Genomic DNA, 69,440 nt, shown 5'->3' on the forward strand with positions numbered 1-69,440 from the left:
AACGAGGCAGAACTAATCCCTCATCCCCCGTTAGCAGCAGGAAAGCAGGGATCACTACTGAGTTGTGATTTTTTGAGAGGAGAGACGAACGCGCCTTCCCCCTCCCTGCCACCAGTAATCCTGATCAAGATTGTTGTTCTCCCACCATTAGCAGCAAGGAAACAGCTGGGCCTGTTGTTTTCTGCCACCCGGCTGAGAGCTAATCAGCTGGGCAGCAGGGAAAGTGGGCATGGCTCCCTGGGACTCCATGGGCCACGTGTGGCCCCCAGGTTGCAGGTCGCCCACCTGTGCTTTATGGCCTTGAACAGTTGAGCAACGGCAGCTACTTCCCTCTAACGCTCTGTGTGCACAAGCCCAGATCGGATAGCAAAAGGAGTAGCCAAATCTGTATCTAGCAAAGCTCCATGAGGAGAGGCTGAAAGAACTGGGCCTGCTTAGCCTAGAGAAGAGAAGGCTGAGGGGAGCCATGAAAGCCCTCCTCAAGAGACAGAATCCCAAAGAAGGCGAGGTTGCGCCGGGCTGTTGCAGCCTTTCATGAAAGCCACATCTGTAACATGCAGACCCACGCGCACACCCCGAGGGCCGGCAGTGGTGCCTTGGTGGCCAGCCTGTAACAGGCCCTATGAAGAGAGACTGAAAGAACTGGGCATGTTGAGCCTGGAGAAGAGAAGATGGAGGGGAGACAGGATAGCCCTCTTCAAATACTTAGAAGGTTGTCACACAGAGGAGGGCCAGGATCCCTTCTCGATCCTCCCAGAGTGCAGGACACGGAATAATGGGCTCAAGTGAAAGGAAGCCAGATTCTGGCTGGACATCAGGAAAAACTTCCTGACTGTTAGAGCAGTACGACAATGGAACCAGTGACCTAGGGAGGTTGTGGCCTCTCCCACACTAGAGGCCTTCAAGAGGCAGCTGGACAAGCATCTGTCAGGGATGCTTTAGGGTGGATTCCTGCATTGAGCAGGGGGTTGGACTCGATGGCCTTGTAGGCCCCTTCCAACTCTGCGATTCTAAGATTCTATGATTCTATGAGGGAAGAAGTGGGGGTGTTGTTGCAGGTGGTGGGAAAGAACCTGATCAGCACCATTCAGCCTCCCTATCAGGCCCTCCTTCCCTTCAAGTCCCGAGACATCCTGCGTTGCCCACCAACCACTTCCTCTCCCCTTCATCCAAATCCTGCTTTTGAGGCACTGAGTTAGGCTCCCACCCGTGGCCTGCCGTGGCCTGCCATCCGTGGCCTGCCGCACCGCCTGCCATGCCTGGCCACAAGAAGCAGCTCCATCGCTGGGCAAGGAGCAGCGTGGCCCCTCAGCGGCCCGATGGGGGTGCCATCGAGAACAGCAGCAGCAGCAGCAGAGTGGGAGAAATCAATGGCCTTGATCCACCCAGCAGGAGGGTCTCCTGTGCAACCCCCCCCCCGCATAGAAATGAACAGTGGGTCCACCACACCAAGGCAGCCCTCCTCCTGCACCACCCCTGTTCATTGCAGTGGGTCTTGCACCAGAGACCTTCCCACTGGAACATGCCCCAAGGGGAGGAGCACCATCGGGCGCCCCACGCAAGCACCAACTTGGAGGTCTTGGGCCAACAGTGCTGCCCCCAGGGCTCCCCTGACTTCTTGGACAAGGGCCCAGGACCGTCCGGGACCCACCTTGATGCAAAACGTGCCGCAAAATGTCTATCCGTAGGAAAAAAATGACGCGAGACTGACAAAGCACACACATTAGACACGGCCATCACCCAAAGGGCACAGGAACCCCCCCCCTCATTCTTTAATAGTGAGGCAAATAAAAAACCCTCCCCTTCACACACTCTGGTTATCGCCATCCTCCACTTCTTCGTCCTCATCCCTCTCCGGAGGCAGGTGCCGGATGATGTGGCGTGCAGAGACGTCCTCATAATCGAAGTAGTTGAGGCTCAGGTTGCGAGCAATACGGTGCCCGAGGGCTTCTATCAGCTGTGGGCAGAGGACAGGCAGAGTGATGGAGCGAAAGCCAAGGCGAACCACACCCTGAGAGGCAGCATGGCGTAGCGGTGAGGGCGTTGGCCTGGGAGTCAGGGGTACACGGGTTCTAGTCCCCACTCAGCCATGGAAGCTCACTGGGTGGCTGGGTTGGGCCAGCCACAGACTCTCAGCCGGGGCTACCCCACAGGGTTTCTGTGAGGATCAAATGAAGAGGAGGAGGAGGAGGAGGAGGAGGAGGGGGAGGAGGTAGAGGTAGAGGAGGAGGAGGAGGAGGAGGAGGTAGAGGAGGAGGAGGACCACGTAAGCCGCCCTGGGTTCCTTGCAAGAGAGAAAAAGGCGGGATATAAATGCGGTAACAAATAACAGAAAGAGCCTTAGGAACGATCTCGTTTCATTTCTATCCTAGCAATCCATTCCATTCCTTCTCTGGATTCATCCCTTTCTTTATTTGTAAGCTCTGTTTTATATTTCTTTTTTACATTTATATCCCACCTTTTCCTCCAAGTTGGCATATAGGATCTCTCCAGTTTAGCCTTACAACAACCCTGTGAGGTAGGTTACCGAGAGTCAGCCCAAAGTCCCCCAGTCAGCTTTATGGCCACATGGGGACTAGAACCCGGATCGCCTCAGTTCCAGTCCAATACACTCCAGTCACTCCTCCACACTGGCTCTCAGTGTAGCTCATTTGGAGCTTGCGTTGATTTCCTCAGTAGCTGGGGCACATGGGTGGGAGGGTGCTTTCGCTTGTGGGCTTCGCATTGGGGCATCTGGTGGGCCACTGTGTAAACAGAGTGCTGGAATGGAGGGACCCTTGGTCCAATCCGGCAGGGCTCTTCTTATGTTCTTATGTAGAAATCTAACCTATGCGACAAGAAATGCACTTTGCCACTTCCACCCACCACCCGGAAATGTATTTATTATTAACTTGTAGCTGCTGCCTTACCTGCTAAAAAGCCATCGAAGTGGTGCAGAACAATTTTAAGCAATAAAACCTTGCAGCAATACAAGCAAGAGAACTGCCCAGGGATGCCACAGTGGCCACTTTGTCACAGGGGCTGGGTGGGGGCTGATGACCAGAGGGAGCCGGGGGGGGGGGATAGAATCATAGAATAGCAGAGTTGGAAGGGGCCTACAAGGCCATTGAGTCCAACCCCCTGCTCAATGCAGGAATCCACCCTGAAGCATCCCTGACAGAGGGTTGTCCAGCTGGCTCTTGAATGACTCTAGTGTGGGAGAGCCCACCACCTCCCTAGGTAACTGATTCCATTGTCGTGCTACTCTAACAGTCAGGAAGTTTTTCCTGATGTCCAGCCAGAATCTGGCTTCCTTTAACTTGAACCCGTTATTCCGTGTCCTGCACTCTGGGAGGATCGAGAAGATCCTGGCCCTCCTCTGTGTGACAACCTTTCAAGTATTTGAAGAGTGCTCTCATGTCTCCCCTCCATCTTCTCTTCTCCAGGCTAAACACGCCCAGTTCTTTCAGTCTCTCCTCATAGGGTTTTGTTTGCAGACCCCTGATCATCCTGGTTGCCCTCCTCTGAACACGCTCCAGCTTGTCTGCGTCCTTCTTGAATTGTGGAGGATGCTGGGGCCCCTCTTGTACTCTCACACCCAGATCACAGAACCGTCAGGCAGTGGGGCAGGAGAGGGGGGACCCCAGGATGGAATCAGCAGCGCATCATAGGTGAAGGGCTTCATTAGTTTTGGCTACCATTGAGCACATCATAAATACCTAAAGAGCTACACAGTAGACCCAAGAGGAGCAAATTTCCTCACTGATAAAAAAAAGGGAAAAGAAAAGAAAAACGTACATGCCCACACACACATGTTTCTGAGAGCAACGCGCCATTCCTTACACCTGTTTTCCATACATTTGTCTCCCTGTTTTTATGGTTCTCAACCAAGCTTCTATCAACTGCTTCTGTGTACCTAAGAAATGGTCCAGCAAATCGTTCAGAAATCTGCACGGCCGGCTTGATGACCGCTGAGTCTTTCTTGCTATTTACCTTTCAAACTGTTTTGCCCCAACCACACCACGAGAGGAGTTGGGATATATTTCAGGCCTGCAAACACCAAAAGCATCCTGGAGGAATAGCCCACCCCTTTGAACGTCTGCCTGCCATGCAGCCAGGTTGCAACGGAGACCAAGGGGGCAGCCCTCACCAGTGGTGGCCCAGTTTCCTTGCCCCAAGGCCCGGCGGGATCCCCCCCCCCTTTCTCACCTCATACTTTTCCGAGAGTTCAGCCAGGGTGAGCACCTCCAGACGGTATCCGTTGATAATCAGGCTGTAGAATAGTTTGCCATAGGCTGGAACGAGGAGGAAGTTATGTCATTATTTCTCTGTCCAAAATGTCACCTGTGTGGGACAAAGCTTGCCACACACCCACCCCGAAATGTACTTTGCCCCTTCTCTGTGAGCCTCCCACCCTACCCCCCCATATTTTGTTGGGGAAAGGTGAGGCTGGAGAGAGTCAGGAAAGGCTTTGATGAAGGTGGTGGAGGTTGTAGGAGGGGAGGGGAGGGGAGGGGAGGAGGAGGGAGGCTGACTACCAGACAGCAGGGGGACGGAGGAAGGGACGGAGGCTGGTGGGAGAAAATGGCGACCGAATGGGAGGCAAAATGAGGAGCTGAGCAGAGGTGATCTGGTGGGCGCATTCTTGGTACACCTGTTCAGCCAAGCGACAAAGACCACTTTTACCACATGGCGGCACCTGACGAGAAATCTGGGGAGGCAGCAAAGGAGTTTTAGGATTCCCATCACAACTTGGCCAGACAGTCTGGACAACCAATGTACCAAGTAGTGATGGCCACCAATTTGGATGGCTTTAAGAAGGGGTTGGATAAATTCCTGGAGGCGAAGGCTATCCATGCCTACTAGCCCTGATGGTTGTGTGCTGCCTCCAGTATTCAAGTCAGTAAGCTTGTGTGCACCAGTTGCTGGGGAACATGGGTGGGAGGGTGCTGTGGCACCATATCCTGCGTTGTTGGTCCCTGGCCGATGGCTGCCTGGCCACTGTGTGAACAGAGTGCTGGACTAGATGGACCCTGGGTCTGATCCAGCAGGGCTCTTCTTAAGTGGCTACAGGAGCATGGTAGCAGGTGACCACTTGGTAAATGGCCCACAGGATCAGAGAGGCAAAGTGCTTGAACCCTAAGGACTAGGAGTTTGACATGGATGTAGAACATGACAGGGAACCATGATACGATCAGATTAATGGGAACGAGAGAGGTATTACTAGCAGCCCAGACAGGAGAGATCTGGCAGGAGGAAGGCCTTAATGTCTTGGGAGGGGGAGGAGGAATTCAGCAGCGGAAGGGAGGCGGGTTGCCCTGGATCCCTCCCATTTCCCCTCCCTGGTACCATCACGCTGGGCTACAAGTCGGACATAGATCTGGTGCAAGGGTCCCTCTTCCCAGAGGATGCCTTTGATGTAGAACTGGTAGATGCCCTTGAGGTGGTTGATGGTCAGCCGGCGCTTGTTGATGTTGCTCACAACCAGCCACAGTCCGCTGAACATGCCGTAGATGAAGAACGTGGAGAAGTCTTGGGATCCCTGCGGGGAGAGGAAGGGGCCCAGGCAGAGCGGGCTGAGTGTACAAGACGGTAAGGACAACAAAGCCTCCCTGGATCAGTGGGCTGCCAGGATCCCACCCGTTCCAGCATCCGGCTTCTCACCAGCTCCGGGCAGGCAGCGCACCCCCACCCCGCCCCACCCTGTTAGTAGAGCTGCGTTAGGATGCCCTTTTTTTATTGTGCTATTGTATTATGGTTTGTTTTATAACTTGGATTGTACTTGATGGTTTTAATTTTTATGAACCGCCCAAAGAGCTTCGGCTATTGGGCGGTATGGAAATTAAATAAATAAAGTTTATGTGATGTTGATTAGGGCTGTGCACGGACCCCCCAAACTGCTTCGTGGCCCGATCCAGAACTTTCAGATCGGGCCCGAACCGCTTCGGGTTGATCCAACCCTCCCCCGCTCTGCTCTGCTCCGCTCCACGGAGCAAGATCTGGAGGAGCGGATCGAGATTTTGCCCCCACCCCTTCCCTACTTACTTGCCTCCGTGGCGGACGGCAAAGACAGGTAAGTGGGGAAGGGAGGACAAAATGGGGGCCGAATAATCCCCCTCCCCCCCACTTATCTGCACTCAGAGCTCCGGATGGAGGCGAGCCACTTTGCCTTGATCCACAGCTCCCCTGACCCAATTCGGATCCACCTTTGGCAGAGGCGGATCAGGTCGCTCCACTCCAGATTCGCGATCCGAATCGGAGTGGACCACAGCCCTAATGTTGATGCCTTCTCTCTCTGCAGTTGTATCCAGCTGGAATCCATGCCCCATAAAGGTATGACAGACACGAACAAGGCCAGGACAGAACTCCTCACCTCCCCGCAGAGGGGAGCTTCCAAATTGAGTTATGGCAGGAGAGAAGGCAGAGTCAAGAGGGGAAGCGATCCGACCGGCTTTGGGTGGGGACGGCAGAGAGCCTAGAGTTGACGTGTGCTTGGGGAACGGGGTTGAGGGGGGATTTAAACGGGGGAGGGAGAAAGGAGGCACCACATAATGGAGGTCTTGAGGGCACACACATCCTAGAAGCACTTCGAAAGGTGTGTCTGTGCGCATGGAGTGTGTATCGTGAGTCGTTAGTAGCGTGTGGCTATCAATAGCAACAAGAACTGATGCCCACCTTCTTTGCTTTGAAGTAGAAGATGCTGGCCACCAGAGAGGCCACAAAAAGCAGCGCCCCCTTCCAGATCATGTCCTTATAATATTCCATCACAAACACTGTTGGAGGGAAAGGCACAAAGGGCAGCGGCGTTCAGGGCCCATCCCTGCAGGACTCCACGGAGGTCACAGCTCCCCATGCCAGGGCTGGAGCTGAGTGGCCCTTGAAGCACCCCCTTCCCCCGCCCAGGCCACGGAACCTGGCTTCTCCGTGGCTAGAGCTGCACAACACGGAAAAGCTGGGAGGTGAGAACACCACGCCGTCTCTGAAACAGCTGCCTTTTCGTATTTCTTGCTTGGCTTTCGGAGAGATTCGGAGAGAGATGTTTAATTGGACAAGCAAGGTGAAAGCACAGGGCACCTGTGGTCTGCCAGGGTTCCCTTATAACAGGAGTGCAGAACCTCAGGCCCAGGGGCTCAATCCAGCCCTCTGGAGTTCTCTAGATGGCCCACACACACCCTTTGCCTGGCTCTGCCCCCCCTTTCCTCCAAACACCAGCATAGGCCTGCGCAGTACATTTCATTAGGATGTGCACCCAATTAATTTTATTTATTTATTTATTTATTTAAAAGCAAACATTTATTGAATACTCAATCATAAAGGACATAATTTTTTCATACATTTATTAAACACTGTACACACTAGGAGTGTGCACGGACCCCCCCGCTCCGCCCCACAGGCCGATCCGAAAATTTCGGATTGGCCCACTCCGCGCCGCTCCGCCCATAGTCCGCTCCTCTTCCCCGCGGAGCTCCGGCTCTGAATCGGAGCTCCGCAGTGGAGGGGAGTGGCGCCAGGTAAGGCCCCCTCCCTCCACTCCCTTACCTGCAGAGACCAAGGGGGAGGGGGGCCTTACCTGCATCCGTCCGCGGTCCCTCGGCTTCTTCAATTGAGCCCGTGGCTCAACCAGGAAGTCTGGGCCGCAAGTGCGGCCTAGACTTCCTGGTTGAGCCGCAGGCTCAATTGAAGAAGCCGAGGGACCGCGGACAGACGCAGGTAAGGGAGAGGAGGGAGGGGAGGTTTACCGAGCCCTGCTGCTGTCGCCGCAGGGCCCGGTAAACCCCACTTACCTTTCTGGCGGAGCTCCGGATCGAGGCGAAGGATCCGCCTTCACCTCGATCCTCTTCACAACGCTCCGCCGGCCCCCCAAGCCTCTTCGCCTCCACCTTAAGGGTAGGCGAAGCCCCCCCGCTCCGCTCCTGCTTCTCCGGTTCGAGAAGAAGCGGAGCACATCCCTAGTACACACTGATGCCCGACTCCGTGTTCAGCTTGCTTGACCAGGGAAAGGCCTTTGCGGGTGACCAGGGTTGGAACGAGGAGACACCCCTCAAGACCCAGCATTGGTGGGGCTTTGCAGTGATACTGGCCAAAGGAGGGTCTTACAAGGCGATATTACCCTTCGTGGGGTGTGGGGTGTGGGGGGGTGGCGCTCTTCCTGGCATCTTTGAAACATGGCTTCTGGCAGAGAGACATTATTGCTTGAGGCATTAGGGTTTGCCCGGGCACACCCTGCACACCCCTCACGCACGCCTATGGACACCTGTCATTTGGTGCGTTCCTGCCATTTGTGCAGTCTTCCCCCATCGCCATTCTAAAAGGTTGAAATGTCTGTCCTAAGGCTGAGTCACTGACAGGGAGAATGTGAGGGTAATATAGGCTGGCATTTGGGGGTCTATTGCTTTTGCCTTCGGCCCTTCCCCCTTTTAACTTCAGCCCACCACCACCACCACTGGAATGCAGCCTTTGCCTTATACAGACTAGTTCAAACAGGCTCAGCTCCCACCCAGCCAACCCCTGCCCCTCCCACAAGGCAGAAAAAGAGAGAAGGAGCTAGAAGAAGAAGAAGTTCCCAGCAAGAAAGGGGTTCAGGAAACCCACCACCACCACCACCAATTCTGACTCCTCCCTTGTCAGAGACAGGGCCAGGGTTGGAGAGGAGGTGGGGCATGTTACATTTTGCCCACTCCTCACAATGTTTGGAACTCCTCCCTTTCCCCCTTCCTGTATCCCACGGTCAAAGACCACAGGGCACCCAGGCAGAAAGGAAGCTGGCTGTGGCAGAAGCTGGTGACTGGGGACGGCCCAAAGAACCGTTTGGGGTGCAGGGCTGTCCAAACCGCACGGCCCTTGTTCGTGGGTGAACCCGCGGGGGTGCTGGGGGGTGCAGGACTGTTTGTGCCCCAGCAAAGCCTTGGTGTGGATTTTCTCCTCCTTTGCCTCTTGGGGACTTGGCTCCAGGTGGCATGGCTGCCTGTGATGGGGCAGCGTCCTTCTTGAGGCGCCACCTTGCACCTCTCTGCTGAACGAACAGCTGCGGAGCAGAGCTGCATGGCCTAGGAAGCCATTGGGCCAGTTGTGTGGGGGGGGCTGCTGCTCTGCCACATCCCCACCCTCCACTCCAGGGGGTTTCTCACCTCTAGGCTGCTGCACCTGGAACGGGAAGTATTTATTCTCCTGGAGCTTCTCAGTCAGCTTTTGCTCTGAATTGATGAAATTGCAGTGCCAGAGGGCCAGGGGCCCCCTGAAAATGGACCTCGTCATCCTCTCGGCCTGGAAACGAACTGCTGGAAAGACAAGGGAGGGGGCTGCCTGTCATGGGGAGGGGGAGAGCAGGAGGTGACCGGCACCTAGCAAGTGAGCCGTGGGTGGTGAAGGGGCTGCACGTGGAGGCAGATGGAGGGACACCCCCCACAGCTGCTGAGTTGCTCTGCCACCCCCAACCCTGCCTCCCTTGGCTGAACAGAATTTGCGTGGGGCAGCCACGGAGGGAGGGAGGCCACGCACCCTGACGACTCTCACGCAGCACCCTGGCACTGAGCGCCATGACCCAGCTCCTTAGTGCACAGGTGCGTGCCTGAGCTGGACAGTTCAAGTATGCACAATGCATGAAAGCCATGCTGCAATTCCAGCTGTGCTCGGAAAAATCTGGCACCAGCAGGCCCTGATGCCCCAAAAGTGGCCGGGCGGTCTTTTGTGCTTTTTTTTATCATGGGGACTGTCTGTATGTGCTTAAAGCCCGGCGGTGGCTTCAAATCTGCGCTGCAACAGTTACATGACACAGCCGCAGGTTCGCAGCCACCGTGGACCTTTACCCCGCAAAACTGTGCAGAACAAACAAACCTGGGACTTTACCCCAACTTTTTCAGTGGGAGCGAGGTCACCCTGCCTCTTCCGCCATCTGACCTCAATCCGTGAACCGATCTAGGGGGGCGGTCCGAGCAGAAGGCAACTAGCAATTGGTCACTGGAAGCCAGGAAGAGGGTGGGGGGCGTCTCCAGTACCCAGATGACTGCTGAAACTTGCGCTCCTTCCTTGGCGTGGGGGATTAACCAATGCCACCACCACCACCCCAGGTAAGGGAAGGCGTTGTCAGCTCAGCAGTGTGAAGACAGGTCCCTGCTCTGCTACTACTCTAGAGTAGCATTGAGAAAGCTTGCTAAATTCTAGGATGGCGGCACTGCCTCTCTGGTGCCATGGATCCAAGATGGACACTTTGGGCGTCTTGCACACACACACACACACACACACACACACACACACACACACACACACAAATCCATCACTCCAGCTCGACTGTGTATCATTGCAAACAGACAGATTTTTACAAACCCACAACAGAGAGGATTCTGGAGTTCCAAGGCTTGGGATAAAAGAGTCGTTTCCCAGCCTCCTGAGACGTGGTCCCTCCGTGCTGTGGGGTTGTACTGGATGCTTTCCAGTTTGTTATATTCATAGATTCTATCACAAAGGCACCTTCTAAGGGTGCTTCCAGACAAGGGCTTTAATGCACATAGCTCTGCCTCAGAATTTTACAGCAGGTCTAGACCCAGGCCTAATCCACACCAAGCAGGATATGGCACTATGAAACCAGTATATAAAAGGCAGGAGCCACACGACTGCTTTATAGCGGTATTAAAGTGCACTGACAACGGTTGGGGCCCATTGACACAGACCATTGTCAGGGCTGGAAAATTTACCTATAGAGGGTTAAGCCCTGGAAGAAGAAGAAGAAAACTGGACATTTGCACAATCTCTGGATCCTCTATTCTCTACAGGTGTTACTCATCAGTACTGGACTGTAAAATGTCAAGGCCTCCTGACTCAACTGCTGATTGAATAATTGGCTGATGAAATTGGGTGCAATTCCTTGTATGAAATGTATATAAAGTTGTACAGATGTAATGGTGGTGTGGGTGGATGCCGGATGGTGATATTTTGTATGCTGGATGGTTTTGTACAGAAGACGTTATGCCTCAGTAAAATCTTTACTGTAGATAAGCTAGACGTGTCGTGAGTATATTTTCTTCTCTGAGGGACAAGAGCGCAATATCCATGCAGAAGAATCAAACGCTGAAGCTGCTGTGTTACTGCTTAAATTATTATTATTATTATTATTATTATTATTATTATTATTATTATTATTATTTATTTATTTATTTATTTATTTATATAGCACCATCAATGTACATGGTGCTGTACAGAGTAAAACAGTAAATAGCAAGACCCTGCCGCATAGGCTTACATTCTAATAAAACCATAGTAAAACAATAAATCATAGTAACAATAAATCATAGTAAAACAATAAGGAGGGGAAGAGAATGCCAACAGGCACAGGGTAATCTCTGCTAAAGTCAATTCCGGACAACCATATAGCACTTGGTGTGGATCAGGCCATAGTCATCACCAATTTGTAACCTCCTGTGTTTTCCCACCACTACTTCTACCTTTTTAAAAAAAATTACCAGGGGGGGAAAAAACTCTGAAAGGAGAAGAGACTGAAGCCTTTTGTTTGGCTGTCCTCCAAGCCCTCCACCTGGGAACACTTTAGGTCTCCAACCCATTTTCCTTATAAACTAACCCTTATAAAGACGATGCTGTCAGGCGGGGAGGATCGAGCCAAGGAGACACCAAAGCAAGCCGCCAACCCCCAGAGAGGTTCGGTGCCTCTGTGTCTGACCAGCCACACAGGCGGTGTGGAGGAGCCACGATATGGGCGCTGTAGCAACCGCGGGCAACAGAATCCCTCATCCCCGTGGAAACCAGGTTCACACCGTACACAGGGCCACAGCTGGCCCTTTGGGGAGAGAAAGCTGCAGAAGCAACTGCGTAGGCAGGGGCCAGTATAATGTGAGGACGCCCCCGCCCGACACAACTTTCTGCACTCGCACCACCTTCAAGAGCGGCTTTGCTAATGCACGCTTTGCACTGAGTCATAGAATCATAGAATCACAGAATAGCAGAGTTGGAAGGGGCCTACAAGGCCATCGAGTCCAACCCCCTGCTCAAGGCAGGAATCCACCTTAAAGCATCCCTGACAGACGGTTGTCCAGCTGCTTCTTGAAGGCCTCTAGTGTGGGAGAGCCTACAACCTCCCTAGGTAACTGGTTCTATTGTCGTACTGCTCTAACAGTCAGGAAGTTTTTCCTGACGTCCAGCTGGAATCTGGCTTCCTTTCACTTGAGCCCATTATTCCGTGTCCTGCACTCTGGGAGGATCGAGAAGAGATCCTGGCCCTCCTCTGTGTTTCAATCTTTTAAGTATTTGAAGAGTGTTGTCATGTCTCCCCTCAATCTGACCCTATGAAAAGGAGGACAGGGCTCCTGTATCTTTAACAGCTGTATTGAAAAGGAAATTTCAGCAGGTGTCCTTTTTATATATGGGGAACCTGGTGGAATTTCATCATCATCACAACAGTTAAAGCTGCAGGTGCCCTGCCCTCTTTTAAATCTGGTCACTCTAGTATAGCTCCTGCAGCTTTAACTGTTGTGATGAAGAGGAAATTCCACCAGGTGTGACATGCATACAAATGACACCTGTTGAAATTCCCTTTTCTATGCAACTGTTAAAGATACAGGAGCCCTGTCCTCCTTTTCATATGGTCACCCTACCTGAGGACAAAGTGGCAGGGCAGGACACACCATGATAACCAAATTGGTTTCACTCCTAAGTGGTTTCAGGATGCAAAAAGGTCCTGCAATTCATGCTGGCTGAGGAGTGCTGGGAGATATACGTCCATCATCATCATCATCATCAAAAACATTCCTGCTGGTTTTATTGCTTTAATTGCTGTTTTATTGGTTTTAATATTTTATGTATTTTATTGTTATAAGCCGCCTTGTGGGGGCTTCTGCCCTGAAAAGTGGCCAAGAAATGTTGATGATGATGATGATGATGATGATGATGATGATGATGATGATAATAATAATAAATAGTAGTTGGGCCTTTGGTCTGATCTAGCTGGCTCGAATTAAAACAATACAATAACAATTTAAAAAAACAGCTATGGATTACAACAAGATTATAAGGTCAAGGAAAAAGGAAAGGAACCTCTCGTGAAAGCACTTGAGCCATTGCTGACTCCTCGAGGGACGCCTGCTCTCGCTGACGTTTTCTTGGCAGACTGTGTAGCGGGGTGGTTCGCCATGGCCTTCCCCAGTCGCAGTTATCTTTCCCCCAGCTAGCTGGATACTCGTTTTACCGACCTCGGAAGGATGGAAGGCTGAGTCGACCTGAGCCGGCTGCCTGAGAACCAGCTTCCACTGGGATCGAACTCAGGCCGTGGGGAGAGTTTCGGCTGCGGTAACTGCCGCTTACCACTCTGCGCCACACAGGGCCAATCAGGGCGATAAAACCAGCAGGAATAAAAAACTAGAGAAAATCTAAACAAGCAATTAAGCAGGGTCAAAGATCGAAGAGTAGAAATGTGAGAGCCGGGTTGTTTTCCCTGCCCTCAACCGAACTGTGATTCAGGCTGCCTGCCCTGCGTTCCTTCTCCGAGCAAAGCGCCAGGCGCACACTCGCCTTTGGCAGGCCCACATTGACTTTAGTTCTCTGGTGCTCCAGAGGGAAGGACTATTGGGCTGTATAGAAATGCAATAAATAAATAAATAAATAAATAAATAAACAAATAAATAAATAAATAAATAAATAAATAAATAAATCCAACAGGCAGAAATTGCAGGGAAGCAGATTCCAGCTAAAAGCTAGGGAAAACTTCCTAACCGTGAGCAGTGGACCAGACAGCCTGAAGAGGTGGTGGGTTCTCCTTCACTGGAGGGATTGAAGCAGCAGCTGGGTGGCCTTCTGTCAGGGAGGGTGTAGTTGCCCCCTGCCCCGCAGAGCCTGCCTTGACCAAGGGGTGGGACTAAGTGATCTCTGAGACCCTGGTTTGCATGCTTCCTGAAACAATGTGTTGCTGCTGCGTTTTTCTATTCCCAAAACGTTCCAGGTAACCTAGGTATTTTTCATGACCCGGCCGTATGGACAGGGCCCAGCAGCAGGAGTCTCCCCCAGAGAATCAGCCGCCCAGTAGAACGAAGGACACGGTGGAGTCATTCACACGTTTTCCCAGTTGTGCAGAAGCTGCTTATAAATCAGTGGTGGCCACGTTCAGAGAGCTTGCGGAGTTCCATGCCACACGGGCGGCTCCTAGAGCAGGAGGTGCACGCTACCCAGGGTTCCCTGGGGGAAACTATCAAGATAGAGGCAACTCTAACAACTCCAGGCAATGCGTAAGGCAGCCTTCTCCAACCCAGTGCCCTCCAGATGTGTTGGACTGCATCTCCCAGCATTCTCAGAGAGCATTGGCCATGCTGGCTGGGAGTTGCAGTGCTGCACATCTGGAGGGCACCAGGTTGGAGAAGGCTGGGATAAGAGAGCCAATCGATCGCCTAGGCCAACCAATCCCAAAAATAAATATCCCACTCCTACGTAAAGCATGCTGGACAGGGGCCTGCCCAACCATCCCTCCCAATGAAAGGGGTGACATTCCACAGCCCCCCTAGGCAAGCTCTTCTGTGGCCAGACTGCTCTTGCAGCCAGGAAATGCTTCCAGGTGTTCATCCTAAACCTGTGTCTTGTTGTTGTTCCCCGCCTCGATCAGGATAGAGGGGCGGGTTAGAAATAAAAATTATTATTATTATTATTATTATTATTATTATTATTATTATTATTATTTTCATTATTATTATTATTATTATTATTGTCCCACCCTTGGAGGGTTCAGGGGGGCTACTGTTGCCATCACCTTCCAACATCTGCACACGCTCAGCGTGCCCAGACCTCCATCGTAGATGAGACCTAGGGGGCCCTGGAGCCTTCCGTCCTAACCTTTCACATTCTGTGCCGTCCTGACACCTTCCCAACATCCCTCCGGACAAGTGACGGCCAACGCCCATGTTTAATGCCAGCCACTGGCAAGATCAGGGAGGCGCCCAGCCAGCCTTGTGTGGGTTTTTGAAAGACCTGATGAGCCAAGTGTCCAACCTGCATGACCATAGAAGCATAGAATAGCAGAATTGGAACGGGCCTGCAAGGCCATCGAGTCCCAACCCCCTGCTCCATGCAGGAATCCACCTTAAAGCATCCCTGACAGATGGTTGTCCAGCTGCCTCTTGAAGGCCTCTAGGGTGGGAGAGCCCACAACCTCCCTAGGTAACTGATTCCATTGTCGTACTGCTCTAACAGGAAGTTTTTCCTGATGTCCAGCTGGAACCTGGCGTCCTTTAACTTGAGCCCGTTATTCCGTGTCCTGCACTCTGGGAGGACCGAGAAGAGATCCTGGCCCTCCTCTGTGGGACAACCTTTCAAGTATTTGAAGAGTGCTCTCATGTCTCCCCTCAATCTTCTCTTCTCCAGGCTAAACATGCCCAGTTCTTTCAGTCTCTCTTCATAGGGCTTTGTTTCCAGACTCCTGATCCTCCTGGTTGCCCTCCTCTGAACACGCTCCAGCTTGTCTGCGTCCTTCTTGAATTGTAGAGCCCAGAACTGGATGCAATACTCTAGATGAGGCCTAACCAGGGCCGAATAGAGAGGAACCAGTACCTCACGTGCTTTGGAAGCTATACTTCTATTAATGCAGCCCAAAATAGCATTGGCCTTTCTTGCAGCCATATCGCACTGTTGGCTCCTATTCAGCTTGCGATCTACAACACTTCCAAGATCTTCTCGTTTGTAGTATTGCTGAGCCAAGTACTCCCCATCTTGTAACTGTGCCTTTGGTTTCTCTTTCCTAAATGTAGAACTTGGCATTTATCCCTATTAAATTCATGTCTCCCCTGAATCTTCTCTTCTCCAGGCTAAACATGGTCACTGGCCTGCCTCCTCACTGGTCTCCTCGGCCAGAATGTCAGTCCTAGCAGGTGAGATACCTGTGACAAGGCCTATTACCTCCACAGGTAGAACTGAATTCCCGATTCCTCATGAAGTCTTTTTATGGAGGGCTGAGGTGCATGCACGGCTCCTACTGATAGCGCATGAAATGGCCTCGGACTTCTGAACCACAGACTCACATGGCATCTTATCTAGAGCATTACCTGAAGTAATAAATAAATAAATAAATAAATAAATAAATAAATAAATGCTGCTCCCTGGCTGACCTTTCAAACTTGGGTGCTTTGTTCATCTCCTTTGGCGGGTGGCACTCTGTTGCTGTTGTGGCCATCAACTTGTTTGCGTTGATTTAGGATGGATTTATTTTATTGCTCCTACGCACAATCCAGCCAGTGTTAAGCTCTATGAAGTCCCATTGATTTCAATGACTTTAACAGCAGCCACGCCACGCCCATTATTAAGCAGAGGCTTTGATGCTATCTTAGTGTTCCTTTGCTGTTGTTAGGAGCCTTGAGTTTCCGTCAGGCAAGAAAAGCGAAGTATACAAAGAGGAAAATGAATGAAGTGATTTTAATTTTCTACTCTCTGCCTAGTTGTGCAGGTCACTCAAGATCATTTGGAATTCTGTGCCCAATATTCACAATCCACGTATTTTTGCATCCTTAGTGAATGTGAGAAGAGGTCTGCCTTTGACAAAATGGTGAAGGCAATTTTTGTCATGGAAAAGGAAGTTTAAGAGCATAAGAACATCAGAAGTGCCCTGATGCTGGAACAGACCCAGGGTCCATCCAGTCCAGCACTCTGTTCACACAGTGGCCAATCAGCCAGGGATGAACAAGCAGGACATGGTGCAACAGCACCCTCCCGCCCATGTTCCCAGGCAACTGGTGCACACAGGCTCACTGCCTCGGATACTGGAAACAAAGCCCTATGAAGAGAGACTGAAAGGACTGGGCATGTTTAGCCTGGAGAAGAGAAGACTGCCTCCAGTCAAAGAATCGTAGAATAGCAGAGTTGGAAGGGGCCTGCAAGGCCATCGAGTCCAACCCCCTGCTCAGTGCAGGAATCCACCCTAAAGCATCCCTGACAGATGGTTGTCCAGCTGCCTCTTGAATGCCTCTAGTGTGGGAGAGCCCACAACCTCCCTAGGTCACTGATTCCATTGTCGTACTGCTCTAACAGTCAGGAAGTTTTTCCTGATGTCCAGCTGGAATCTGGTTTCCTTTCAGGAAGCGGAAGGAGCTTAGCGCAACGTGCCAGAATAAGGAGCAGCTCCTCTTTGGAGTGGTCAGCCCATGCACGCACCCACCCAACCACCCGCCCGCCCACTCCACACCCAGAGAGATGAAGAAGGTCACACTCAAGGTGGAAATAACAAACCCCTTTTATTCTGGAGGAGCTTGGATCTACAAACTCTAGAAAACACAACAGACATAAGGTACAAAAACGGCGGGTGTAGCATCCTGAGCATTTCCCTTCCCGTGGGGCAGGGAGAACCCGCCAGGCTCTTCGCTGCCCAGTATCCTCGGTGCCTTGCACGGGGAAGAGCGACAGCCGCCCTGGCAAAAGTGCAGGATCCATCCAGGAAAGGTGCGGATGCGGAAAAGCTGCGGAAGGGAACCTGGCCTGCCAAGGCATGGATTTACTGGCGGCGGTACTGCAGGATCCCGGAAAAGGCAGCTTACGTGGTCTCCCCTGGTCTGCCCGGCTCCTCTGAGCTGGAGACGAGCTGGTGCAAACACTGGCGGATCTCCTCATAGCCCCGGTACACCTTCTTCGTGCCCCGCGGCAAATGGCGGCAGGACGACAAGTTGAGGTAGCTGAGAGTGGAGCAGCTGGCAATCAGGGTCCTTGTGAGATGCGGGGATGAGGAGGAGAGAGAGAGAAGGGATTTGTGTTAGCCAGGCACTCAGCGCCCCATGCCTGCTAGCGTGGGGGAACGCCTCTCCTGATGCCAAGGGCAGAAGCATGAGGAAATGTAGTCCGGACCCCAAAGCCTCGAGAGGGCTGAGCTTGCTCCCCAATGCCCACAGCCCCGAACAATCCGAAACCTTGGGGAAAAAGTACACAACACCAGCAGCTTCACAGCTAGCGCCCTGGCCCAACCAATGAAAAAGGCACCAGGGAAAGAGGCTGAAGTAGTGTGAGCAGCCTTCACAAATGGGAAGGGAGTGCAACCATCATCCCCACCAACTAGGGAAGTGTCTGGCCTCCCATAGGGGCCCGGGGGTGGGGCGGAAAAGCTGGTCAGGCCTGCCAGCAGGTGGATCTTGCTGGACATGCTGCTCTGGCCCTAGAGCAGCCTTCCTCAACCTGGGGCGCTCCAGATGTGTTGGACTACAACTCCCAGAATGCCCCAGCCAGCTGGCTGGGGCATTCTGGGAGATGCAGTCCAACACATCTGGAGCGCCCCAGGTTGAGGAAGGCTGCCCTAGAGGGAGGCTCCCAGGGCTCACTTACCTTCCAGGCAGATGGAGGCCTGCTTTGGCAGTAGCCTCCAAAGGCTGCCCGGGACTCTCCATTTGTACACAGCACAGGTTTGGCAGTGAGCGATTCGGGCTGCTTCCAGCTTAACCGGCGCCCTACGCAAACTAAAAGTCGCAGCTCAGGCCCCTTTTGGGGGTACAGGTGTTGGAGACCGAAGGACTTACAAGGGAAGCATGGAACAGAATGGGAATAAAACTTTGGTTCAGGAATGCCTTTCCTCGAGGGCAAAGAGGTTTCGTTGCCCAGAGTCTGAGATTCGGGAAAAGCCATTGAACAATAGGGTCTGAGGGAAAGTTAGCATTGCTCCTCCCTGTGACTAGCGGCTCCATGGGCCCGGAGCGTTCCCCTGTCCCCTCATAAGGGTTAGGTTACGCCAATCTCCTAAAACAATGGGAAACTGTTCTTGCGGGTTTCTGCCCCCCACCACGTAATTCATTCATCCAGAACCAAATTCCAGTTGAGGCAAGCGAGAAGGAAAAAGGCCAATCAGAAGTTAGGAAAATTTAGGGGTGTCAGTGGATCAAAAAGCAACTGCGCCCCAGTAGAGCAACTCACTTTTTTCTTTTTGTTCAACCTATTTTTCCTCTTTGTTTAGCTTCAGTTCTTGAGAAGAGATTTTGGCTTGTTTGGGGGGGGGGGCATTTTGGGCCATAATTTGCTTCTTGCCTTGTTTTTGAGGGAAGAGGCAAGGGCCAGACCCCTCGTTCACTTTCTGAAGCGGCTCCTGGCCACATTTTCTGAGCTATCCTTTTGGAACTAGGCACTTCGCTCCTGCCCAGCACAGAGCAGATCCAGTCCCCCCACCCCACTCCAAATATTTGATTTGATTTCATTTTACTCAGTGGTAAAGCTCAAACTTCACCACTTTTTTTCTTTTCAAAAAAATTGTCTCCGCTTTCTACCTGGTTTAATTTTTCCTATCTGAACTTTGCTGGATCCTGTACCTGACCTTGGGATCGGTCTCTTCTGATCTTCATTTCATAGAATCATAGAATAGCAGAGTTGGAAGGGGCCTACAAGGCCATCGAGTCCAACCCCCTGCTCAATGCAGGAATCCACCCTATAGCATCCCCGACAGATGCTTGTCCAGCTGCCTCTTGAAGGCCTCGAGGGTGGGAGAGCCCACAACCTCACCAGGCAACTGATTCCATTGTCGTACTGCTCTAACAGTCAGGAAGGTTTTCCTGATGTCCAGCTGGAATCTGGCTTCCTTTAACTTGAGCCTGGTATTCCATGTCCTGCACTCTGGGAGGATCGAGAAGAGATCCTGGCCCTCCTCTGTGTGACAACCTTTTAAGTATTTGAAGAGTGCTCTCATGTCTCCCCTCAATCTTCTCTTCTCCAGGCTAAACATGCCCAGCTCTTTCAGTCTCTCTTCATAGAGCTTTGTTTCCAGACTCCTGATCATCCTGGTTGCCCTCCTCTGAACACGCTCCAGCTTGTCTGCATCATTCTTGAATTGTGGAGCCCAGAACTGGACGCAATACTCTAGATGAGGCCTAACCAGGGCCAAATAGAGAGGAACCAGTACCTCACGGGATTTGGAAGCTATACTTCTATTCATGCAGCCCAAAATAGCATTGGCCTTTCTTGCAGCCATATCGCACTGTTGGCTCCTATTCAGCTTGCGATCTACAACAATTCCAAGATCCTTCTCGTTTGGTGTTATTGCTGAGCCAAATATCCCCCATCTTGTAACTGTGCCTTTGGTTTCTATTCCCTAAATGTAGAACTTGACATTTATCCCGATTAAATTTCATTCTGTTGTTTTCAGCCCAGCACTCCAGCCTATCAAGATCACTTTGAAGTTTGTTTCTGTCTTCCAGGGTATTAGCTATCCCACCCAATTTTGTGTCATCTGCAAATCTGATCAGCGTTCCCTGCACCTCCTCGTCCATAGAGGTGCAGGGAACAGACTGTCCCCTGAATTTGGGTCCATGACAGACTGTTCCTCAGAACTCTGCTTGGGAGGGGGAGCTTATAACGTTACTTTTCATTTCCCACCCAAACCTTTAGGGTTCCACTGCTATAAAGTTGGAAACTTTAGGAACTGAATTAAACTGGTCTAGATTGGGGGGCGTTTACATAAGGGCCTTTACGGAGCTAAGTAGCAATTCAAACTGCTGCTAATTTTGCCTTTTGTACGTCACAGCTATTTCATTTGATACTTTAATCCAAGCTGTTTCGCACGGCACTTTTTGTCTAACCGTATTAACCTTTCTCGGAAATGTATTTCTTTTCCTCCAATTTCTGGCACACAGCGCCTTTATCTCAAAGACCTGAGTTTATCTGCTCTGATTTTTAAAAAATCTGTAAACCGCCTCAGGTCATCCACGATTACACCCTCTCACCAACTGGGGCGACAGAAAGAACCTCATTTTCACTTCCCCGCAGTAGCTGTTCCTTACGGAGCAGGCAAGAGAGCCCCGAAGAAATTCTCAGGCTCTACTTGTAAGCGCTCTGTGGTGGGACCTGCAGGCAGACCTCTCCCGCGCCATGGCATGAATTCAAACGACAACAGCAGAATTGTCTAAGTTTGGTGTCCATTTGTGGAACGGTCTCTCCACAGAGGCTCACTAGCACTTATAGGGCCAGTTTGTACATCACAAGCTATTGTGGGTTAATGAACCCTCGGGGCCCTGGGGCATGTGCTGGCTGCCATTTTGAATATGTCAGCCCTAGCTAAGTAGCAGGGGTTGTTTGAGGGTTAGATAACCCTCAAATAACCCACAGTTTGTTTTGGGGTGATCTAACCCTCAGACAACTGCTGCCACCTAAGTTCAGAAGCTGCAGCAAGCCAGGCACCCATGGGCGCCATGCAAGAATGATGTTTGCGGGCACCCGACACAACACAACAACTCCCACAGGTAAATGAAGCCATGGTGGGCTGTGGTGTCATGAGAACCAGATCGTACTGTTGCCTTTTTGGTGCCAGGCAAAGGCCTTTTAATTTGTGACAAAAACGGGTTTGATTGTTTCTGTTATTGTCTCGTAGTGTCATTATTACTGAAAAAAATTGATTTAGATGTATGCTCTAAGGCAGCCTTCCTCAACCTGGGGCGCTCCAGATGTGTTGGACTGCATCTCCCAGAATGCCCCAGCCAGCTGGCTGGGGCATTCTGGGAGTTGCAGTCCAACACATCTGGAGCGCCCCAGGTTAAGGAAGGCTGCTCTAAGGTTTCCTGGAAATGCCTTTACTGTGAAGGGTTTGCGTAAGTAAATAGATAAATAAAACTCTCCTAGAGTGGTCAGAGGCCACTTCCTGACACCACAGTGGTCGCTGTGTCCAGGAAGGCAAAGCAGCTCCCCAAATTTATTTATTTATTTTACACACATATCATAGAATCATAGAATCATAGAAGAGCAGAGTTGGAAGGGGCCTACAAGGCCATCGAGTCCAACCTCCTGCTCAATGCAGGAATCCACCCTAAAGCATCCCGGACAGATGGTCGTCCAGCTGCCTCTTGAAGGCCTCTAGTGTGGGAGAGCCCACCACCTCCCTAGGTTATGGATTCCATTGTCGTACTGCTGTAACAGTCAGGAAGCTTTTCCTGATGTCCAGCCGGAATCTGGCTTCCTTTAACTTGAGCCCGTTATTCCGTGTCCTGCACTCTGGGAGGATGGAGAAGAGATCCTGGCCCTCCTCTGTGTGACAACCTTTGAAGTCTTTGAAGAGGGCTCTCATGTCTCCCCTCCATCTTCTCTTCTCCAGGCTAAACATGCCCAGTTCTTGCAGTCTCTCCTCATAGGGCTTTGTTTCCAGACCCCTGATCATCCTGGTTGCCCTCCTCTGAGCACGCTCCAGCTTATCTGCGTCCTTCTTGAATTGTGGAGCCCAGAACTGGACGCAATACTCTAGATGAGGCCTAACCAGGGCTGAATAGAGGGGAACCAGTACCTCACGTGGTTTGGAAGCTATACTTCTATTAATGCAGCCCAAAATAGCATTGGCCTTTCTTGCAGCCATATCACACTGTTGGCTCATATTCAGCTTGAGATCTACAACAATTCCAAGATCTTTCTCGTTTGTAGTATTGCTATCCTGCCTTTCCTCCAGTGAGGTCAACACAGCATACAGGATTCTCTCTCCCCCCCCGCCCCCGGCCCGACCTCGTTTTTTGTTACAAGCTGAAGAGAGCAAGAAAGGGGGTTGAATCCTAGCATGGGGAGAGAAAGGGAAAGTCCTCCAGGGACCCCCGTCTGCCTCACCTGACAGTACTGAGGGCAATCTTGGTCCCAGTGAGGTTGAGGGAACGCAGGACCGGCTCCCCTCTGGCGCCCTCTCCCTGGGTGAAGGCAGCCATCGCCTGCTCCAGGTCAGACTCGTTGAAACACTGGCCGGTCAAGTCCAGCTCTCGCAGGCTGTGATTCCACTTCCAGGTGATGAGGGGGCTTCCTTCGAGGGGCAGGCGCAGGTGGTTGGCCGTGCAGTACAAGCCCAGGTAGAGCTGCTCCAGATCTGCAGGAAACGCCTGGCGTTAGGAAGGAGCAGCGTAGCGACAGCAGCCCTTTGCAGTAGGTATGAGGCGCGTTGGAGGCCGGTGGCCAAGGCGGAAGGAAGGAAGGGGGGGCTCTCTCGAGGGAACAGCCCTCAGCACAGGGCCGTCAAATTCAAATAAGCTGAAAGGCCAAACTCAGTATAAGGCCACATCGTGCGTTCTTCCAGGCTCAGTGGGAGTATGCTGACATACACCACGGCTCGGGTCCAGGTTATCTGAAAGACCGTACTCTCCCTCCTGAACCTGCCCGTGCTCTGAGATCTTCTGCAGAGGCCTTTCTCTCAGTCCCACCAACATCCCAGGCACGCCTGATGGGTACGCGGGACAGGGCCTTCTTGGTGGCTGCTCCAAGGCTCTGGAACTCCCTTCCCGGGGAAGCTAGGCTGGCTCCCTCTGTGCTACGGTTTTGGAGGCAGGCAAAAACTTTTTTGTATCAGTAGGCTTTTGGAACTATCCTGGACCTGTGTTAATGTATTGGATCCCCACCCCCACTTTTAACCTGTTACAGTTTTTAAAAGCATTTTAACATGTTTTTAATTTTACGGTAGGTTTAATTCTATTTTAACTTTTGTAATTTGTATTTGTATGTTTTAATCTTGTAAACACCCTTGAGCCCCAGTACTGGGGAAAAGGTGGGATATAAATAATAATAATAATAATAATAATAATAATAATAATAATAATAATAATACACCAGTTGCTGGGGAACATGGAGGGGGGGAGGATGCTGCAGCTTTCATGTCCTGCTTGTGGGTCTCCCATTGGGGCAGCTGGTGTGGACAGAGCCCACTGTGTGGACAGAGTAGAATCACAGAATCATAGAATAGCAGAGTTGGAAGGGGCCTACAAGGCCATCAAGTCCAACCCCCTGCTCAATGCAGGAATCCACCCTAAAGCATCCCTGACAGATGGCTGTCCAGCTGCCTCTTGAATGCCTCTAGTGTGGGAGAGCCCACAACCTCCCTAGGTCACTGGTTCCATTGTCTAGTACTTGACAAGATGGACCCTTGGTCTGAGCCAGCAAGGTTCTTCTTCTGTTAAGTTCTTAAAATTGGGCCAAGCCTCCAAGTGATATGCAATACATTGCACAGGGTCAGACACTGGTTTAAGCAAGCTGTTCTGCCAACGTGTGTATTCGGAGCCTGGGTGATGGGACTATGGCCAGAGATGCCCCAAAAGTGGCGCAGAGGGTGCGCAGGGCGCCTGGCCCTTCTCCACCCACCTGGACACGGAAGCAGATCCAGCCCCTTGGGCGTCACGCGGAAGCAGCCGCGCAGGTCGAGCACGCGGAGCCGCCTCGAAGCGCACAGGATCCGCCGTAGCATGTTGTCATCCACTAAGGAGAACGACGTCGTGGCCAGGCACAGCTCCTCCAGCTGCGGGAAGCCCAGGAATTTGGGGGCTGAGGAGGGGGTGGGCTTTGGGTAAGAGATGATGTTGAGCAAACGCAACACCTGGAAGGGAGGAACAACGCAGCGACGTCAGGAGAGCGAGGAAAGACTTATAGAATCATAGAATCACAGAATAGCAGAGTTGGAAGGGGCCTACAAGGCCATCGAGTCCAACCCCCTGCTCAAGGCAGGAATCCACCCTAAAGCATCCCTGACAGAGGGTTGTCCAGCTGCCTCTTGAAGGCCTCTAGTGTGGGAGAGCCCACAACCACCCTAGGTAACTGATTCCATTGTCGTACTGCTCTAACAGTCAGGAAGTTTTTCCTGATGTCCAGCTGGAATCTGGCTTCCTTTAACTTGAGCCCATTATTCTGTGTCCTGCACTCTGGGAAGATCGAGAAGAGATCCTGGAACTTAGAAGCGGCTGCCCAGATCTTAATTTTTGTGAACCGCCCAGAGAGCTCCGGCTATTGGGCGGTATAGAAATGTTTTTAATAAATAAATAAAACAATTTATTATTCCAAATAATTTTAAACATAGGAAGCTACCAAGCACAGAGCCCTTTCCCTAATAGAAAATCTTCACCCATCAGTTCCTCCTTCATACAAACGAACAAGGGGGAGGGCCTTTTCAGTGGTGGCCCCGCATTTATGGAACGATCTCCCCGACAAGGCTTGCCTAGCACCAACATTGTCATCTTTTCGGTGCCAGGTCAAGACTTGTCTCTTCTCCCAGGCATTTAACAGCATATGTTGAGTTTTTAAACTGACCCTGAATAGATGGATATTGTATGCAATCTGTTTTTATGGTTTTAAATTTTGTACATCTGTTTTTAAATGTTCCATGTTTTAATCTTTGTAAACCTCCCTGAGAGCTTCGGCTATGAGGCGGTATATAAAGGTAATAAATAAGAACAACAAAAACACTGTTCCACAGAATCCGGGGCACGGGACTCTACATGCAAAGAACGAGGATGAACGTAAAGACTCCAGACCACCTAATCAAGAAATCCATGCCATGGCAGAACAAGACGAGACAATCCCCTCACGGCCCCACGATCTCCAACCCACCAGACTCAGGGGACCCCGAGTTAGACAACACGCACCTGCAACTGCGGGCAGGCGGCCTGCAGCTGTTCAATGGGCAGCTGGAAGTGCTGGGTGCTTTGCTCAATTTCCATGTTCACCTCTAGAAGCTGCAGTTCTGGGCAGACACCGCTCTGGAAAGCAAAGTCAGACACAGACGGCTACAGGGAAGGCAGTGGCGCCCCGCCTGACTAGTTAAAAGCGTGGACTCCGGAAGAAGCCCTGATCCTGCACACCCACCAGCCGCTATGCAGTCCTTAACCCTACCCCACCTCATTCACCTCTCCTAAGAGTTTGTTACTCACAGTGATGGCTTTAAGTTAAAATATGTCAGTAGTTTTGGTAACGCTGCCCCTGCTGCCGCCTTTTTTGCTTTTGGCACTGTCATATCATAGAATAGCAGAGTTGGAAGGGTCCTACAAGGCCATCGAGTCCAACCCCCTGCTCAAGGCAGGAATCCACCCTAAAGCATCCCCGACAGATGCTTGTCCAGCTGCCTCTTGAAGGCCTCTAGTGTGGGAGAGCCCACCACCTCCCTAGGTAACTGATTCCATTGTCGTACTGCTCTAACAGTCAGGAAGTTTTTCCTGATGTCCAGCTGGAATCTGGCTTCCTTTAACTTGAGCCCGTTATTCCGTGTCCTGCACTCTGGGAGGATAGAGAAGAGATCCTGGCCCTCCTACATGGGACAACCTTTGAAGTATTTGAAGCGTGCTCTCATGTCTCCCCTCCATCTTCTCTTCTCCAGGCTAAACAGGCCCAGTTCTTTCAGTCTCTCTTCATAGGGCTTTGTTTCCAGACCCTTGATCATCCTGGTTGCCCTCCTCTGAACACGCTCCAGCTTGTCTGCGTCCTTCTTGAATTGTGGAGCCCAGAACTGGACGCAATACTCTAGATGAGGCCTAACTGCTGGCTTCTGGCCCTTGTGGGCTTCTCTAGAGCTGAATTTGGCCCTCGGGCTGAAAGAGTTCCAATGCCCCAGCCGAAGGACAGAAGCCAAGGAACTGAAGAGTAACCCTGTGTCACCACCTTCTGCAACCTGCCCTCCATGTAGAATACAAACCAGCAAAAAACTGTGCCATACAGCCCCCACCCAGACAGGCAGTCCAGATATCGAGGGCCTCGATCCAGAGGGAGAGGTGTGTAAGAAATGAATGTATTATATTATTATTTATTAGCAGTAGGAGCAGCAGTGCTTCCAGATCCCCTTGCACTGACTCCTAAGGCCGGTTCGCTCCCCATCCAGAGGTACACAGGTCACCCTGTGGCAAGACAGTCCATCCACACAAGGGCCTTCAGGTACATTTACCAAGAGCACAGCAATGATAGCACTCATTCGGCTGCTGTAGGTCAACCACATGTGCTGGATCCGAGAGCCGGCAGCTTCCAGAAATCTGAGTACCGCTGAAGAGTCAACCTGGGAACACAGAAGATATTATCTAATTATTAATAATTGTTATAATTTTTGTATCCCGCCTTTTGCCTAATACTGGGCGGGCCTCAAGGCAGCATTGCAAAATTTAAAACAGATACATTTAAAACACACAACAATTTTAAAAGTCCTTAGCACAGACAGAGGCCCAGATTAATCGCCAGAGGCTTGCCGGAACAAAAAAGTTTTTGCCTGTCTCCGAAAGCCCATCAAGGAGGGAGCCAGGCTAGTTTCCCTGGGAAGAGAGTTCCAGAGCACTGGAGCAGCCACCGAGAAGGCCCTCTCTCATGTTCCCACCAAGTGCGCCTGCGATGATGGTGGGACTGAAAGGAGGGCTTCCCCAGAAGATCTCAAAGCACAGAATACGGTCTTTCAGAGAATCTGGACCCCTGCCGTATAGGGCTTTATAGGACATAAGCAGTACTTTGAATTGTGCCTGGAAACAGACAGGAAGCCAGTGGAGCTGTTTTAACAGGGGGGCTGTACGCTCCCTGTAACCAGCCCCGGTCCACACTCTGGTTGTAGCTCCTTGAACAAGCTGAAGTTTCTGAACACTCTTCAAAGGCAGCCCCACGTAGAGCGTGTTACAGTAATCCAATCAGGATGTAACTAAGGCATGTGTCACCGTCCAACATCTCTAGGAAGAGAGTGTTTCTGGTGCCGCCCCTGCAGCCAATCCATGCTGAACCTCGGCAGGACTTACCCTCGGATGCTGACCCAGCCCGGCTTGCTGAGATTGCCCTCTGACCCTCCTCACAAAGCGCAGTGGCTGAGCACAGCGAGCACTCACCTGGGAATTCTGCAAATTCAGACTTTTCAGCTGTGGGCAGCATCCAGCCAGCGTGCACAGAGATTCAGTGGTTATTCCACTGCAATGGGACAACTTGAGAGATGCAAGGAGCGGGCAGGAATTGCCGATTTCCTGAAAAAATCAGGTCAGGAAAGGGAGATTAGCTGGCAGAATGCAGTTCCCTTCAGGTATCCACGTATTCTATACTTTAAGAATAATAATAATACTGGAAACGCATTGCAAAATAAAAGAAAACTTAGTTATTGTCTTGCTTTGCATCATTTTGTCCACTTCCAAAATTCAACCCTTCACAGGCAAGATAAACGGGACACAATCTTAAGGCATCATCATCATTATCATCATCATCATCATCTATTTATTACCCGCCTCTCCCTCTGGATCAAGGCGGGGAACAACACTAAATAAAATATAATACATAAAATTAGTTAAAAGAGAATATAAAACCAACACAATATTAAAACAACGAGTGGACGCGGCTTCACTCACGTTCAGGACGAAAGGCACGTGGCTCTTCCAGTGACAGAGAGCAAAGTCTTGGAGGTGGGAAAATCTGCAAGGAGCAAGCAGGCACAAAATGATTCCCAGTTCCAGGTGGGGCAGAGTCACGGCCATGGGGGGGAAAGGGGGATCCGGCGGGTGACCTACGCACCTCCCCCACAGACAGGGAGACCAACTCCCATAGAGTAACACCTTCACCTGCTCTCGATGAGCCACTTCATAGTGCCAAGGACTTTCTTCTCCAGAACAGGAGGACATTTTTTCCCAGGTGTCGCCCAGCAATACCCAACAGATACTTTCTTCCAAAGCACAGGATTGGAAGCGGCTCCATTCCAGAGTCGGCACACACGGGCCATCCTAGGGAGAAGAACGACGGGGGGACGTGAAGCCCTCATATATCCACCGCCTCGCTGGCAGCTAGACAGCCATCTGTTGGGTATGCTTTGAGGTGGATTCCTGCACTGAGCAAGGGGTTGGACTTGATGGCCTTGTGGGTCCCTTCCAACTCTACTATTCTATGATAGAACTTCAAGTAGTTCAAATATGGCAGCCAGGCTGTTCACCGGTACACCTAGGGGGGACCACATTACACCAGTTTTAAAATCTCTTCACTGGCTGCCAATTAGTTTCCAGGCGAAGTATAAAGTGTTGGTTATCACCTTTAAAGCCCTACATGGTTTGGGTCCAGGCTCCCTGCGGGATCGCCTTCTCCCGTACAATCTGCCCAGCACACTCAGGTCCTCTGGGAAGAATTTACTCCAGCCAACAAAAACAAGGCTGACAACTATTACCCAGAGGACCTTTTCTCCTGCCGCTCCCAGTTTGTGGAATGGCTTGCCGGGAGAGATTCGTCAACTTAACAGTCTTCCAAAATTTAAGAAAGCCATAAAGACTGATCTCTTCTGGCAGGCCTACCCAGTTGAATTTTAAGATGCCTTTTTTAAAGGTGTGCTGCTTTTAATAATGCACTGGTTTTAAACATTTGAATTAGTTGTATGTATTTTATGGTGTTTTTATTTGTGTTGTACCCCGCCTTGATCCAGAGGGAGAGGTGGGTAACAAATTTATTTGCAGATAAGCTGGAGCGTGTTCAGAGGAGGGCAACCAGGATGATCAGGGGTCTGGAAACAAAGCCCTATGAAGAGAGACTGAAAGAACTGGGCATGTTGAGCCTGGAGAAGAGAAGACGGAGGGGAGACATGAGAGCACTCTTCAAATACTTAAAAGGTTGTCACACAGAGGAGGGCCAGGATCTCTTCTCGATCCTCCCAGAGTGCAGGACACGGAATAACGGGCTCAAGTTAAAGGAAGCCAGATTCCAGCTGGACATCAGGAAAAACTTCCTGACTGTTAGAGCAGTACGACAATGGAATCAGCTGCCTAGGGAGGTTGTGGGCTCTCCCACACTAGAGGCCTTCAAGAGGCAGCTGGACAGCCATCTGTCAGGGATGCTTTAGGGTGGATTCCTGCCTTGAGCAGGGGGTTGAACTCGATGGCCTTGTAGGCCCCTTCCAACTCTGCTATTCTATGATTCTATGATTATTCTATGAGATTCCAGCAAAATAGCGGGGGGCTCACCAGGATTACCTGCAGAGGAAGGGCACGGAGCCTTCAGATGCCACCACAAGCCGGAAGATCTGGACCAGAATCTCCACTGGGAGGTGGCTGCCCCAGGACCCCCACGCGGCTGACTGGGGGGCACATGGGGGGGCCTTGCTCTCCTCTTCTCCTAGTACCCCGGCAGCTGTCTGCTGGCCTGCCAAAGTCTCTCCTTTCACTTCTTCCCCTTTATTCGCTGTCCTCTTCTTTACCCTCTTCCTTTGCTGCTGCTGCGTCGTCTTCTTCGTTGTCTTCTTCGTTGTCTTCTTCTTCTTCTTCGGGTGTTTCGGGCGCGGCCACGCTGGGGTCTCGCCCACGTTGGAAATTATTAGCAGCATGTCATTGTCTGTCTCCTGCACTAGGTAATGGGGGGCAGCTGCCCTGGAGGCTTTGAGGGGCTGCTTCTTCCTCCTCTTCTTCTTCTTCGGGGCCTGGCTGGCGAGCCCTGGGTTCCCGCCTGCCCCTCTCGCCCTCTTCCGGGAAGCATTTTGTCTGGAGGAGGCTGAGGGAGACAACCCGCTGCCTCTCGGCTTCTCGTCCATCCTGGGCTTCTCATTTAGGGTTGATCAGAAAAGGGTTACCTGGAAGAAACAGGACACAAAACACTGTAATTGAAGCATGACACTGGGGCTGAGTTCGGACGTCAATTACCCCACCCCAGTGGATTTGCGTGTCATCCAAACTCAGTCACACACAAACCCAACGATTCGCGTGTCGTCCGAACTCAGCCTGGGTGTCTATAGAGTTAGGCTGAGTTCCGACGACACGCTAATCAACGGTTGTTTCCCCATTCGTCAACTTAACAGTCTTCCGGATTTTAAGAAAGCCATAAAGACCGATCTTTTCCGACAGGCCTACCCAGTTGGAATTTTAAGACGCCTTTTAATATTGTGCTGTTTTTAACAATGTATTAGTTTTAAATGTTTTAATTATATGTATTTTATGGCATTTGCATTTATGTTGTACCCCACTGCCTTGATCCGGAGGGAGAGGCGGGTAACTATTATGATGATGCCAACGCTGTTATCTTTCCAGTGCCAGGTTAAGACTTTCCTCTTTGCCCAGGCATGTGGCGGCACATCTTAATCACCCACATGTTTAGTATTTTTAATGGTTTTTAATGCTTTATGTGTGTATGTTCTGTGTTTTAGAATTTTAGAATTTTGTAGACTCGTTTTTATCTTAATTTTAGAATTTCTGTAAACCGCCCAGAGAGCCCTGGCTATGGGAGCGGTATAGAAGTGCAATCAATCAACCAATCAATCATACTGTTGTTTCTATACTGTTGTTTTTATGTTTTAAAATTTTGTATACTTTTTAATGTTTACCATTTTTAACTGTCGTAAACCGCCCAGAGAGCTTCGGCTGTGGGGCGGTATGTAAATGTCATAAATAAAGTAAATACAATAAAATAAAATATATGATGATGATGATGATGATGATGATGATGTTCCCATTACTCCCACGCAAACACACCCGGGGTTGATTCGCGTGTCGTCTGAACTCAGCCTGAGTGTGACCATGGTGGCAGCAATTTTTACCCTGCTCGTTGGATGCCAGGCGCTGCGCGGAGCGGGGCCGGCGGGGGCGGGGGCGGGGGCGGCTCCGGTGGTGGGTATTGTGGGGAGGGGGCCCCGGTGGGGAGGCGCGCTGAGGATGCTGGGAGGAGGGAACCGGGGCACGACTGGGGGGGTGGGGGGCGATGTCGTGACGGGGGAAGCCTGTCGTGACGGCGGATGGGGGGGCGGTGGGGGCGGCCCCTCTGGCCCGGGGGGGGGCTGCTGGGCATGGCGGGGGTGGGGGGGTTGCCGGGAGGGGAGGGGAGGGGAGGGGAGGGGAGGCGCCGGTGCGGCTCACCTGCCCGCCGCTGGGCCGGGAGGAAGGAAGGAAGGAAGGAGGCGAGGCCGGGAGTCCCCGAGGCTCCTCCGCTGCCGGGGCGGAGTTTCCGGGCGGCGGCGCCGGCCCCTGCCGCCTCTTCCTCCACCCTCCTCCTCTTTCCTCGTCTCCGCTCATTCAAAGGATTCCCCCCGGGTGAGTGGAGGGGAGGGGAGGGGAGGGGAGGGGAGGGAGGTGGGGGGTCCTCCCGCCTTGAGGGTGGGGGAGGGCACGTGGTTGGGGGGCACCACCCTCCTCCCCCCCCCTTGCGAAGCCCGCAGTCCTCTCGGGACCCCTTGAGGAGGGTCCCACCTTCTCTCCCTCCCCCCCCCATGTGCTCCCACGAGTGTTTCTGGAGGGGGGCGGGCAGGGTGAAGGTTGGTCGGCGGGGCTGGAAAGGGGTTGGGGGGAGAGCGCCACGCCGGGGTGGGCCCCCGGAAGGGCTCCTGCGCCTGGCCCAGGGAAGCCGGAGGGCTGCTGCGCACCTGCCCTTGGCTCCCGACCCCTGCTGCTGCGCGGAGGCACCGGGCCGGTTTTAACCCTGTGCAAACAGGGGACGGGAAGGGCTCCCAACATACGCGCACACGCGCGTTCCTAACCTAGGGTGACCCTATGAAAAGAAGGACAGGGCTCCTGTATCTTTAACAGTTGCGTAGAAAAGGGAATATCAGCAGGTGTCATTTGTATATATGGATAACCTGGTGAAATTTCCTCTTCATCACAACAGTTAAAGCTGCAGGAGCTATACTAGAGTGACCAGATTTAAAAGAGGGCAGGGCACCTGCAGCTTTAACTGTAGTGATGAAGAGGAAATTTCACCAGGTTCTCCCTATATACAAAGGACACCTGCTGAAATTCCCTTTTCAATACAACTGTTAAAGATACATGAGCCCGGTCCTCCTTTTCATAGGGTCACCCTAAGTACTACTACCCCACACGTGTGCCACAGGTCTGTGTATCGGTGCGACCAAGTGTTAGCAAGCAGGAATCCTACCAACACATCTGGAGGAGAAGCGTGCCTAGGTCAGAGGGGTCTCGTGGACCACGCGTGCTCAAGGAAGTAGGCACAATCTCAGCAAATCAGGAATAAATCACCACCTTAACAACCATTTTTGAGATGCTTTAGGGTGGATTCCTGCCTTGAGCAGGGGGTTGGACTTGATGGCCTTGTAGGCCCCTTCCAACTCTGCGATTCTATGATTCTATGATGCATGGCGTGTCCACACGTGGTGGGCAGGTCTGCTTGCTACACCTTGTGAAAAGGTAGATGGATTAAAAACAACCTCAAATGGACGCAGAGCCGGGGGAGATTTTAAATTTTATTTTTTAATCAATTTAATTTTCATGTAACCAACAATTGATGTCTAAACAACTGTTACATAGAATTAATTAATACAATTTTAGGGGGGGGGAAATAATACAAAGAAGGAATGAAAAGAAGAAAAAAGGGAGGAAAAAATAATAATAATTAAATAAACAGACTAATTAATAAGAGTGCTGTATAATCTTCCTTTGTTGTTATAATGTCCAAATGCTCAATTCTGATGTTGATGTTGATGTTGAAGTTGATGTTGATGTTGATGTTGTGCAGACTTTATACTGTTAGTTTTACCCTACCCTGTGCCTGCTTACCCTACCCTGTGCCTGTTTGCATTCTCTTCCCCTCCTTATTGTTTTACTATGATTTTATTAGATTGTAAGCCTATGCGGCAGAGTCTTGCTATTTAATGTTTTACTCTGTACAGCACCATGTACATTGATGGTGCTATCTAAATCAATCAATCAATCAATAAATAATAATAATAATAAAGCAGGTAGTCCCGGAGCCAGACCAGGATTTATTTACCCCCCAGCGAGTGCAAAAGCTTAGTGAATATTTTTTGTTTATATAAACATAGTGTCTCAGAAACGTGAGTCTTACAAAATTCCAGTGGTGGTGGTGCGTGATGACGTCATCCATATGGATGCTGTTATGTAGTTGCCACATTTAAATATGCACAACTTCTCACCCGTTTATGCTACGGAGATGAATTTTTTTCTGGGAAGATCACAAAGGAGGCTGGAAGGCAACACCCCAGGCTCATCTACACCAAGCAGGATATTCCACTATGAAAGTGGTATGAAAGCAGGATATAAAAGGCAGGAGCCACACGTCTGTATTGAAGTGCACTGACAACTGTTGGGGCCCATTGAGACATTCTATATACTGCTTTCATACCACTTTCACAGTGTTATATCCTGCTTGGTGTAGATGTGTCCTGGGCCCCAACAGTTGTCAATGCTATTCAGAACCACTATAAAGCAGTCGTGTGGCTCCTGCCTTTTATATACCACTTTCACACCACTTTCATAGTGGAATATACTAATTGGTGTAGGCGAGCCCCCACTCACCACCCAGGCTGAGGAGGGCTGCCTTAAAGCCATTCGTACCCAGTGCTCTCTTTCCTCTGAGTACGGAGCATTTAGAGTTCCTGGCTTCCCATACCTAACGTTATCTACTGCCCTGTAAAGTAGGGCTCACAGCTGTAATTACTACAATGTTATTAAACATTCTGAAACATTTAAATCATACATAAAATGCTTACACGTACATCTTTCAGGCTAGATAAGAGCAGTTTTGAAATATACTTTTGAAAAGATGACTTGTTACTCAAAATTTTCTAATTCAACTTGCGTCTATATTTTTTGCTAGACAAGGGTATATCGAACTTTTCAATGTGTACCTTACACACACAAAATTTCTTATTCATTGGTAAGCATAAACTTTTGACTGGAATAATCCTGTCTCACAGTTGCTTATTGCTCAACATTTTGACCCAAGTGATTTAGCGTGAGCTCAAGATTTTCTCTTTGGATGCTTTCCTGGTCAACTTGACCATTAACTTGACCAGTTACCCAGAATTCATTGTGAACTTAGAATAATAGAATAGCAGAGTTGGAAGGGGCCTACAAGGCCATCGAGTCCAACCCCCTGCTCAATGCAGGAATCCACCCTAAAGCATCCCTGACAGATGCTTGTCCAGCTGCCTCTTGAAGGCCTCTAGTGTGGGAGAGTCTTCTCTGTTGGTATTTATTTTATTCTCTGGATTCCTAATGAGCTCTGATACCACACGCTTAATTGCCGGGGGCTTGCAGCTCAAGCACAAGGGGTCTGGAAAGAAAGCCCTATGAAGAGAGACTGAAACAACTGGGCATGTTTAGCCTGGAGAAGAGAAGATTGAAGAGAGACAGGATAGCACTCTTCAAATACTTAGAAAGTTGTCACACAGAGGAGGGCCAGGATCTCTTCCCGATCCTCCCAGAGTGCAGGACACGGAATAACGGGCTCAAGATAAAGGAAGCCAGATTCCAGCTGGACATCAGGAAAAACTTCCTGACTGTTAGAGCAGTACGACAATGGAATCCGTGACCTAGGGAGGTGGTGGGCTCTCCCACACTAGAGGCCTTCAAGAGGCAGCTGGACAAGCATCTATCAGGGATGCTTTAGGGTGGATTCCTGCCTTGAGCAGGGGGTTGGACTTGATGGCCTTGTAGGCCCCTTCCAACTCTGCTATTCTATGATTCTAAGGCAGCTTTTGCTTTTGCGTGCGGGGCGGGGAATGTGGTCACTTTCTTCAGTAATCTTTGGGCACGCTGAGGACTGTGCCACCAACTTTTTGTGGAAGATCTGTGACACCACCGTGGCGTTAAAAAGCCACGGTGGGCTGCAGTGATTGTGTGAGCTGGCTCTTTATATCCCTCAATCTTATTATTATTATTATTATTATTATTATTATTATTATTATTTAGCTAAACAGGCCCAAATGTAGTATCCTTATCTTGTAGGGGAGCTGCTCCAGTCCCTTGATCATTTAGGTTGATCTTTTCTGCACCTTTTCCAGTTCTACAGTATCTTTTTTGAGGTGCAGTGACTAGAAATATGCAAAGTAGTCCCAGTGTGGTCACATCTTAAATTTGCAGGAAGGCCTTCTAATATTGGCAGTTTTATTTTCAGTCCTTACTGAAAAGTTCCTACGTGAAATTTGTCTTTCACACAGCAGCTGCGGACTGTGTTGACATTTTCACCAAGGTCTCCACCCCACACACACACACACACACACATCCCAAATCCTTTTTCTGGTCAGCCAGTACCAATTAGGAAGTTTTTTTTTGTTTTCTGCCCCAATGTGCATCATTTTACATTTCCTTTTTGCCCCTCCCCCAGCCTGGAGAGCCCTTTGAAGTCCACCTGAGCTTTCACCACCCTGAATAACTGGTTGTATTCTGCAGTCTTCGCCAAGTCCGTGCTCAGGCCAGACTGCAGGTAATTGATAAACACAGAAGCACAGTGCCGTCGATGCAATTCCACAGGGCCCCGACTCCTTACTTCCCTCCATTGTGAAAGCCGCCCGTTCGGTCCCACCCTCGGCTTCCTGTTCCTTAACGTGTTAATCGGTCGTAAAAACCTCTCCTTTTTATCTTTCATGTCAGGGACAAAAGATTGTGCCACCATATCTCTGCTGCGAGAGAAGCTGTTGATTTTGCTGCATCAAATTTAGAAGCAACCTGTTTGGAAGCCCTTTGGAAGCCTCTCGCTTGGAGCTGTAAATGGCAGCGAGTCGCTGAAAGTCTGAAGAGCAAAGGTGGTGTCAGCTGCTGCTGAGTTACTAGGGAGGCTGACGGAAGTGATACAGCAGCCTCTGCAAAGAAGGGGGCTGGTGAGGTCAGGGATGTCCCTGTTTAGGTGCTGAAGATAGTGGAGAAACGGGGGGGAAATAGATGAATCCCCTGGTATCTAAGGAGCTCTGGAAATGGCTTCAAGGGGCGTTTGGCGAGATCTCCTGAGTTGACCAGGGAGATGGCAGTGACAGGCGTGGATCACCTTGACCAGCCTTCCTCAACCTGGGGCGCTCCAGATGTGTTGGACTGCATCTCCCAGAATGCCCCAGCTGGGGCATTCTGGGAGATGCAGTCCAACACATCTGGAGCGCCCCAGGTTGAGGAAGGCTGGCCTAGACGTAGGCAGAGAAAGTGATTCCGTTTGCTTTATTCCTGACACGGGCCTGCTGGCCTTCCCTATGAGTTGCTCTGAGTAGCATTTTAGCCGAAGCAGAACCCAGTGAGGCAGTTGAGGCAGAGCGACTTGCCCGAAGCCAGTAACCAGTGGATTTTCTAGCTGAGCACCTCCTGTTCCAGCAAACCGCCCTGACTTTCCATTCTGCTGTTGCTGATGATGATGAAATTTGTCCTTTCAGGATCCTTGGAAAGGCACTCCTGACCACGCGGAAGGTGCCTGATGTTCCCACGGCGTCGCTTGACGCCTTGGATCCGGCTCGCTGCTTATCCACCTCAGGAGTGATGCTTCCAGCTCCGTGGCCTTCCAGAAGAGGCTGCACCTGAAAGTAGTAGGAGGTAAGAACTTGGGGGGAGGGGGGAGGCCCAGGCAGGCAAGAGCATGTTGTGCAGCTGTCTCTGCGGAGGAGGCCCGGCCCTCGTAGGGGCAGAAACGAAATTAAAATGCGCTGGAGGGGAAGAGGAACTTCTTGCTTGTTGGGGCTGGATTTTGAAAAGGAGAAGCAGATATTATGGCGCCGTTCTGGATTTGGATGTATTCCCAATGCCTGTTGGTTGTAGGCAAGATGAAACCTGCCCCGTGATGGGCCTAGCAGCCATCCTGCCTGCCTGCTGTTTCCCTTCTGCACTAAAAGGGCTTTATTGAAAGGAAGGTCTGAACGCATCATTATCATTATTGTTGTCATTTCTGTATTGCCCCATCGCCCAAGCTGTCTGGGCAGTTTACAGCGATTCATAAAAATACAACAGCGTTACAAAATACATCATCATAAAAACTAGGGATGTGCTCCGCTTCTAATCGGACCGGAGAAGCAGTAGCGGAGCGGGGGGCTTCGCCTGCCCTTAAGCGGAGGCGAAGAGGATTGGGGGGCTGGCGTAGCATGGCGAAGAGGATCGAGGTGAAGGCAGATCCTTCGCCTCGATCCGGAGCTCCGCCGGAAAGGTAAGTGGGGTTTACCGGGCCCTGCCGCTGTCGCTGTCGCCCATGCGGCGACGGCAGCAGGGCCCGGTAACGCCCCCCGCCCTCCTCTCCCTTACCTGCCTCCGTCCGCGGTCCGTCAGCGTCTCCAATTGAGCCCGTGGTTCCAGCAGGAAGTCTGGGCCGCACTTGCGGCCCAGACTTCCTGGTGGAACCACGGGCTCAATTGAAGACGGTGACGGACCGCGGACGGAGGCAGGTAAGGCCCCCCTCCCCCTTGGTCCCTTACCGGGCTCTGCCGCCGTCGCCGCATGGGCGGCGATGGCGGCAGGGCCCGGTAACCCCCCCCGCCCTCCTCTCCCTTACCTGCCTCCGTCCGCGGCCCATCAGCGTCTCCAATTGAGCCCGTGGTTCCAGCAGGAAGTCTGGGCCGCACAGCCCAGACTTCCTGGTGGAACCACGGGCTCAATTGAAGACGGCGACGGACCACGGACGGAGGCAGGTAAGGCCCCCCTCCTCCTTACCGGGCTCTGCCACCGATGGCGGCAGGGCCCGGTAACCCCACCTATGGGGGGGGACTGGAGCTCCAATCCGGATCCGGAGCTCCGAGCGGAGCAGACTGGGCACAGGCGGAGTGGGGGCGGGGCGGAGCGGGCCGATCCGAAAATGGCGGATCTTAAAGTGAAGCGGAGTGGGGGGTCTGTGCACACCCCTAATAAAAACAGTCCCAAAAATTTAGCCCAGAAAATTTAAAGCAATGTGAACAGCTAAAAGCAACAGCTAAAAGAGAGCAATATATTCCCTATTAGACCTATTCAAAAACAGCAGACATATGGAACTCTACCACAAGATGTAGTGATAGCCACCAATTTGGATGGCTTTAAAAGGGGGGTGGATAAATTCCTGGAGGAGAAGGCTCTCAATAGGTACTAGTCCTGATGGCTGTGTGCTATCTTCGGTATCTGGAAACAAAGCCCTATGAAGAGAGACTGAAAGAACTGGGCATGTTTAGCCTGGAGAAGAGAAGACTGAGGGGAGACATGATGGCACTCTTCAAATACTTAAAAGGTTTTTATTTATTTGTTACATTTTTATACCGCCCAATAGCCAAAGCTCTCTGGGCGGTTCACAAAAGGTTGTCACACAGAGGAGGGCCAGGAACTCTTCTCGATCCTCCCAGAGTGCAGAACACGGACTAATGGGCTCAAGATAAAGGAAGCCAGATTCCAGCTGGACATCGGGGAAAACTTCCTGACTGTTAGAGCAGTATGACAATGGAATCAGTTACCTAGGGAGGTTGTGGGCTCTCCCACCCGAGAGGCAGCTGGACAACCAAATTAGATTACTGCAATGCCATTTACATGGGGCAGCCTTTGAAGACGGTCCAGAAGCTGCAGCTTGTGAAAAATGCGGCGGCCAGATTGATAGCTGGAATAGGGAGGTTTGAGCATGTAACACCGATTCTGGCCCGCTTGCATTGGCTGCCTATATGTTTCCGAGCCCAATTCAAGGTGCTGGTTTTAACCTATAAAGCCCTACATGGCTTGGGACCGCAATACCTGACGGAACGCCTCTCCCGACATGAACCTGCCCGTACACTGCGCTCAAAATCTAAGGTCCTCCTCCGAGTGCCTACTCCGAGGGAAGCTCAGAGGATGGCAACAAGGGAAAGGGCCTTTTCGGTGGTGGCCCCCCGACTGTGGAATGATCTCCCCGACGAGGCTCGCCTGGTGCCAACGTTGTTATCTTTCCGGCGCCAGGTCAAGACTTTTCTCTTCTCCCGGGCATTTTAACAGCATTTAACAACGTTAAGTTTGTTTTTAATGGACCCCAGAATTGTTGTTTTAAATGGATACTTTTGTTTTTATACTGTTTTTTATGTTTTTGATGGTTTTTAAATTTTGTATACTTTTAATGTTTACCATTTTTAATTGTTGTAAACCGCCCAGAGAGCTTTGGTTGTGGGGCGGTATATAAATATAATAAAATAAATAAAAAAATAAAAAAATCTGTCAGGGATGCTTTAGGGTAGATTCCTGCCTTGAGCAGGGGGTTGGACTCGATGGCCTTGAAGGCCCCTTCCAACTCTGCTATTCTATGATTCTATTGGAGGCAGTAAGCCTGTGTGCACCAGATGCTGGGGAACATGGGTGGGAGGGTGCTGTTGCACCATGTCCTGCTTTGTTGGTCCCTGGCCAACGGCTGGTGGGCCACTGTGTGAGCAGAGTGCTGGACCAGATGGACTGACCCTTGGTCTGATCTAGCATCAGGGCACTTCTAATGTTCTTATAGATGCCCCATCATTTACCATTTATTTATTTATTTATTACATTTTTATACCGCCTAATAGCTGAAGCTCTCTGGGGAGCTGTGACTGAGGCCAGGTTCCCTGCTCTGCTTTCAGCTGCAAATCCAAGCGCCTCGTTTTGGTGACTGAGAGCTTTGGCTATTGGCTGATATAGAAGGGAAATGAATGGAAAGATTGGGCGGTCAGTAGGGCGTCATAAGCAATAGGTTTGTCATTGTAATAAATGAGAGAAATTGGGAAATACATTGACGAAATCAGCAAGTGTTGCTACTGCCCCAGTTTGCAATTTTGAAGAGTTTGGAATTTTGTTTGGGTGTTCCTCAAACCGAAACCTAGGGAGGTTGTGGGCTCTCCCACACTAGAGGCCTTCAAGAGGCAGCTGGACAACCGTCTGTCAGGTATGCTTTAGGGTGGATTCCTGCATTGAGCAGGGGGTTGGACTCGATGGCCTTGTAGGCCCCTTCCAACTCTGCTATTCTATGATTCTATGAAACTTAATTCTCAAACATCCCTAAATTTGCCCTGTTATTAAATATGGGATGGTGGAAACTGCCATCTTGTGGTGAAAGATGAAACTGCACCTTCTCCGTTCGGGGTGCTTTGCAATGCTGGGAGTTGTAGGACTTTTTTCCCCATCTAAACATGCGTTGGGTTGTGCGCTTAATACCCATCCAAGGAAAACTCAGAAGGCTTCTTTTTAGATTTATAATAATTGGGGGTTAATGTAAGCGTATCATTGCCATGCACAGGAGGATCAGGATGAATCAGAACAACAACAAAAACAGTCTGATGTAAGAAGCAGGTGAAATCATGCTTCTATCACTGATTTCCAAAAATCATTTGCAGCAAATCAGAGTCTTGCCCACCTAGGTCATCTGTTGCCTGCTCTGACTCTCCAGTGTAGGTGGGAGAGAGGGAGGCCTTCCCCAGGTCTGCAACATTACTGGCAATGTCAGGGACCTTCCACATGCAACAGTCCAGTCTTTTCATATCCTCTGAGACAAGCGTAAAGCGCCTGTCACCACGAGCGCCAGTACTCTAAGAGAACATCAGAAGAGCCCTGAGGCTCACACAGGGGCAAAGCAGCTGTCGACCAGGGACCCACAAGCAGGATGCGTCCAGTTCTGGGCTCCACAATTCAAGAAGGATGCAGACAAGCTGGAGCGTGTTCAGAGGAGGGCAACCAGGATGATCAGGGGTCTGGAAACAAAGCCCTATGAAGAGAGACTGAAAGAACTGGGCATGTTGAGCCTGGAGAAGAGAAGGCTGAGGGGAGACATGAGAGCACTCTTCAAATACTTGAAAGGTTGTCACACAGAGGAGGGCCAGAATCTCTTCTCGATCCTCCCAGAGTGCAGGACACGGAATAACGGGCTCAAGTTACAGGAAGCCAGATTTCAGCTGGACATCAGGAAAAACTTCCTGACTGTTAGAGCAGTGCGACAATGGAATCAGTTGCCTGGTGAGGTTGTGGGCTCTCCCACACTGGAGGCCTTCAAGAGGCAGCTGGACAACCATCTGTCAGGGATGCTTTAGGGTGGATTCCTGCCTTGAGCAGGGGGTTGGACTTGATGGCCTTGTAGGCCCCTTCCAACTCTGCTATTCTATTATTCTAGGACACAGTACGGCAGCACCCTCTCACCCATGTTCCCCAGCAGCTGGTAGACACAGGTAAAAGATGCTGTTCCTTGAGTCCCATTTTGCTAGTCCTCCAGAAGCCGTATGAAGGTTACTTTCTTCAATGCAAGCAAGGACTTTTGGCCGTCCCTTCCTCACAGGTGTCACCGCTGAACAATATTTGCTTCTTCTGCTCAGGCCTCAAGCCCAGCGCTGTCCCTCTTCCCCCACATTTTAAAACCCGGGTTTTCCTAGGGCCGCTTCTCCTCCTCCACTGCAGAGCATTTGCTGCCAGGTACACCTCCATCCCTGTCGCCAACATTGGCCTCCCCGAGAGCAGACTTGACGTGCAACGCCTAAGCCCCTTCCCCTTCCATCCCTGCCTTTGTGTTTTGCTCCCTCCATGCCTGTGAAGCGTGGAGCTACCTGGGAGCTGGAGTGAGTGCTTTCTAAAATATATATAACTCATTTTTCGTTGGAGCGCACGTGCGCTCATCCATCTGTAAAAATACATCTTAAAAATGGCGGGCACAACATGCCTCCTTCCTCCCAGGATGTCGCGCACGCGTTTGGACGAAGGGGAGGATCTCGCAATCAGAGTATCGTGTGATTCTCCCCCCTCCCTTCCCCTGGTCTAGACCTGCCCAAGGTTCTGATCCAGTTAGGGGAATTGTTCGCGGGGGGGGAGGGGGGGGTTCTGCAAATGAGCCGTCCAGAGAGGGCATGGGGAGCAGGGAACAGACTGATATTTTGGGATGGCCTCACAATTTCCCTCTCTGCTTGGTTTTCAGGAATGGAAGTGCTTCCAAAAAGGGGGTGAAGAGAGGTAGTCAGGAAGCCACGCTAGAGTAAAAATAACTAGTTAATGATAGAGAAAGGAGTTGGGGAAAATTGACCCTTTCCCAGAAAAGTGGGTTTAGGAATGGACATAAAACGGGCATAAAATGGGCATAAAAAGTTAGTAAGAGTATGATCCCTGTCCGATTTTATTCTTGGGTTCGGGCAGTGAGGAATTATTATTATTATTATTATTATTATTATTATTATTATTATTATTTGTATCCTGCCTTTTGCCCAATGCTGGGCCCCAAGGCGGCCTTACAAAGTTTAAAACATACATTGGAGTGGGGGGAACAAAACCATAAACGTTTAAAATACACAACAAAATTATAAGACATTAACATAGATGGAGGGCCAGATTATTCTCCAAAGGCCTGCTGGAACAAAAAAGTTTTAGCCTGCTTCCGAAAGCCCATCAAGGAGGGAGCCAGCCTAGCTTCCCCGGGAAGAGAGTTCCAGAGCCCTGGAGCAGCCACCGAGAAGGCCCTCTCCCATGTTCCCACCAAGCGCGCCTGTGAAGATGGTGGGACTGAAAGAAGGGCTTCTCCAGAAGATCTCAAAGCACGAACAGGCTCATAAGGGAGAATACGTTCTTTCAGATAACCTGGACCCGAGCCATATAGGGCTTTATAGGTCATAACCAGCACTTTGAATTGTGCCCGGAAACAGACTGGAAGCCAGTGGAGCTTGTTTTAACAGGGGAGTTGTCTGCTCCCTGTAACCAGCCCCGGTCAACAATCTGGCTGCAGCTCTTTGAACCAGCTGGAGTTTCCGAACACTCTTCAAAGCAGCCCCACGTAGAGCGCGTTACAGTAATCCAATTGGGATGTAACTAAGGCATGTGTCACCGTGGCCAGGTCCACGTGCAAAGCTTGTCAGGAACAAGAAGGAAATGGGAAGGTGATGGGGTGCCAGAACGCTCCACTTGTGCAGAAAATGAAGCTACTCTTGGGGGTAAAATAATCCCAGCCACAGGAACAAAAAGCTCCAGCTTTTCTGCCACAAATCCTGAGTTTAAACATTAAAATTCAAACTGCGGCAAAAATCCTGTCTCCAACGGCCCATCAGAATTAAGGTAGGGCTGCTAAAGCGTTTAAAATGTGTTAATCTCACCGGTAATCATCTTTCTTCCTTGTCGTGTTTCCCAAAACCTCCCGCCTGGTTGGGAGACAATAAAGCGGTCTGCCGTGTAATCCGCAAAGCTTTCTTCAGGCAATAAACATCTCTTCCTACCTGAAGAGAGTCCAACCTCTAGGAACTTCCCTCTAGGCAAAACTATGCAAACTCAGCGAGACAATTGTCCTTTCAAGAAAAAGGGGAAAGCCTTTTGCCAGAATGCTGTAACTTCAAGGAAGCTGGTTCTGAAGAAGCCTTTGGCGAGAAGCTAGGTGGGCTGACCTTCTCTCGCCTGCCTTTAGCTCCGCCCGTTTGAGTCTGCGGCGGACTCTAGGATCAGCCAGCCCTGAAGTGCACACCCACCCCTCAGAAGAATACTGGTTTCCCACAGACTGTGTTGTGTTTACACTTTCAGAGATTATTTATTTATTTATTTGTTGCATTCCTGTACCGCCCAACAGCCAAAGCTCTCTGGGCGGTTCACAAAATTAAGACAATTCAAAACAAAACAACAGTATAAAACCATAATATAAAATACAATATAAAAGCACAGCCAAGATAAAAACAGCAGCAATGCAAAAATACAAATTTAAAATACAAATTTAAAGCAGCAAGGTTAAAATTAATTTATAGACTGTTAAAATGCTGGGAGAATAAAAAGGTCTTCACCTGACGTCTAAAAGAATATAATGTAGGTGCCAAGTGAACCTCCTTAGGGAGCTAATTCCACAGCCAGGGTGCCACAGCAGAGAAGGCCTTGCTCCTGGTAGCCACCTGCCTCACTTCCTTTGGCAGGGGCTCATGGAGAAGGGCCCCTGTGGATGATCTTAGGGTCTGGTCGGGTACATATGGGAGGAGGCGTTCCAGACTGTTAGAGCAGTACGACAATGGAACCAGTGACCTAGGGAGGTTGTGGGCTCTCCCACACTCGAGGCCTTCAAGAGGCAGCTGGACAAGCATCTGTCAGGGATGCTTTAGGGTGGATTCCTGCATTGAGCAGAGGTTTGGCCTTGTAGGCCCCTTCCAACTCTGCTATTCTATGATTCTATGATTCAGTTAACCTGGCCCCAAGCAGTTTAGGGCTTTGATAAGGTCTGGTGAAAGTTCATTCCCAGCTGGTGAAGAGCCCGTGAGGGTCACTTCCCCCCCTCCCCATATAGGCAGGTATGTTTCTGGTGCTGTCTCTTCTGCTTCAGAATCTGATTCTGATTGATCGCCTGAACCTCCTTGTAAGAACTGTTTTCTAGCACAGAATCTCCTCTTTAGCAAGGAAAGTGGTGTTTCAAGCCTTGCGCTTGTAGGAATATGAAAATAGCAAATGCAAACTCCAGTGTCTGTCTCCAGGAGTTTTGCTTTGTGTCTGTAGCTGGTGTGTTTTAGTTGCTTTATATTAGTTTTACGTTTGGTTCACTGCCTTGAACTTCGGAAAAACAATTTATTGATTTATATATTACATTTATATACCGCCCCATAGCCGAAGCTCTGTGGGCGGTTCACAAAAGTTAAAAACAGTGAACATTGAAAAGTATACAAAATTTTAAAACTGTCAGAAACATAAAAAACCAACAGTATAAAAACATCAGTATCCATTTTAAAAGGAACAGTTCTGGGGTCTGTTAGAAAACAAACTTAGTGTTGTTTTCTCGTGACCACCAGTCATGTACCTGTCAAATACCTATTCGTTCCACTTGCCCACCCCACGGCTCCTCTTAAAAAGTCCAGTGAAAAATATTTACATTGGATTTGGAATACAGCTGTGTGACAATAAGGATTCTTGCCTATGTCATATTGGTGGGCCTGACTTATTTTGGGGGCAGAAGCTAGAACCATGCCTTAGGGGCAGAGCGTCTGGTTTGCATGTGGGCCATAGGTAGATTATTATTATTACTATTACTATTATTATTTTATTATTTATTGCATTTTTATACCACCCAATAGCCGAAGTTCGCAGGCGAGAGTTGAAATAAAACCTCTGTCAAGATTTACAGTGACGGTGAAAAAGAAAACGGTAAAAGCTTTACTCCAAGCAAAAATACCTCCGTAGCCATCTCAGCTTCTGGAAATAAAGACAAATCAAACCTTTTTGCAGAGCAAGTGGGAAAGAGAGAAGAGAGAGGGGGGAGGGAAGCCAGGTTAGAAAGGAAGTGGTGAATGAGCATTTGGCATGCGGACAAGAATGATTAAAGGTTTTAACTCTTCTGAACAGCACCAGCACCCTTCTAGAAAAAGAATAAGTCTCTTATTCTTTATCTAGAAGGGAAGTGGGCCAGATATAGGAGCGGAAGGAAAGGACAGAACCGATTAAGGCAAATAAAGGCGGACTAATCAAGTTTACCCCTTCCAAACAACTAGCATCATTGCGCATTTCCAACGCTGCGGGCAGCAGATTCACAACCGCCCCGCCCCCGGGCAGATCTCCAGTTCAAAAAACGGATCTTGGGTCGCATGTGCAGCAAAGGCCTTTGACTCAGAGCCTGGGTGAGCCGCGGGCGACGCTGTGCTAGGCGAACCAGTGGTCTGGCCCAGTACAAGGCTGCTTCGTGGGTTCATCTGTACTCCAGGTCTCTGATTAATGAGAGGGTCTGTTTTTCCCCTCCTAGGGATGAGCAGCGTCGCCCCTGGACGTCTCCTGGCATAGTTCACGCGGCAAGAGACAGCCCTGTCCTGGATTTCCGAGCTGGTTGTCTTCGCTAAAGGTACAGTAGTGCTGCTCTCTGCCTCGCACTTCCTTTGGTCCCAGGGAGCCTCCTTCCTGTTGACGGTGGTCCTGGAATTCACTCCTCTCCAAGAACCAGTTGCTCCCATGCAGCAGGCTTGGATATGGCTCATTCACAGAGGGTCACACAGTGTGCATTGCCAAGCATTTTACAGGCCTCATCCTGGCGTCCGCTGAACATCAGGAAAAACTTCCTGAGTGTTAGAGCAGTACGACAATGGAGCCAGTGACCTAGGGAGGTGGTGGGCTCTCCCACACTAGAGGCCTTCAAGAGGCAGCTGTCAGGGATGCTTTAGGGTGGATTCCTGCCTTGAGCAGGGGGTTGGACTCCATGGCCTTAAAGGCCCCTTCCAACTCTGCTATTCTATGATTCTATGATTCTAACGGGGAGAAACGGCAAGATAAGGAAACAGCAAAGTCAAGCGAGGAAACAAAAAAGAGCAGGATTCAGGGCTGGGAGAGAATCGCAAGGTCAGAGGTGGGGGGGGGGGGAGGAGGAGCAAGGTTAGGAGGCCGGGAAGCAAGAGAAATGGCGGGGTTGAAAGGAGAGGAAAAGAGCACGGCCCGGAGCTGGGGTGAAAGAGCAGGAATTGGCTCTGGAAAGGGGCAGGAAGGGCCGGGTGCTGCGTAGGCAGAGGGTGGGGCACAGCCACGAAGCGACGACTGTCGTACTCTTCTTCCCTGCTGAACAGCTGATCAGGAGCAGGAGGGGGAGCCCGGTCCTTCCCCCCCCACACACACACCTTTAAAAACAAACCAATTTCTGAAGCTGCTGGGAGTGGAGCGTTTCACAGGCCCAGGTGGAGGTCTCCCAGAGTGCCGCTGGGCCCGTGGGCACCGCGTCGGAGACCGTGGACGTTGGGAGGGGGAGGGTTTAAGCAGTTGCCCTCCATGTCCCAGGGGAGAGGACAGGGGGAGGGGGAGAACCAGTGAGGCTGGGTGGGGGGGCGGGCTTTGAGGGATGCATGCAAGCAAATGCAGCTACAAAGCTCCTTGGATTTCTTCGCAGTTGGAGTTGACAGTCACACTCAGCTGTTTTCTCTCCTCTCCCTCTCTTCCCCAGGCAAAGAGGATGTCTGCCTCCCTCAGCAGCCAGGCTGTGGTCACCCACGTCCTGGTGGCCCTCTTTGGAATGGGCTCTTGGGTCTCCGTGAACTCCCTGTGGGTGGAACTCCCCGTGGTGGTGAACCAGCTGCCGGAAGGTGAGGAGCAGGAGCTGGGAACTAGCTGGCATGAGCCGCTGAAGGGTGCGGGGAAGAGGGGCACCCTTTGCTGTGACCAGAGCTCCAGGTCAGCTTGATGGGTGAAGGAACTGGGCATGTTCCTGGAGAAGAGAAGACGGAGGGGAGATGTGAGAGCACTCTTCAGATACTTGAAAGGTTGTCCCACAGAGGAGGGCCGGGATCTCTTCTCGATCCTCCCAGAGTGCAGGACACGGAATAACAGGCTCAAGTTAAAGGAAGCCAGATTCCAGCTGGACATCAGGAAAAACTTCCTGACTGTTAGAGCAGCACGACAATTGAACCAGTGACCTAGGGAGGTTGTGGGCTCTCCCACCCTCGAGGCCTTCAAGAGGCAGCTGAACAACCCTCTGTCAGGGATACTTTATTATTATTATTATTATTATTATTTATTATTATTATTTATTTATATAGCACCATCAATGTACATGGTGCTGTACAGAGATTCCTGCATTGAGCAGGGGGTTGGACTCGATGGCCTTGTAGGCCCCTTCCAACTCTGCTATTCTATGATTCTGTGGCAAAGTCTCAGCTGCCTCTTCCTCACAAGGGGGACCTTGGCCAAAGGCATCCTTCTCGGCTCACTTGCCTTGCGCAGCTGGAGAAGACGCTCACCCACCGCCGTGGGCCCTCTTGCACAGGCAAGGGAACAGACGCTCCCATCCCACCTGACAGGACTTCACAGCGGTCGGTTTTGGCCAGCACCTTGGAATCGATCAGCCCCTCATACTCTGGACTTCTCTTTCTTCACAGTGCGATTTTCAACTGTGACCAGGAAGTGGGGTGGTGGCTCTCCCACACTAGAGGCCTTCAAGAGGCAGCTGTCAGGGATGCTTTAGGGTGGATTCCTGCATCCTTCCAACTCTACTATTCTATGATTTTATGAATGGGAAAGGAAAGGAAAGGAAGGAGGGAGGGAGGGACTCTTAAGGAGGCCCAAGACCCTTAAAGAGTTGCTCAAGGGGTCCAGGTCATGGAGGGAACCCTGAAACAGGGCTTCTCAGGCCGCGTCACCTCTGTGCAGCAGCGTAACTCCACCTCTGGTCTTTGCAGGCTGGAACCTCCCTGCCTACCTGACTGTCCTCATTGCCCTGGGAAACGTGGGCCCCGTGAGCGTGACCCTGGCCCACCACTTTGCGCCCGGGCGGCTGAAGGAGCAGTGGCTGATCCACGCCATCCAGGTCTTGGCCATCGGGGCTGCTCTGTTCCTGGCCCTCTTCTGGGCCCACACGGCTGTGGTAGCGGGTGAGCTGCACAGCGTCGGGTTCCTGGCCTTGGCCTTCGTGCTGGCCTTGGTGTGCTGCACCTCCAACGTCTCCTTCCTGCCCTTCATGTACCAGTTCCCCCAGCCGTTCATCCGCACCTTCTTCATCGGTCAGGGCCTCAGCTCCCTCCTGCCCTGCGTGCTTGCCTTGGGCCAGGGCGTGGGGCAGCTGGAGTGCCTCAACGGCACGCAGCCGCACTACCTGGAGGAGAACTTCTCAGCCACCACCTACTTCTGGCTGCTCCTCGCCCTGCTGGTGGTCTCGGCGCTTGCCTTCCTGGCTCTGGTGGTCTGGCACAAGCAGCGGGGCGCTCCGGGGAAGAGCTCTTCCAAGCACAGCGTGGGGACCGAGGAGTCCTTCCCACTGCAGGCTGACGCCACGCCCACCTCTGACGCCCCCACGGAGAACGTCGCTGCAGGAGATTCTGCCGGCCCTCCGGAGGCGGAGGAGGCCGCCGCCACCGCTGCCGCCACCGCCGCCACCTTCTGGACCAGGAGGAACATCTACCTGCTGGTGCTGCTGGGACTCTCCAACGCCCTGACCAACGGAGTCCTGCCTGCCGTGCAGAGCTACTCCTGCCTGCCGTACGGGGTCTTGGCCTACCACCTGTCTGTGGTGCTCAGCAACATTTCCAACCCTGTGGCCTGTTTCTTCGCCATGTTCCTGCTGTGTAGGTGGGTGCGCGAGGGGCCCTTGCCCTCGGGGGAGGGGGGAGGCTGGGGTCGCCGTCGGCTGCCGTCGCCCCGCTGTTCCCTCTGGTCACGTCTGGAAGAACACCAGCCGTGCCGCACCTCCTGGCTGCGGTTAACTGCCCTAGAGGTTTCCGCTGGCCAGGACTCCGTGCCACCAACACCGCCACCCCACAATTGTGGGGGTGGGAGGGAGGGGGTTGTCTTTTTAAACGTGCCGTGTCGTTTCTAATCAACCTTGTTGGATGGATCGCTCTTGCTCCCATTTCACAGAAGGCAGAATCTGAGACTAAGTGGTCCAGGGCCACCCAGAGAGGATTTGAACCCAGGTCCCTGGCTCGCCCTGCCTTACCTGACTCTGTTCACGTGCATAACATGGTATTCATGACCTGGGCCTGTACAGGGGAGGGGAAAGGGCCGCTCTTGAGGCTGGATGGATTCCCGCTTGTGCTTTAAGCACGCCGGAGGAGCCCTGGAGCTGCATCGGACCAAAGACCTCTTTGGTCCGGCACTCTGCTCCCACGGTGGCCAAGCAGCTACCCAGAGCCCCTGGGCAACACACAGGTCTCTGCATCCCCACGTCAGCAGCCACAGCCACTTGATCGCGCAGACATTTTGTGAGGCACGCGAGGGCAGCAGGCAAGGGGGCGCTCCGGTCACGGCAGATCCGACTTGGCCGCTCCAGAGCCTGAGTTGGGACAGACAGAGGCAGGAATGCTCCCTCTGGCACTTTGGCGAAAGCTGCCTGGCTCAGGCCGTGCAGCGCGCACGTTCCAAGGAGCCACGGGTCAGACACGTTGCCCTGCTAGCCCCTGCCGCTGGGGCCGGCCTCAGAACAGCGAAGGAAGCCACAGGTGGGATCAGTGCCCACGCACACGTCTTCTGTCAGTGGTGGCGCCCCGTGGGACCCCGCTGCGCATGCGGTCAGACCATGTCTTTACTAAGGGCCGGGGGAAAGGCCTGGTCCGAGGGTCAGCCTGGCCCCTGACCTTTTGACCAGGTTTATTTTCTGTTTGGCAAATTCATGAGCCAGCTTCAGATATCACGCTGGGCCAGTTCGCACCACCACTGTAGCCCACCGGGTCTTACTTAAGCCACAGTAAGTTGCGGCACGCGTGGCCGTTTCGAATACTCAGCCCCCCGGCAGGGAGTGCCGTGGTTTGCCGTGTTGTCTAAACCCAGGCAGCAAGCGTTGTTTGAGGGTTAAACAACCCTACCACAGATCCTGGGTTCTGCAAGAGTTGTCTGATCCTGGGTCCCTGGGTCCAGACGTCATGGTGTGTGTGGTGTGTAATACCTGCACCACAGCCCCAGCCCCAGCCAGCCTCTGCCTCCCACCCACCCAGCTGTTTTCCCAAAAGAGAACTCTGTTGGGCACTCCAAGGACAAAACTCCAACGAAAAGTGTAGTTTGGCTGTGAAGGGGGGGGGGGCTACTGCTGCTCTGGGCTGCAGCAAGGTCACATGGGCATGTTTGAACTTTGAAGGCCTCTGTAGGCCGAGGCTGCCGCCCCGCTTGACCACAAGGAGGCAGCAAGTGGCTGATGGTCCCGTGGGCAGTGGCGCTCCCTCCCTCTCTCTCTCTCTTTCTCCCCCCCCCCCAACCCTTTGGCGGTCACTGGGGTCCCTCTGACTTCTGGCTGCCTTCATGGGCTTCCTGGATGATGGGGCTGCAGGAGGGACCCGTGCCCAGCCCTGTCGTTGCTTGGGCTCAGGCCACCTTCCCCGCAGTGGGATGAGAGCCCGAGAGGAGCCCTGGAGCTGGACCGGGCCCAAGGGGGCCTCCCTCGCCCCGCGTCCCGTTTCCACCGTGGCCCCAACGGGAAGCGGGCGCGATGGCAAAGCACCCAGCTCCCCTGCTCGCGCCTCCCAGCAGCTGATCTTGGGAGGGGGGCCGGACCACGGCTGACGGCGGCCCGCTTGTCTGTCCCCGGCAGGTCGGCGCTGGGCCTGAGCATCATCTCCGCCGTGGCGTGTGTGTTTGGGGCCTACCTGATGGTGCTGGCAGCCTTCAGCCCCTGCCCCCCGCTGGTGGGCAGCTCAGTCGGCATCGCCTTGGTGGTGAGTATGGCAGCTGCTCCGGCTGAGTTGGTTGATCGGGGCGTCGGTAGGACCACCGACCCCCCCAGGCGGGTGCGGGGAGATGAACACGAAGCCCGCCCCAAAGAGCAGCCTGCCTCTAGGCAGGACCAGATCCTGCAGGGAGCTGCGCAGGGCCTGTCCCCTTGTCCAGGTCAGCACACCACACTGGCTGGGGGATGCTGGGAGTTGCAGTCCAACACCTCTAGAGGCACCAGGTTGGGGAAGGTCAGCCGAGGGCAAGGCTGCACCCATTCGCCAAAGCCCAGCTGGGTTCCAATCCCCACTCAGCCACGTGGTTCCCTGGGTGGCCGTGGGCCGGTCCCTGTCTCTGCATAACCGACCATCCAGGTTCTTGTGAGGATAAAAGGCGGAGGGGGGAGCTTTGGGTGCTGCCTCAACCCCCCCGAGGACACACCGGGGGATGGAAGTGTAACGGGCGGCTCCCTTTGAGCGCTGCCTCCTCTCCTCTCCTGCCCACGCCCACCCCGTGGCTTGGCAGGGGCTGTTCAGCAGCCGTGGCCGTCTTCTCTCGGCAGGTGATCTCCTGGATCGTGTTCATGGGCCTCTTCTCCTACTTGAAGGTGGTGGTTGGCAGCCTGCTGCACGAGGCCGGCCACAGCGCCCTGGTCTGGTGTGGGGCCATCATCCAGGCGGGCTCGCTGGTGGGGGCCCTTGTCATGTTCCCCCTCACCGGCATCTACAACCTCTTCCTCAGTGGGAAGGACTGCGTGGACAGCTGCGGGGCGTGAGCTTCGCTGGCGGCGAGAAGGACCCCAAGCAGGCTGGCTGCCGCCGAAGCTTCGGGCAAGCACTTACTCCAGCCTCTAAGGCTGCCTCTCTTCCGTGGCCGCGTTCCACGACTGCCCTTAAAGTGGCCTTTGCTGCAGGTGGGGATTCTCTGACCCTTTTCGAGTTCCAGCACCACTAAGGAACCATTCCAAGTTGGCTGTTGGCTAGCTCTGCTGCACTGCCAGTCTAGAAGAGGAAGGTGTTCCTCCTCTTCCTCTTCCTCCTCCTCCTCCTCCTCCACCACCACCACCACCACCACGACTTCCCTCCTGTGACGCTGCCGCTTTGCCCAGGAGCCCTTTCCTCCTGCCTGCCTGCCAAGAATGGCTTCCTGGGCCCCTGCGCTCTTTTGCCTTGCGTGGGGTGGAGCGGTCTGCCGTTCCATCTGCGGCCTGGGCAAGCAGAGGGTGGCTAGCCCCCACGTCCCACAGGCTGAGCCAACACAGCGCTGTTCAGGGACGTGGCTCCCTCAGGTCCCTGGCCGTCTGCCTTAAGGAAGTGTGCGCACATGCGCAGCCGCGCCCCTTACATGGCTACAGCTGCTCTCCTCTGCAGAAGCCCCTTGGTGGCACAAGCCAGGTGGGACCATAAGGGGGTAAGACGCATCCTCTCTGTGCAGTGATCCAGCTGCACCTCCCTCCCTCCCTCCCTCCCTCCCTTCCTTCCTTCCTTGAGGGGCTGCTTTGACACAAGCGAGGGGGAATGTTGCACCTGTCCCCTCCTCCCTCTTGCCGCCATGCCTGAACAGCAGAGTTCTCTTTAGCCTGGGACCAAAGCCGCTGAGGGTAGGTGGTTCCCTGTCCGGGAATTAGGCAGATGCCCTATTCTGGGCGGGGTTGCCCTCCCCCTGAGGGATCAGGTGTGTAGTTAGGGGATACTCCTCAAACCGTCTTTGTTGCTGGAGGCTCAGGTGGACACTGGGACCAGGAACACCTTTTACCGTCTATGGTAGGTCTGCCAGGTGTGGATCTTCTGGATAGGGCTAGACTGGCCAGAATGATCCATGCATCAGTAACCTCAGGGATGGATTGCTGCAATGCGCTCGATACGGGGCTTCCTTGGAGACTGGCCTGGAAGCCACAGCTGGTGCAGAATTCCATGGTTAGGTGGCTGAGCGGGGCAGTCTGGCGCAAGCATGCTATGCCTGTGCTCAGAGAACGGCATCGGCTATGTTACCGGGCCGGATTCGAGGTGATGTTGTTGACATATAAGGCCCTAGGTAATTTGGGACCAGGTTTACCTGAGGGAGCACCTTTGCCATACCTGCCCGTTTATTGAGATCCACAGATTGGGGCTCCTGGTTGTGCCTTTGCCTGTACAGGGACCTCCGGTGGCAGACGGGGCCGTGTCTGTGGTGGCAACCCAGGCCGCCGGGACTCTCTTCCCCACCGCAGTGGGACTGGGACCAACCTTGACGGTGTTTAGGTGCCTGTTAAAATGTACCTGTTTAACTAGGTGTTTGCTGATTTTAAATGTTTTCTCTTGGTATATTTTCTGTTTTTATTTTAATGGTTCCAAAGTATTCTGTACATCGCACTGTGATTTCGTAGTGAAAGGCAGTACATAAATATTTTAAATAAATAAATACATTATTTTTCTTTCTCCTCCCATTTGAGATGAGGAACTGCTTCTCGCTCCCTCTGACTAAGCTTGTTTCCTGAACATGAACAGGATTCCCCAGATCGAGAGATTCACCAGATCAAGAGAGAAGACAACACTTTAAAGGACAGAGCCCACTCAGTGTTAGATTTGCATTTCTTCACCAAGTGTTTTGGGCTCCAAGATCAAATGTCTATGGATAGCGGTCCCTGAAACTTCTCTCAAGCCAGACAACACAAATATGGTATCAAAGAACACATATTTATTGCTAAAACAGCCTAAGAGAATAACAAGCTTTAGCTAAGATGAGGCAGGTCACAAACATTCCTAAATACACACAAGTTACGATCACTACAAGTACAATGAAGATAGTAGTAAGCATATTGATAACAGTAAAACCTTGGTAAAACCAGACTGAAAAAACTGGGCCTGTTTAGCCTGGAGAAGAGAAGATTGAGGGGAGACATGAGAGCACTCTTCAAAGACTTCAAAGGTTGTCACACAGAGGAGGGCTGGGATCTCTTCTTGATTCTCCCAGAGTGCAGGACACGGAATAACGGGCTCAAGTTAAAGGAAGCCAGATTCCAGCTGGACGTCAGGAAAAACTTCCTAACTGTTAGAGCAGTACGACAATGGAATCAGTTCCCTAGGGAGGTTGTGGGCTCTCCCACACTAGAGGCTTTCAAGAGGCAGCTGGACAACCATCTGTCGGGGATGCTTTAGGGTGGATTCCTGCATTGAGCAGGGGGTTGGACTCGATGGCCTTGTAGGCCGCTTCCAATTCTGCTATTCTATGATTCTCAATCCAACAGTCAATATCACAGGTTCATATTTACCTAAATGGGCGGCCCGGTGGGCAAAGCCAGCCTGAACACATGTGGTGGGTTTCTTGTTCCCCCTGGATCTTTCTCTCCCAGACTGATGGAACCCTGGCCTTTTATAACCCCCATGATGCCAATGACCTCATCTTTAGTTTCAGACCTGGTTCTACCACCATCCCCATTTTCCTCAGTGTAACCAGGGCTGCCACTGGTACTAGGAATCATAGAATAGTAGAGTTGGAAGGGGCTTATAAGACCATCGAGTCCAACCCCCTGCTCAATGCAGGAATCCACCCTAAAGCATCCCTGACAGATGGTTGTCCAGCTGCCTCTTGAAGGCCCCTAGTGTGGGAGAGTCCACAACCTCCCTAGGTAACTGGTTCCATTGTCATACTGCTCTAACAGGAAGTTTTTCCTGATGTCCACCCGGACGGAGGCCTCTCTGAGTAGTTAAACTACATGCTGTTTCCAGCACTTGACTGACCCATCCGTGGCCGCCTCCCTCCATTCCCAAGAACCTGTTCCATTGCTCATAGTTATCTCGCGACACACACAGAGACAGCACTAGACGCACCAACAAGATTCAATACATTCTTATCCATTCTGCCCTCTCCAAGGCACGTTCCGTCACACAGGCATTAATGTAATTTTGGCTGTAGCCCAAGACAGGTATGTTTTGCCATCCACAGAATTCAGTGGAACTTTGTGCCTGTCGTTGTACCTGACTTGAATTGCAGCCTCTTGATTTGCAAAAGAGAAACCAGGTCAACAACTAGGAAGCGCCCCACCTTTTCCCTGCTAGCACTGAATTGGGGCCTGGGCCCCAGTGACTCCCCTGTTCCAGCAGAGACTCCCATCCCACCCCGCCCTCCCATTTCCCTGGGTCTGCCAAACTCTGGAGAGTGTTTATCCCAAACAGAGATCTCATTGTTCCGGGCTGTGCAGCTGCAGCGTGATGAGGCTACGGAGACAAACCACTCACAGGACTCTCGAAGGTCATTTGAAGAGAGTTCAAATGAAGAGAACCTATGAAGTGAGACTGAAAGAACTGGGCATGTTTAGCCTGGAGAAGAGAAGATTGAGGGGAGACATGATAGCACTCTTCAAATACTTAAAAGGTTGTCACAGAGGAGGGCCAGGATCTCTTCTCGATCCTCCCAGAGTGCAGGACACGGAATAACAGGCTCAAGTTAAAGGAAGCCAGATTCCAGCTGGACATCAGAAAAAACTTCCTGACTGTTAGAGCAGTGCAACGGTGGAATCAGTTCCCTAGGGAGGTTGTGGGCTCTCCCACACTAGAGGCATTCAAGAGGCAGCTGGACAACCATCTGTCAGGGATGCTTTAGGGTGGATTCCTGCATTGAGCAGGGGGTTGGACTCGATGGCCTTGTAGGCGCCTTCCAACTCTGCGATTCTATGATTCTATGAACCTGGGAGGGCATTTGCCTTCCGCAACCTGGAGCCCTCCAGATGTCATGGGCTGCAATCCCCACATTTCCCAGACAGCGGGGCCATCCAGATGTGTTCGCTAAGGCAGGGCTGGGACACGACCAGAGGCGGCCCCCTCTTTTTCTGGCCTTGCTGCTGTGCCCCTCGCAACAGCATGCCATGCCAGAACAAAGTAGTGGGAGCGCTCCTCACCATGGGGCAAAGCAGTTGCCCTAAGATTGGCCACCCCATAGAATGGCTGGGGCTGAGCGAGAAGAAGGGGGTTAACTCCTGGGGGAGCGGCAGAGCTGGTGGGGGAGCCCTCCTAGTGCTGGACACCTGCCAGGGAGCCTTTTGTTGATTGAGCAGCAAACATCATCTAATGCAATCCTGAATATTTCCTTTTTCATTTCCTGTAACAGCAGAGCCAAAATACCAAGGAACAGGAAAGTAGCCTGTCCTTGCATGAGAGCCCATTCAGCCATCCAGAATTGCCCCCGTTAATTCATTTCATGATCCTATTAAAGCCTGCAGAGCCTCCTAATTCACTCTCGGCCTTCAGAGTCAGACAAGAAGAACTAGTGGCCCGAGGCTACTGGGAGATGGAGTTGGGCTTGATCAGTGGTTCCCAAACTTTTTCAGGTCACCGCCCCCTTGGTTCCACAAACTCGTGCCCAGTGCCCCCTAACCTACACTATAAAAATCATTATCCAGAATAGTGGTTTTCAACAACCCACTAAGGAAGATAATAATAAAATTCAAAACAGTAACAATTAATTGAATATTTATTCAAAATCCAATTACATGTTTTTAGTTTATTCAATTAAACATAATTGATGAACTTGATCCAGTGATATCATCTTTTCAAAGTCTGATAGTCATTTAGCAAGGATATTAGATATCACATTTAGTAACTAGGGTAGAATACCTCACTATTCTGTAAATTCTTAATGTGATGGATGGGCTTGATGAAGAGATACCAGTTTCCCAATGTCTGGTTTAAAGTCACTTAACATGAGTCTAAAATCACCACGTTTAGTAATCTGGAGTCGATTTCTTTGCTTGGAGAGAAGTAGGCAGACCACACTAAAACCACGTTCCACCAAATATGATGTTGGAAATGCAACCAGGAGCTTCTGAACCACTCTCCATAGTGCAGGATAGCGATCAGAAATGTCCTTCCGTAACCAAAACTCCTGGTACGGAAAAGACCACCTCGAGCACTCCCCTGCATCCCCTTTGCCTCTTAGCGCCCCCCTGCTACCCCCTTGCCTCTTAACACCCCCCTATGTAATCCCACCGCCCACTTTGGGAACCACTGGGCTTGACAGTAGGGATGGCTTCCTCCTTCATCTAAGAAGCGCTCAATAGCCATCGGAGCTCCTTTCTTTTGAGTTCCAGGAATATGTGGGGCAAGTGGCCACCTGGATGGTATCTGGTCCTCTGAGTTGGCCCTCCTACTCATTTACAGGGCTTTGAGAACAGTGACCCCTTTTCTAAGATGACCTCAGTGAACTGCTCTCTATCTGTGACCAGCAGATTCCTTACATTGCTTTCATGATGGCCGTGTTTCTTTCGATGGTCATGCTAGAAGCCTCCAAGCCAAGATGGGTGTGTTTTAAAGGAGAACCTGGATATATAGAGCATAACACAACCCTGGTCGAATGGAAGGAACCAGTCGTATCTTTGGGTACAAACTCCTTTCCGCTTCTCTGCGATCTCTTTATCCTCCTGTAATCCCCTTCTCATCTAACAGTCCAACTGCCTCCCTAGTCAGGTTTCTGCTTTGGACATATTTAAAGCTTTTGTTTTTCTCTGGGGTCTTAACGTTATTAACAAATATGCTCCTCAAAGAGGGTGTCCTGTGGGAGGGGATCAGTCCGTACAACCCAGCAGACATAGTGTCAAGCAGACTAGAAACCTCCAAAGGGACAGACCCTTCCCCAGAATTTATGGGTGGCCATACCCGGCTCCAAAAGCAATTTACTATCATCCGCCTGATATTGTAGAGCTGGAAATGGTGCCAAAAAGGGCAACCAAAATTATCAAGGGGCTGGAGCAACTCCCCTATGAGGAAAAGTTATGTTTGGGGCTTTTCAGCTTTAAAAAATAAAATGAATCAAGCAGGCTATGTTAGAGGTGCGTAAAGCGTCGTGATTTGGAGGAAGAGGCTTGGGAGAAGATTGTCTCCTTCATAATAATAGAACTCGGGATCAGCCAATGAAACTGAACGCTGGGCCACCAGCATGGGATGGCTTTAAGAGGGGATTTGACCAGTTCATGGAGGAGAAGGCTGCCAGTGGCTGCTAGTCGCCAGAGCTTTATATTACCTCCGAGATTAAGGGCACCAAGCCGCTCAAAGAGCGTGAGGGTGTTGCTGTGCTCCTGCCCTGCTTGTGGGCTAACCCACAGGTAGCTGGATGGCCACTGTGAGGACAGAATGCTGGGCTAGATGGACCCTTGGTCTGATCCATCATCAGGGCTCTTCTGGTGTTCTCCTGGTGAACCAAAAATGGCGAAGAAGCTTACTAACATTTCGATCTCATTGGCTTCTCCTACAAATGTAGAGTTGTGCAAAGTAAACCCAGGGCAGGGGAAGTTAAGGGAGTGGACACGAGGCAAACCAATGAGGAACAGCCCTGGCATGGATGCAAGAGGTGCTTCCGCTGCCCAAGCCCCCCGAGGGGAGCCAACAAACCACCACCAATGAGTGGGAAGGATCCAGCAGGACGTTCGATTCCTTCCGTTGTCCACGTGAGCCTGGCCTTGGACTTCGAGGAGCAGCTGAATTGCCGCTCTGTGCAGAGAGAACCAACCAAACTGCTCAAGGGACTGGAACGCTTCCAGTATGAGGCAAAACCGAGAGAGGGAACTAGAATAACAGACAACTCCGGAGGAGAGAACATGGGCGGCATCTACAAAGTTATGCACGGCGTGGAGGCGGAGGGCAGGACCCAGTGGTGCCCTTGCATAAGTCTCTTCCAGAAACGAATGTTTCTGCTCATTTCAGGGCTCCCCCTGGACGTGCTACGTGGCGGCCTCCAGCGGTAGGGGCCGCACGCACACAGGATGGGGATGGCTGTGCACACACCTGGACCAGCGGACCTGGTTCCCTGCACAAGAGCACCATTGGATCCGGCCCGGAAAAGAGTCTTCTGGCAGGGGCATGAGAGGCAGTCGATGCAGGACAGGCAAAAGAAAGGCTTTCTTCCCACGGTGCAGAATGACGTCCCGGCATTTGCTGACCCAGTGATGGCCTCGGCCTTTGGTTGGTTTTAAAGGGAACTATTTATTGCTGCAAAACTGAAGTACTTTGGCCACATAATGAGAAGACAGGACACCCTGGAGAAGAAGCTGATGCTAGGGAAAGTGGAAGGCAAAAGGAAGAGGGGCCGACCAAGGGCAAGATGGAGGGATGATATTCTGGAGGTGACAGACTTGACCTTGGGGGAGCTGGGGGTGGCGACGGCCGACAGAAAGCTCTGGCGTGGGCTGGTCCATGAAGTCACGACGAGTCGGAAGCGACTGAACGAATAAACAACAAATGTATTGCTGCTGCCCTATTGGTCATCTTCTACCTCCTTCTGCCTGATCCTTTTCCTTTTTTAAACTGGAGATGCCACAGACTGAACTTTCTTCTTCTCTCTGATTTCCAAAGAGGCACCCTTTGATGTACCCAGCTGTGGGGTCCTGTATACAAGCACTCTTAATGGATGAGATGAAGAAGTCATAGAATCAAGAATCATAGAATAGTAGAGTTGGAAGGGTCCTACAAAGCCATCAAGTCCAACCTCCACCCCACTTGATTCAGGAATCCACCCTAAAGCATCCCTGACAGGTGGCTGTCGAGCTGCCTCTTGAAGGCCTCTAGTGTGGGAGAGCCCACAACCTCCCTAAGTTACTGGTTCCATTGTCGCACTGCTCTAACCGTCAGGAAGTTTTTCCTGATGTCCAGCCAGAAAGTCATGAAGAGACACCATGGAGGAGCGCAGAGGAGCAAATGGACTAAGTCTTCTGGCAGATAAAGCAAACCCTTCTCCTCTCTTACTCCATAGCGAAAGGGCTTTAAGTTGCAGTCAACAAAGGCTTTATTTAAACCAACCAATTCATCCCTGGAATCGGGGCTGATGATCATCTTGTGATGTGGTGGTGATATGACTGCTCCGTTGTTCTTCTGACCAAGCCCTCTCCATCACAGCCAAACTCCCCAAAGCGGCTGAGGCCGTGGAGTAGCCAGGAGAGATGGGCATTCAGTTGCCAGCTGGGTCTAAAGCCCTCAGCACTGGCAGGGTTGCCATTAGCTCAGTGGCAGAAGGGCCCCTGATTCGTGTGCAGAAGGCCCCAAATTCAATCTCCAGCAGCATCTCCAGGCTGGGCTAGGAAAGGATCCTCCCTGGAGAGCCATTGTTGCCAGTCCGGGTCAGCAATACTGGGCTAGATGGACCAGTGGTGCTGGTGGTTCTGATGTTCTTGTGCTCGAGGAGGATCTGGTCCACTTCTATTTTCCAAGGGTTTCACCTCCTCTGAGGTTCTCACATCCCTCTTCCTCATCGCTCCTTCCATCCTGGCATTTTCATTTAACGTGAAAAATAACTCCCACCAGATATCGCCCCCCCCCGCCCCCGCACACACATGTGCCTCCCTCCCCACCCACCTGACGCTCAGTGCCCCTGCTCTTGCCCTGTGAGCGCCTTTGCAGTCCAGAGAGATTGGGGCCCTTCCCTGGGTAGATCAAGGGTTGGCTCTGAGACGCCCAAGCCTCCTCCCTGGTGCTCATCCCACATCTCAGCGAGGCTGCTGGAGTCACGCTCGACTCAGTGGAATGGCTGGAACGGACACGGATGGGGACACACCCACACCCACACCCACACCCCAGCAGCAGCAGCACCCATGCTGCTCATCATGTGAACCCGTCCCACATACTCCACTGCAAGGCAGGCAGCCCATCCTATGCTTAGCCAGGTCAGCGCAGCTCATAGTGGAGGAGCAACAGCCCCGGGCGGCTGATCCCTTCTTCACCAGGTAGGAGGGGCTGGCAGGGGAGGGGAATCCCACAGCCCCCCCCCCCCCGCCCTGTTCCTGCTGGCCAGGGGAAGTCCTTTCCCTTTCGACCCAGGTCCCTTCTTTGCCTTGTGGAGATGCTTTGTACAGTGGCTCATGTGCTCAACAGTTTAAGACTCCCCCACCCACCCCAATTCCCACTGCTCTGCCTGCCCTCCGGTCTCTAGTAGATACATCTCGGCAAAATGTAGTGTGCTGCTTTTCTAGTAATATTTCCTCCCTGCTCCATCCCCAATAACAGTTAAGCTTTCTGAAGCTGGGGCAGGGCAGGGCGTGTGAAAGGGGATGGCTTGTTTACTACTACTCCCTGCTGCCGAAGCCATGGAACTGCTGGCAGATCAATTCTGATCCTTGGTCTGAGAATAAGAACATCAGAAGAGCCCTGAGGCTGGATCAGACCCAGGGTCCATCTAGTCCAGCACTCTGTACACACAGTGGCCAACCAGCCATTGGCCAGGGAACAACAAGGCAGGACATGCTGCCACAGCACCCTCCCACCCATGTTCCCCAGCAACTGGTGCACACAGGCTTACTGCCTCGGATACTGGAGGCAGCACACAACTATCAGATCTAGTAGCCATGGATAGCCTACTCCTCCAGGAATTTATCCAACCCCCTTTGAAAGCCATCCAAATTGGTGGCCATCACTACATCTTGTGGTAGTGAGTTCCATAATTTAACTATGCGCTGTGTTGATTAAATCTCTAGTGTGCAGAAGCAGAGCAAGGAGCACGTCTGAATGTCCAATATTTTGACAAGCTTGAGTTCCATAGTTTAACTATGTGCTGTATAAAAAAGTACTTCCTTTTATCTGTCCTGCATCAGCTTCATGGGATGACCTCATGTTCTAGTGTTATTATTTATTTATTTATTTATTTATTTATTTATTTATTTATTTATATAGCACCATCAATGTTATGGGAGATGGAGGAAAATGTCTTGCTAGCCAGGCATAGTTTTGTACACCTCTATCCTGTCTCTCCTTAGCCTCCTTTTTTCCAAGCTGTACAATCCCAGCTGTTGCAACCTTCCCTCATAGGGGAGATGTTCCAGTCCCTTGATCATTTAAGTTGCCCTTTCCTGCACTTTTTCCAGCTCTACTATACACACACACACACACACACACACACACACGGTGTGGTGACCAGAACTGTACACAGTATTCCAAGTGCGGTCGCACCATAGATTTGTATAAGGGCAATATGATACTGGCAGTTTTATTCTCAATTCCTTTTCTTATAATGCCGAACATGGAGTTTGCCTTCTTGACAGCGGCCGCACACTGGGTGGACATTTTCATCGAGCTGTCCACCACAGTCCCAAGCTCTCCTTCTTGTTCTGTCACCACCAGCTCAGATCCCATCAGGTTATGCTTGAAGCTGGGTTTTTTTTTTTTTTTTGCCCCAACGTGCATCACCTTACACTTGCTTACATTGAACCGCATCTGCCATTTGGACGCCCCCTCTCCCAGCTTGGAGAGATCCCTTTGGAGCTCTTCACCATCCCTTTGTGTTTTAACAGCCTTAAATAGTTTGGTGTCAACAGCAAACTTGGCCACTTCATTGCTCACTCCTAATTTCAGATCATTTATGAATAAGTTGAAAAGAATTGGTCCCAATCCCAATCCCTGTGGGACCCCACTATTTACTTCCCTCCATCGGGAGAATTGACCATTTATTCCTACTCTCTGCTTTCTGTTCTCTAACCAGGTACTGATCCATAAGAGGACCTCTCCTCTTATTCCATGACTGCTAAGTTTGTTCAGGAGTCTTTGGTGAGGAACTTTATCAAAAGCCTTTTGGAAGTCCAAGTAAACAATGTCTACTGGATCACCCCTGTCTACATGTTTGTTGACACTCTCAAAGAATTCTAGTAGATTAGTGAGACAGGACTTGCCTTTGAGGAAGCCATGCTGATTCTTCTTCAGCAGGACCTGCCCTTCTGTAAGCTTACTAATATTGTCTTTAATAATGCATTCAACCAATTTACCTGGAACAGATGTCAAGCTAACTGGCCTGTAATTTCCCGGATACCCCCTCGATCCCTTTTTGAAAATTGGTGTTGCATTGGCCATCTTCCAGTCCTCTGGTACAGAGGCTGAGCTTAGGGACATGTTGCATGTTTTGGTTAGAAGATACACACTTTCATATTTGAGTTCTTTGAGAACTCTAGGGTGGATACCATCCGGGCCTGGTGATTTATTTGCTTTCATTTGTCCATAAGGTTGAGAACTTCATCTTTTGTCACCACCATTTGCCTCAGTTCATCAGACTCCCTTCCTGAAAACATCAGTTCGGGCACAGGCATCTGTCCTGTATCCTCTGCAGTGAACACCGATGCCAAGAATTCATTCAGCTTCTCTGCAGTCTCCCTGTCCTCCTTTGGTACTCCCTTAACTCCATTGTCATCCAGTGGTCCACCTGCTTCCCTGGCTGGTTTCCTGCTTCTGATATATTTAAAGAATTCTTTATTGTTGGACTTGATATTATTAGCAATGTGTTCTTCAAAATGCTTTTTTGCATCTCTTATAGTGTGCTTGCATCTCCTTTGTGCCAGCTTGTGCTCCCTTTTATCTTCCTCACTTGGGCAAGACTTCCATGTTTTGAAGGACGCCCTCTTTTCTACAATAGCTTCTTTGACACTAGCTTGTTAGCCATGCTGGTGACCTCTTGGACTTGGGGCTACTTTTCCTAACCTGTGGAATACATTTTAGGTGAGCTTCTATTAGTGTGCTTTTGAGTAAGCTCCACGCCTTTTCCAAGGATTTAACCATCTTGATTCCACCTTTCATCTTTCTTTTCACCAGTTCCTTCATTTTAGAGAAGTTTCCTCTTTTGAAGTCAAGTGTGAATGTGTTGGATTTCCTGGGCAATTTCCCACTTAAGTATATATAGAATTAAAAACTGTTAGTTTTACCCTACCCTGTGCCTGCTTACCCTACCCTGTGCCTGTTGGCATTCTCTTCCCCTCCTTATTGTTTTACTATTATTTTATTAGATTGTAAGCCTATGCGGCAGGGTCTCGCTATTTACTGTTTTACTCTGTACAGCACCATGTACATTGATGGTGCTATATAAATAAATAAATAATAACAATAACAATAACAATAACAATAATAATAATAATAATAATAATAATAATAATCTGATAGCACTGTGGTCACTGTTACCGATTGGTTCAACAATATTTACATCTCATATTAGGTCCGAGGCAGCATCACTTAGGATTAAGTCCAGGGTTGCCTCCCCTCTGGTCGGTTCCATGACCAGCTGTCCCAGGGCACAGTCATTTAGGACATCAAGAAATTTAACCTCTTTGTCAGGACTGGAATATGCATTTATCTATAAGGATAACTGAAGTCACCCATTATTACAGCACTTCTTCATTTGGAGGCCTCCCTAATTTGGTTTTTCATCTCAAGGTCACCCTGAGAATTCTGGTCTGGGGGACAATAGTACGTTCCTAGCACAAAATTAGTCTCATCTGTGAAATGTTGTGGGGCGGCGGGGCAGGGACACCAAATGGGTAGGATTAATTAGCTGCATGCGTGTTGTATTGTAGCTGTTTAATTTCTCAGATGAGTGGAGCTGGGGCTTTACTTTTGCCTGCAAGTCCCCCACCCCCTTGAAGACCCTGCTGGTGTATCTGCTCTCTGTTGCCGCAAGCGAGGAAATGTCTCACTTTGCATGTGTTTGCGCCTATATGGGAGGGGTGTGTGTGTGTGTGTGTGTGTGTGTGTGTTCATTTAGGTCAGGGGGGGATGCATTAAGGGAAACATTAAAAAGCCACAAAGGGCTCTGCACCCACCCATCAACGCATCTGGGCACAGACAAAACGTTGAGCACTGCAGGTTCTTTTGGTTCCTCTCCGGCAATCCGCCCCCTTTCCTCTCCTGGCAAGGAGATAGGATGGCAGAGGGAGCACCATCCTCCGTTCAGCCCTCCTACAGGCTCCCAGCAGTGCATCATGCTCAGATCAGGAGCGATACCGTGTGCCAGGAGATTCCTGTTGCTGCAGGCCTGCCTCTCCTCTCTGGAAGCCGCAGGAGATGAGACCACCCACGCCCTCACAGAGCAAGGGTCACGGGGGAAGGCCAGCAAGCAGCAAACTGTGCTTCTCAACTTTGAAAAGTTTTGTAGAGAAAACATGACATGGGCAGCCACTGTTAATTTCCACAAAATCAGTAGGCAACTCTGTTGGAGCATCAACCGCTTGGGGACAGAACATGTGCAGAGTTCCCACTCCATCCTTGCTCCTTGTCTCTAGGTCCCTTTTCCTTGAACCCTCCCTTCAGTGTGCCTCGGTCACTTCCATGCCTGGACAGCTGTCTGTCAGGGATGCTTCCAGGCAGATCCCTGCATTGAGCAGGGGGTTGGACTCGATGGCCTTAGAGGCCCCTTCCGACTCTGCTCTTCTATGATCCCCAAATTGCTCTTGCAGCAGCCCCCATTTTATGGAGGGTAGAAACGACATGATCCCCCCCCCTTCCTGTGCCAGAAGAGCAGTGCTAGGCATCCCATCTCTTTGGGAAAGGGCCTGAAAAGGTTAAGCAAGACCCAGGTGATGAGAGCAGTGGGAGGACCTTGGCCTCCAGAACCCTGGGCCAAGTCCAAAGATCAGCCGCAAGAAGAGGCAGGGCCCAGAGCCCTGAGCGGAGAGGCTGAAGGCTCGCCCCCCGCAGCGCTTCCCCGGTCTCCTGGGAGCAGTGAGGCTTGTCCTTGGGGCATCGCCTTGGCTGATGCACATGAGCAGGCGCTACTGATTATGAGAGGAAGGAACCCGAGGCGTTAATATTTTCCCTGCCCAGTCACCGTGGACACCGCCTGTGGGTCGGCAGGCCTTCACCCTCAGAGCGGCCACTTCAGCCACGGCTACGTCCATCTCATATTCCCGTGTTGTGGCATCCAAACCGAGGGGGGTTAGAATGCTGTGGTGTGGCAGTCCCAACAGAAAAGGTCCAAACAGCTGCAATGTGTGGTTGACCCCAAGCTGAGGACGAGTAGGCGAGTGATGCAGCTGCAAAGTGGGCTGATGCGATTTTAGGCTGCATGACCGAGATTACGAGAAGTAACAGTTCTTTTTCATTCCACATTAGTCTCATCTGGCAGGCTGTGTCCAAGTCTGGGCAGTGCGCCTTAAGAAGGATGCACAGGCAAGTTGGAATTTCAGAGGAGGGCAACCAGGATGATCAGGGGTCTGGAAACAAAGCCCTATGAAGAGAGACTGAAAGAACTGGGCCTGTTTAGCCTGGAGAAGAGAAGATGGAGGGGAGACAGGATAGCACTCTTCAAAGACTTCAAAGGTTGTCCCACAGAGGAGGGCCGGGATCTCTTCTCGATCCTCCCAGAGTGCAGGACACAGAATAAAGGGCTCAAGTTAAAGGAAGCCAGATTCCAGCTGGACCTCAGGAAAAACTTCCTGACTGTTAGAGTGGTACGACAATAGAACCAGTTACCTGGGAAGGTTGTGGGTTGTCCCACACTAGAGGCCTTCAAGAGGCAGCTGGACAAGCATCTGTCAAGGATGCTTTAGGGTGGATTCCTGCCTTGAGCAGGGGGTTGGACTTGATGGCCTTGTAGGCCCCTTCCAACTCTGCTATTCTATGATTCTATGAAAGACTTGAAAGGTTGTCACACAGAGGAGGGCCAGGATCTCTTCTCAATCCTCCCAGAGTGCAGGACACAGAATAAAGGGCTCAAGTTAAAGGAAGCCAGATTCCAGCTGGACCTCAGGAAAAACTTCCTGACTGTTAGAGTGGTACGACAATGGAACCAGTTACCTGGGAAGGTTGTGGGTTGTCCCACACTAGAGGCCTTCAAGAGGCAGCTGGACAAGCATCTGTCAAGGATGCTTTAGGGTGGATTCCTGCATTGAGCAGGGGGTTGGACTCGATGGCCTTGTAGGCCTCTTCCAATTCTGCTATTCTATGATTCTATGATTCTATAATTGGGTTCAGAGGAGGGCAGCAAAGCTGATCAGGGGCATGGAAAGTGTTGAAAGAAAGCGCTGAAGTGTTTAGAGGGCAGAAGAGAAGACCTCGAGGAGGCGCGATATCCCTCTTCCAACACCGACAGGCTCTCGCATAGAAGAGGGCAAAGACTTCCCTCTCCTAGGAGAACGTAAGAAGATCCCTGAGGCTGGATCAGACCAAGGGTCCATCGAGTCCAGCACGCTGTTCACACAATGGCTATTGGGCGGCATAGAAATGTAATTAATAAATAAATAATAAATAAATAGACACAGGAGCTGTCCAGAGAAATATCAGAACGCTGAGCCCGCCTCAAACATGCAGGAGTTCTTTGGGAGTTCAAAGGCTGCATTGAGTGGGAAGACTAAAAAAAAACAGAACAAAACCATACGGAGATGGCCTGATGCTTTTCACACGGAAAGGATGAGGCAGGGGAGGGGAAGCAGAGCTTTTGAAACTGTTGTAAGGTGGGCACGTCAGTCCAGATCCACTTGTGGCTTTTTCATTCGTTCATTCCATTTCTTTTAGTAAAATGTCCAGCTGAAGAAGTTTTGTGAACACTGAAATGAATGAGTGCTTAGGGAAGCCGCTTCCCATCTAAGCTCGCCACCTGGAAATTGGGGGTAACAATACTGGTCTACCTTGCAGGATTGTTGTAAGGCAGTGTTCACAAATTGCCTAGGGAGGTTGTGGGCTCTCCCACCCTTGAGGCCTTCAAGAGGCCGCTGGACAGCCATCTGTCAGGGATGCTTTAAGGTGGACTCCTGCATTGAGCAGGAGGTTGGACTCGATGGCCTTAGAGGCCCCTTCCAACTCTACTGTTCTGTGATTCTGTGATTTGGAGAAATCTATAATCCTAGAACCTGGGGTGAGGTGGCATCTAATGAGATTCAGGACAGGCGAAAGGTTGTGCTTCACACAGTGCATAATGGAATTAGGGAATTCACAGCCACAAGATGTGGTGGCAGCTATGAGCTTAGACAGCGTTACAAGGGGTTTAGATAAATTCATGGCTGTGATGGCTAAAGAAAACCTCTGTGTTCAGAAGCAGTCTTCAAATGTATTTATGTATTTTATTGTTGTAAGCCGCCTGTTTTGAATGAATAAATAAATAACCTGTGTGGATATAACGGAGATGTAAGCAATGGCTGGCGGAGTGTGCAGCAAAGCAGTGTGTGTGTGTGTGTTTGTGTGTGCGTGTTGCCGTGTGTAGATGCACAGTGCCTATTGCAGCCTTCCTCAACCTGGGGCGCTCCAGATGTGTTGGACTACAACTCCCAGAATGCCCCAGCCTGCTGGCTGGGGCATTCTGGGAGTTGTAGTCCAACACATCTGGAGCGCCCCAGGTTGAGGAAGGCTGGCCTATTGCATGTGAAAAATTACATTTATTTAATTAATTTATTTTGTTTATTTATTGCATTTCTATACTGCCCCAATAGCCGAAGCTCCCTGGCTGGTTCACAAAAATTAAAACCATTCAAAGTATAAAACAAACAGTATGAAAACATGATTTAAAAAATATATATAAAAAGCACAACCAGGATAAAAACAGCAGCGATGCAGAAATACAATTTTAAAATACAAATTTAAAACAGCAAAGTTAAAATTAAATGTAGAGACTGTTACAATGCTGAGAGAATAAAAAGGTCTTCGCCTGGCGTCTGAAAGAGTACAGTGTAGGTGCCAGGCGAACCTCCTTAGGGAGCTCATTCCACAGTCGGGGTGCCACAGCAGAGAAGGCCCTGCTCCTATATGCAGGATGAACGAAGCTTCCTCTGCACAAGTGTTAAACTCATAGGATGAATCAGGCTTCCAAAACTGAGGCTGATGGGAGTTGCAGCCCATCTGGAGGGCACCATATTGGGGAAGGCTGAGATCACTGGTGGCTCAGAGATATGGGGACACTGGGAAACGCTGGAGGCCTCTTTCTGAGTGAACGGGGGAAATTCAAAATTAAAGCTCAGCTCCGTTTGCGCTCCAATGTGTTGCTCCAGTAGTAGGGTGACCATATGAAAAGGAGAACAGGGCTCCTGTATCTTTAACAGTTGCATAGAAAAGGGAATTTCATCAGGTGTTATTTGTATGCATGCAGCCCCTGGTGAAATTCCCTCTTCATCACAACAGTTAAAGCTGCAGGAGGTATACGGCAGCTATACAGTGACCTGGTTTAAAAGAGGGCAGGGCACCTGCAGCTTTAACTGTTGTGATGAAGAGGGAATTTCACCAGGTTCTACACACATCCAAAGACACCTGCTGAAATTCCCTTTTCAATACCACGGTTAAAGATACAGGAGCCCCGTCCTCCTTTCCATAGGGCCACCCTATCAGTAGAGCGCTATTGGAGCTGGCTTTTAGCTAGAGAGGCCCTTCCAAAAGCTCCCTGCGCAGTGGCCACAATGGAAGAGAAGGTCTTCCAAGAGCAAATACACACACGCACCAGTGGAGAGCC

General features: G+C 51.1%; 3 protein-coding genes across 3 annotated transcripts; 1 reads left to right on the forward strand and 2 right to left on the reverse strand.

The window, feature by feature from the left end:
* Nucleotides 1–1,804: 1,804 nt before the first annotated feature.
* Nucleotides 1,805–9,234, reverse strand: TMEM249 (transmembrane protein 249). The gene is made up of 5 exons (XM_063129953.1): nt 9,108–9,234; nt 6,655–6,752; nt 5,329–5,521; nt 4,189–4,274; nt 1,805–1,957 (listed from the first exon to the last, which is right to left on the reverse strand). The coding sequence occupies exons 1-5, from the start codon at nt 9,232–9,234 to the stop codon at nt 1,805–1,807; spliced, it is 657 nt and encodes a 218-aa protein (XP_062986023.1).
* Nucleotides 9,235–17,169: 7,935 nt separating this feature from the next.
* FBXL6 (F-box and leucine rich repeat protein 6) lies at nt 17,170–31,511 on the reverse strand. The gene is made up of 10 exons (XM_063131247.1): nt 31,464–31,511; nt 29,595–30,187; nt 28,206–28,364; nt 27,996–28,059; nt 27,489–27,620; nt 26,576–26,683; nt 25,287–25,400; nt 24,013–24,244; nt 22,501–22,750; nt 17,170–17,654 (listed from the first exon to the last, which is right to left on the reverse strand). The coding sequence occupies exons 2-10, from the start codon at nt 30,146–30,148 to the stop codon at nt 17,486–17,488; spliced, it is 1,782 nt and encodes a 593-aa protein (XP_062987317.1). The 5' UTR covers nt 30,149–30,187; nt 31,464–31,511; the 3' UTR covers nt 17,170–17,485.
* Nucleotides 31,512–31,562: 51 nt separating this feature from the next.
* Nucleotides 31,563–53,704, forward strand: SLC52A2 (solute carrier family 52 member 2). The gene is made up of 7 exons (XM_063131249.1): nt 31,563–31,637; nt 36,716–36,872; nt 45,934–46,029; nt 47,113–47,251; nt 48,344–49,229; nt 51,181–51,304; nt 51,862–53,704. Exons 4-7 carry the CDS (start codon nt 47,122–47,124, stop codon nt 52,072–52,074), a joined length of 1,353 nt encoding a protein of 450 aa, XP_062987319.1. The 5' UTR covers nt 31,563–31,637; nt 36,716–36,872; nt 45,934–46,029; nt 47,113–47,121; the 3' UTR covers nt 52,075–53,704.
* The last annotated feature ends 15,736 nt before the right edge of the window (nt 53,705–69,440 follow it).

This window comes from Elgaria multicarinata, chromosome 7, assembly GCF_023053635.1.
Source record: "Elgaria multicarinata webbii isolate HBS135686 ecotype San Diego chromosome 7, rElgMul1.1.pri, whole genome shotgun sequence".
NCBI lineage: Eukaryota > Metazoa > Chordata > Lepidosauria > Squamata > Anguidae > Elgaria > Elgaria multicarinata.

Bases quoted from the DNA above. Each gene is read 5' to 3' on its own strand.
- TMEM249 (XM_063129953.1), bottom strand. From the start codon at position 9,234: ATGACGAGGTCCATTTTCAGGGGGCCCCTGGCCCTCTGGCACTGCAAT. The intron at 5,522-6,654 runs GTGGGCATCAGT...CTCTCCCCGCAG, and splicing joins TCTACTTCAAAGCAAAGAAG to GGATCCCAAGACTTCTCCAC. The intron at 4,275-5,328 runs GTACCAGGGAGG...TCCTCGTTCCAG, and splicing joins ACTTGTAGCCCAGCGTGATG to CCTATGGCAAACTATTCTAC.
- FBXL6 (XM_063131247.1), bottom strand. From the start codon at position 30,148: ATGGACGAGAAGCCGAGAGGCAGCGGGTTGTCTCCCTCAGCCTCCTCC. The intron at 28,365-29,594 runs GTAATCCTGGTG...TCTTCTCCCTAG, and splicing joins TCCGTGCCCTTCCTCTGCAG to GATGGCCCGTGTGTGCCGAC. The intron at 25,401-26,575 runs GTAAATGTACCT...TTTGCTTTCCAG, and splicing joins CTATCATTGCTGTGCTCTTG to AGCGGTGTCTGCCCAGAACT.
- SLC52A2 (XM_063131249.1), top strand. From the start codon at position 47,122: ATGTCTGCCTCCCTCAGCAGCCAGGCTGTGGTCACCCACGTCCTGGTG. The intron at 47,252-48,343 runs GTGAGGAGCAGG...TGGTCTTTGCAG, and splicing joins GGTGAACCAGCTGCCGGAAG to GCTGGAACCTCCCTGCCTAC. The intron at 51,305-51,861 runs GTGAGTATGGCA...TTCTCTCGGCAG, and splicing joins CAGTCGGCATCGCCTTGGTG to GTGATCTCCTGGATCGTGTT.